Raw genomic sequence first — 72089 nt, forward strand, 5'->3', positions numbered from 1 at the left:
ATAACTGATCTGTTCTGAAGTTCACTTCCCCAAATATGTAGAGCCACTACTAAAGGGAATAGCTCTAAGAAGGTAATACGGCGGCCTTGTTGCATCCATGATTGTGGCCAACTCTTGGCACACCAGCGACCGTTCTTAAAATATGCCAAAACCTTTAGAGCCAGAAGTATCTGAAAAAATCTGAACTTGCCATGCAGCGTCTTCGTCCACAAAATACAAAGTCATCCAGAAACTTTAACCAGATCAACAAGTCCACTCTGATAGCTCTGGTGATCCTTATTCTATGGTGGTGAGACATAGCCAGGCCCAATTTTCTACAAATTTTTCTTTCAGCTCTGACTACCCTGCACACAAAATTTAAGTAGCCTAAAAGCTTTTGAACTGACCTTGATTCCAATTTCTGTTTGTCCAAAACTGCTATCAAGAAAAGCTGTATCTCTTAAACTTTTGAAGCTGGGAGCCTAGCTAGAATTTATGTTGTGTCAATCTCGATACAAAAGAATGTCAATCTTGTATTTGGTCCTTCCGTCTTGTCGGGTGCCAAAGGCAAACCGATCCCATCAGCCAAAAACTGAAAAAACTGCAAAGCTCTCAAACAGTCACCAAAATCTTTTTTGCCAATGAATAAAAATCCAGACTGTGACCACTCCTATCCATAACAAGCATTGGCATAGCCAATAGGTCTCGCTTTTGGGACCTTATAAGTATTTAGTTATGCAGCACAATATCCTTGGTGCCACAACATTAACTGTTGCATGGTTAAATACTTATAAGGCCCCAAAGGCAAGACCTATTGGCTATGCCAATGCTTGTTTAAACGTGCTGCCTGGTGAACGTTAGGCCTCTCACCTTTGACAGATTCCAGTCTATCGACAGTGCAGCTGCGCAGCGCAGATCACACGTGGTTAAAGCTCCCTTCCTGTTCTACCAGGGTACCTCATCTCTGAGCATCATTTGGCGTTTGTGCGACTTCGATAGTTCGTGGGGTCTGACAGGAAGTGCACTGAAGTGAGATGTCTGACAGGAAATGCGTTGAAGTGGGATGTCTGACAGGAAGTGCGTTGAAGAGAGATGCCTGAAAAGGAAGTGTGTTGAAGTGAGATGCCTGACAAGAAGTGGGTTGAAGAGAGATGTCTGAAAAGGAAATGTGCTGAAGTGAAATGTCTGACAGGAAGTGCGTTGAAGGGAAATGTCTGATAGGAAGTGCGTTGAAAAGAAATGTCTGACCGGAAGTGCGCTGAAGTAATATGTCTGAAAGGAAGTGCACTGAAGCGAGATGTCTGACAGGCAGTGCATTGAACAGAGGTGTCTGACAGGAAGTGAACTGAAGTGAGATATCTGACAGGAAGTGAGTTGAAGTGAGATGTCTGACAGGAAGTGCGTTGAAGTGAAATGTCTGACAGGAAGTGCAGTGAACAGAGGTGTCTGACAGGAGGTGCACTGAAGTCAGATGTCTGACAGAAAGTGCGTTGAATTGAGATGTCTGACAGGAAGTGCACTGAAGTGGGATGCCTGACAAGAAGTGCACTGAATTGAGGTGTCTGACAGAAAGTGCATTTAAGTGAGATGTCTGATAGGAAGTTCACTGAAGGAAGATGTCTGACAGAAATTGCATTGAAGTAAGACATCTGACAGGAAGTGCAAGAAAGTCAGATGTCTGACAGAGAATGTACTGAAGTCAGATGTCTGACTGGTTGCACACTGAAGTGCACTAAAATCAGATAAATATACATGTTCTTATCAGTGAATCTGGAAAAATTACCTTCCGGTAACAAAGTATACAGGGTAAAAGAAAGGGGAGAATTCTTCAAGAAAGGGGCCAAGTCTCTGTGCTTTTATGTGTTTGTTAATACATTGATCACACATGTATTAATGCTGGGGGCTAAGGGTTGGAGGGGCAGGGGAGGTGGGTGATGTGGAGGGGGGCGAGAGGGGCATGGAGAGACCTCTCTGGGGCTTTCTGATAACGCTTCATTCTGAGCCTGTGAAGTGATCCCTAGTAACGGGTCCTGACACTGGCTGTCGCCCTCTCAGCTCCTGTTATCGATAACAGAACGACAACAGATCGATAACACGTGCTTCACTTTCTGACGGCGCTGTACTTCAGGGCTTCATATCGGAACATTTGCGGGGCTTGCCATGGCTTGCACCACTGGTTGTGCACGGGTGCACATCTCACAGACCCCTGGGGTCAGTGTAGGTCACTACATTTCAAAGCGCCCACCAGGGCTTCTGGGGTGGGGATATTGTGAAATCATAGCGCCTGTCTCTAAAAGGCCATTCTTCCAAGCGCGCCATGCATCAGACATAGGAGCTCGGACTCAGGCTGCAATAAAGAGCTCAGAATTCTAAATTAAAATGCAGAATTCTGAATAGAAGTATAGAAATCAGAAATAACGTGCGATGAACTATAACAACGAATGACTGACTGTTTAAGTAATGTATGCGACATTGTGAAATAAAGTGCGCAGGATTCTAAATAAAGCCTGCTTGATAGAGAGTGCGTAACGCTAAAGTAAAATGCAAAAATCTGAAATAAAGTGCAGAATTCTAATATACAGCGCAGACACTCCAAAGTGTGGGGAATTATGAAGAAAAAAATAAATAAATAAACTACGCAGAATTCTGGAAACAAGCCCGGCTTCAAAAGTGGTGCGCGCGAGCGAAAGTGAAAGCAGCACGTTTGCACATACGTTGACAATTAACGCGTGACGCGATGGAGGAGGGGCGGTGGAGTGTTGAAAAAGCAAGCCAGAGGAAAGCCAGATGGCACCTGATCGGGTGCTGAAAGCTGGCGGCTGCGTGTGCACGCGCGTGGAACCGCACGCTGGTGGCCGGCAAAAGCCTTTGGTAGCACTTTAAAAACCCGCTTACTAAATGTCTCACAGAGCAGCGCATGAGCTGGCTCAGGTGAGACCTAAAAAAAACCATTGTAGAAGCTCAAATAGTGCACAAGAAATAGAACAACCCATAGGGAGTACTTTGTCAACATAGAAGAAACCCCCAAAATGCATACCAAGGAGTTAAAAATCAGCCGGATGTATTGGTAATAAGCGAAATGCTGATTGTATGTCACTTTTTCCAAGCTCGGCTGCCCTACCTTCTCACCATTTTCAAAGCATTGTCTACTGATGCGTAGGACACCTTTTAGTCCATCTTTGAAATTAAATCATTAACAGATTGACCCTCAGGCCAAGAGGGATGATGGATCAATCTATAATCACCTGGAGTTTTCTTGGGTACAAAACCTAAATGTGGAATGATCAAATCTGGAAATGGACAATGTATAAAAGGACCTGCCATTCTACCTGCTCGTAACTCTGCATTTAATTTGTTTTGAACAATGTCAGGCAGTTCTTTCGCTGACTTTAAATTATCCGCCCACCTCTTTCGTCTTGGCCCTTGGTAACCAATTCTGAAACCATCTCTAGAACCCCAGAACAAACTGGACGCCGCTTCAATATTGGTATAATGCTTTAACCACAAATATAAAATCTCAAATCTAATAGGAGAATCAGCCTTTTGTGTTATGTTGAAATTGCTGGCCTCTACCTCTTGCAAATCTGCTCTGTTCCCCGAATTTAGATGCTGCAAAACATTGTGTGAAAGGATGGATTCATGCTTGTAACGGCAAAATTGTCTGACACAAAGCCCTTTGTTAAAGTTCCAACAGGCAGCTGATCCTGAAGCTTGGCTTTTCCCATTTCATACCACCTCAACTTGGGCGGGACGATACTGAAAAGACCAATAAGTGATAGGCAAACCACTTGCCATATGTGTAGTAGCGGGAGGTTGTGTAGATGACATCCATTGGAGCCAAAGCTCCGAATCGATATCACCCCATAGTTTATCATTATTCAAACTAACCCTGGCCCTGAACTCTTCATCGTAATTTAACCATGCATAACCACCTAAATGCATTTGGGCTTTACGTATGATGTCAATGTATTTAAACAATTGCCACAGCCCTGTCTTGATATTTCTCACAGTAAATGCTTGAATAAATTAAAAATGCAGAGGTCCAATTTTCAATTGGTCTCCTAGCTAACTCCGATTCCTCTTACTTGGATCCTTCTTTCGCTTGAATGTCTCTATGTAACAGTTTAAAAACATCAACAAATTCATGACTCCAGATTTTACTTTTTGTTTTTTTCTGATAAATGTGATCGCAAAGGCATACCAATACCCATATAAGGTAATCTTTTATGTACATCATTCTTTTCTTTCTCTTTTTCTTCTTTGTTGTCAACCTGGCTAGCGTTGATGTCAGGTTTTTCACTTTGAATCTGTTTATCACACATTAACTTTTTGGAATTCACATCTTCCATATTTTTGGGCTCATCCAAACCCAGATTGATAACCCTTTGTAAATCTGTAGCAGAATTTGCCACTAAACCCCATTGAAATAATTACGCATCCCTCTTATTGTCCCAGGTTGACCACCACGATGCCTTACCTTTGAGCAATTGTGATGCTTACTTATGTACTTCCTCAGCGTTTCGTAGCTGAAGTTTTCTTTTGCCTCCATCCTGATTCATTGCGCAGTCCGCTCCAGACTTCTGCAATATACTAAAAACACTCTTTTGGCCTGTTAAAGCCCCCTTCTTCCCCATGACATCAGATATCTTCACCACTACACTATCATGCTGTCTCAACTCACCTTCTTCCAACTCTTCACTTTCTTCGTCATAGTCAAGAATTTCATCACCCTCACTCAAACTCATAGCACCACTTAAACCTGGCTTCTCCTCATCCCTTACCCCACCATCAATCCACCCCCATTGTGATGCAGATAAACGTTTGTGATGCACCCTCGATGAAGGAAAATCCTCTATTGATCTCCCTTGTTCTTCTGGCCAACGTGAAAGAGCCACCACGTGCTCCGCTGGCATGTGAGCTGGACTGCTGTCTCCAAATGCCCGATCCGTTTTCTGTTGCTTCTTTAAACCATGTTGACATACCACTTTATCAGCGCCAACTGATTTGTTTGCCAGCTTCGCACTAACAGAATTCTCCACCCACACCTACTGACCTGACCTGACACTTTTGAAATCTTTTGCCTTAATGCCTGAAACATATTCTGCCTGTCCCCGTTCCATGAGGGTGTTTGATGTAAGGTCCCCCCCCTCAACTTGCTTGCCCACTTGCAGCTTGCTAAAATGTTGGTCACAATCCTGTAAATTACCCGAAAATGAACTCTGATTAGTTATAGAGCTAGTGGCTTGATGAACCTCCTTTGTTTTGACATCCGCAGAGTAGAGCACTTTTTGCCTCACGCTAGCAGCATTAGTAAGTGCATCTGTGTGAGAAACAGCTTTATTTGATGACATGCCCGCAGAAAAATTGTCAATATTATTCATTGGGCCAGACACTATGTCACTATGTAAAGGAAAATACTACTTCTCCACATGCTTCAAAGGCCCACAAGCCAAGGAGCTGAAACGTCATGCTCCGAGCGCTTGAAAAGCTTATTGTGAGGCTCACCTTTCATAAACAACTCGCAAACTGGCGTTTCTTCAATGCATGCATCCTCTCCTGACGAGAAAACATCGACCGCGTCTTCACATAAAGACGCGGCCTCCTCTACAAGTTGCGCACTACTAACATTAGGCGGCCCGCCCAATGCTAGGATTGCCTGCCTATTGGTGGTCTGTTTGAATGACTCCGACCTGCGAGCTCCACCCCGCTGTTTTGACACTCCTCCTGCAGAAAGCCTGCTGGACCGCGGGGGCAGAGGTTGAGCTTTACGTGGCACGCTCACCGATGCATTATCCTTGTTGTTCGCCACCAGCAGCGTTAAAGCATCCTGACGCGAACCTGAAATGCCTGCATCACGGGTTTGTTGAGGAAATTTACGTTTCTTGCCAGCGCTCTCATTATTTAATTTATTATTCTTTGGGACAACTGGCAAACAAGCTGCCACAGCAACCGCCACACCTTTAGCAGCCCTACGCTTCACTGACTGACTGACTGACTGAAGACCTTATAAAGCGCACTTTTGCCGAGGCGTCTTGGCGCTGGGTGAGTATGATGGATCTTAAGACCTTGTAAAGAGCCAAGTTTTTATCAGTTTCCTGAATAAGGCCCTGTTGGATTCTAACCTGATAGTCACGGGAAGGGAGTTCCATGCTTGGTAAGAGAAACCCTTTCCTCCCCATCTAGCTCTTTTTATTCTAGGAACACATAGCAATCCTGTGTTGGCAGACCTAAGACAGCGTTGGGGCTGATATACAGAAAACAGGGTTTGAACGTGCATAGCCCCTCCTCCATATATGGCCTTATGCGATAAGCACAGGGCTTTAAAGTTCCCTCTCTGAGGGACTGGGAGCCAATGTAGCTGCTTGATCACCTCTGACGTGGGGTGGTGTTTAGGTAACCCAAGCAGAACCCGGGCCGCTGCATTCTGAAGTGATTGAAGTTTTGTGATCTGTCCCTTGTCAACCCCTAGGTACAGGGCGTTACAATAGTCGACTCTGAACAGGACCAAAGCTCCAACCACTGTTTTCTTAAGTGATAGGGGAATGAATGGCAAGATTTTCCGCAGGACCTTTAATGTGAAAAAGCATGCAGAGGAAACTTGATTTATTTCCTAGGCAAGTTTGAGGTCCCTGTCAAGCACAAATCCAAGGTTCCTGGCCTTGGGCACAGGGGCTGGACAGCTGCCAGCTTCAGGAGGCCACCAGGCCTGGCTCCATACTGATGATAATTGACCAAACTCTAGGACCTTGGTTTTTTCGGTATTGATCTATAAAAAGTTCGTATTCATCCATGCCATCACATCTGTGAGGTAGTTACGAAACCTGTCCGCTGTTATCCCCACACTTTGTGTCACTGATACCAATAGTTCAGTGTTGTCGGCGTACAACACCAACATAATGCCATGTTCTTTAATTACTTGTGCCAGAGGTCTGACATATAAGTTAAATAGTGTAGGGGACGAGGCCGAACCCTGTGGGACCCCACATGGGAGGTGTAAGATTCCCGATTGCAGGCCATTCCAGTGGATCAGTTGTTCTCGTGATGTTAAAAATGATGTAAGTAGGGTCAGGGCCATATCTTCAATACCTGCTTCCCTCAATCGCCACTGCAATACCGCATGATTTACGGTATCAAAAGCTGCAGTCAGATCGAGCAGGATGAGTGCAGCTCTGTCTCCCCCGTCCATCACTTTACGGATCTCTTCTGTAGCCATAATTAAAGCTGACTCAGTGGAATGCCAGGAGCGGAAACCATGTTGAGAGGAGTCAAGAATGTTATTGTTATCCAGATGTTCTGTCAGTTCTAAATTCATGGCTTTCTCCAGGATTTTTGATGGTAGTGGAAGGCAGGAGATAGGGCGATAATGTTTTGCCTCTGAGGGGTCTAAGGAGGCCTTTTTTAGAATGGGCCTGATACATGCCTTTTTCCAAGAAGATGGAAATTCCCCGGAACTAATGATCTCATTTAGTAGGGAGGTCAAGGCAGAACTTACTTCTTCCGATACCAGATGTAATATGTGAGGGGGACACGGGTCCAGCGGTGAGCCCGACTTGGTGTGTAGCAACAGGTTGTCAACTTTATCCGCCTCCAGAGCGGAAAAACGTGACAACCTATGCAGTCATGTCAGTTTATCCAAAAAGTCTATACCATTCATTTCCGGAACACAAGTTGCAGTAGCTAGCCCATCTTATACCGTTTGAACTTTATTTTGGAAAAAAACTGCCATTTGACCCACAAAATTTTGATCCAGGGAAAATACTATGTCACACGGACATTTTGATAGTGCCGTCACAGTTTTGAACAGCTCCTTGGACGAGTTCTTCGCCTCCAGGATTTTTGCAGTAAAATAAACAGATTTTGCATGTTTTATGGCTGCCTTATATTCTTCTAAGGCGCTATTATAGTCTTTTTTATGTTCTGCACTATAACCTGATCTCCAGATAAGCTCCCTGCGTCTACAGGTTACTTTATTTTGGCGAAGCTCAGTCGAGTACCAGGGTGAAGTAATACGTTTATTGCCTGGGTATTTAGTGGTTTCTGGGGCTAGCGTGTTTACTGCTGAACTAAGCCAGATTTCAAAGTTTCTAGCTGAGGAGTTAGAGTCAGAGGTCACCTCCGGGCGGTTCTTCTCCAGGGCAGTTACCATATCACTATTTTGGATAGATTTACAAGGGCGTGATTTAAATATGCCTAACCTTTCCTGACGCCGTCTGGTTGTTGAAGGGAGCTTTAGGCGAAAGTGTATAGCAGAGTGATCCGACCACAATAGTGGTTGCACGCTAACTATCTTGAGATGTTCATTGTTGGTAAAGATACATTCCAGCGTGTGACCTGCTGAGTGTGTCGGCTCTGCTACAATCTGCCTCAGACCAAAGCTTGCAAGATTATCTATCAGGTGAGATGTTTCAGAGTTATTGTTGTCTTCCAAGTGGAAATTAAAATCCCCCAATACCGTAAATGTTGGGGTATCCAAGCAAGACTCCAAAAACGTCTGGAGGGTCCTAGAGAAGGGCAATCTCACCCCTGGTGGCCGATAAATTAGTAGCCCCTGAAAAAATTCTAAATTATTGTTCCTAATACTGAAAGACAATGCCTCAGCCTGGAATGATGGTTGTGGCAGGATCCGAACAGTGAAGCAGGATCAATATATAATAGCTATCCCTCCCTATTTCGCTTCGACCCTATCCACGTGTGCAACTAAGTAGCCTGATGGAACTGCTGCGATCCAATCCGGTTCTGATGCCTCATTGGCCCAGGTTTCCGTAAGAAACACAAGATCCGGGTTTGCAACTTGGATCAAACATTCCAAGTCATATTTGTGTTTGCTCACTGATCTGGTATTTAATAGGATACCACTGATTGACTCTACATTTGAGCGTGGAATTTTCCTGTGTTGGTACGGGGAGTTCTGAAAAGGTCTATCTTTGACTGTATCGTGCCCTTGTGATCCCCTGCTAAAGTGAATATCATTGACCATATTCCAGGCCTACAACTCACTGTTCCCAATTTCCGTGTGCAGGCCACTTTTAACAGATTTGTCAAGGATCCCCAGGCCACAGGCATTACATCCTCTTGGGTTATTAATATCTCTGTCTATCAGTAAAGAGGGGTTAGGACACTCACCAGTGTCAAAGTCAAGCAGTTCTTTCCGGGAATACATTTTGATAACAGATGCAGTGGTTCTGGCGCTGGTCGCACCCTAGGCGCCGACGGATGCAGACGGGCTTGCCTTTGGCACGCCGGCGGCGCACCCGCTGCACGCATCCGCTGCGCTGCCGAGCCGCCAGCTAATTTTTAAAGATGCCCCCAGTAGCGGAAGTGAGGGGAGGGGGTGGAGCCACGACCCACTGCAGCAGGAGTAAAGATGCGGCAAGGACCGGGAGCGGCAACAATAGCAGCCGTGTGTGCAGGTAAGCCTCGTTCGAATGAATAAAGTGAATACAAGTAAAAACAATAAAACAGCAATGCAGGTAAGCAAATTTGTTAGTTTAAAATCCCAATTAGCCTAGCAAGTCGGCGCGCTGCAGACTCATACTTTGCGGCCGAGCAGCCAGCTGATTTTTAAAGATGCCCCCGGTAGCAGCAGTGAGGGGAGGGGGTGGAGCCACGACCCACTGCAGCAGGAGTAAAGACGCGGCAAGGACCGGGAGAGGCAACAAGAGGAGCCGTGTGTGCAGGTAAGCCTCGTTCGAATGAATAAAGTGAATACAAGTTAAAAAAAAACAGCAGTGCAGGTAAGCAAGTTCGTCCCAATTAGCCTAGCAAGTCGGCGCGCTGCAGACTCATACCTCGCAGCCGAGCAGCCAGCTGATTTTTAAAGATGCCCCCGGTAGCGGAAGTGAGGCGAGGGGGTGCCTGTCTAAACCTACCCATGCCTCACCTGGAACACTGGGCTTTAGAAGGTCTGCCCGCCCTGCTTCACGTAAATTTTTTATAGCCTTGCGCACCTCCTCATTGTTGTCCATTTTATTAAATAAATTAGGCAACTTAAATTATGACCCACCATACCTGATTAAAACTTAGCCTTCACTCACAAAATGGCTCTGCCCCCAGACTACCCGTTTGCATGCACTGCCTCACGAGTGCCTTCCCGCTCAAAATGGCTTCCTAAAATAGAATACCTAAGTCCCGCCCCTAAAATGCCTAGCCTACCTATCCTACCTATCCTATGCGGCCTGCTCCATTGCGCGAAATCACCCAGGGGGAGACCGGCTAAAGCCAAGCTCCCACTTGGCCCCCCCATTCCCCAGTCCACCAATCAGCTCTGCTCAGCAGCAGCTGACGCCCAGAACACAACACCAAAAGGGCAAAAAAACAGCCTGACTACAATGCAAAGTTGTGGGACAGCTGGGCAAGGAGCATTTTTAAAAGCATTAACAGTTTCAACAGCAACACTTCCTTAAAACACAGTATACACGTAGCCAAATTATTCACATCACCCATCCTGAAATTTATCATAAAATCAGATAAGGGCAATCAAAAGAAAGCATTGAGTGACAGGCAGGTGTTAGGGGCAGCAAAGGTGCTGAGTAGCTGCGTAATAGCACCGGATAATACACACTGACAGGGTACATCATATGAACCCATGCTCAGAGCCCAGACTTCATGCAGTCGGTCTGGCCCTGCTCCACACTGATGCTCCCTCGTCTGGCACATCCCTGCCCTCTTATGTATGCCCTGCCTCCCCAGACCTATATTTAATTCCTTGCCGGGAGTTCCCCTATCTAGATTTCGACTTCACATCTGGGTAATTGCTTTTAAATACTGCAATGTGTGAAAAAAAGATAAATCATAAAAACATCTCCCCTGCCCATAAATTCATGCCCGAGACGGGGTTTAAATATTTAATGTGGTTTATAAAATGCAGGGGATAATTACAGAGGCCGATCAATGTGCAGCAACTGTGGGGGAATGCAGAATGTGTCTAGGGGCACTCAAGAGAGATTCAATAAAAATGCAAACTATTGCTAAATCGATTCGTTTCCAGACCCACCCGCCCAGAAAGGAACTACTCAGTGGGTCCAAAATCAAAATATGTGCTGTCCCATTACAACGGAGGAAAGCTGAAAGAGATGTGTGTATTCCTTCAAAAAGTAGGATTTTGTGAGAATATGGGCAGCTGCAAATATGCTTATTACCACTGTTTGTAGCTTATCTCAGAAATCAGTACAAATATGGAAATAAAAACTTATGTGTGAGCGTAGTTTCCCAAGAGGCACCGTGCGGTGTGTGATAGCAGCCAGACCTGGCGTTTTTAGATCACCTGGCTTTGCAGGCTGTAAGTTGTAAGCCATGCCTATCGTGAGATTGTGAAAACACAAGTTCAAATGTTGTTAGATACAAATCGAGAACAGTCTGAAGGTGTTAGGCAGGAAATAGAGCTACTTGGCACCTTTATTGATCATTGAGAGGTAGAGATGAGGTCACTCGCTCATGCAATCGCCAGAATACCTCACCAGCACTCCACTTCTGCACATTTCTTAGACAAATCATGTAATTTGTGAGCTGTTGGGTTCTTCTGAATCAATAGTGCTATTGGAATATAGCACCTTGCATCACATGCGTTTACAACGCATGCGATTACAACGCGGTTTCTTACAACGACCGCGTTGTTACATCGCAGTACATTACAACGCAAGTTGTTACATCGACTTGCTGTAAGGGGCACGCTGGACTTAGGAATAGTATAATTTACTATTCCAACTCCAGTGTGCGCAACAGTAGGGATGTGTTATGTTTTAAATTAACCTGTGATCTCTATGCTTCTCTCCATCCCTTAGCAACAAGGTTCCACTGCTGGAATCTGGATTGTAGAGTCCAGCAGTGAAGCTTGGCTGAGGAGCTGAGAGGGTGACCTCCGGGGTCGTTGTACTATTCTTCAATAAATCCACTATATCCTACAAATGTGTCCTGTGATCCCAAAAGGAAGGTGTTGGAATAGTAAATTATACTATTCCTTAGGTTAGAGTGCCCCCGACAGCAAGTCGATGTAACAAGTGCGTTGTAATGTACTGCGATGTAACAACACGGTCATTGTAACGACTGCGTTGTAATCCCATGCGTTGTAACGCATGCAATGTAATGGCTGCTTCCCGTGCTATTGCACCTGGGCCATATTAAATAACGTAAAAGACACACAATTGATGGACGGAATGCAGAACAAATGAAAACATTCACCCCCAGTCAAGAGATCTCTGTTAAATCCATCATTCTTTTGCTCACCATGCCACTCCAGTTTAGACCTGGCCATATGCAAATCAGTCTTGACCCTGTGCCTCATGGGAACAGTCCAGCCCGAACTGCCAAGCCAGATCCTCTCTGGACCGGAAACAAGCATTCTAGGACCGGTTTCGGGGTTTCACCCCTCTTCAGCCAGGATAGCTTGATTCCAGTGGCACAGCGAGCCCAGGACCCACGTCTGGGCATACCTGGCGCACTTGTGGCGAGAAAGCAAAAGACACACAATTGATGGACGGAATGCAGAACAAATCAAAACATTCACCTCCAGTCAAGAGATCTGGGTTAAATCCATCATTCTTTTGCTCACCATGCCACCCCAGTTTAGACCTGGCCATACGCAAATCAGTCTTGACCCTGTGCCTAGGATGCTTTTTTCTAGTCCAGGGGGGACCTGGCTTGGCAGTTCGGGCTGGATGGGTTCAAACTGGAATGGCATGGTGAGTATAAAAACAATGGATTTAGGCCCAGATCTCTGTACTGGGGTGAATGTATGACATTGTTCTGCATTCTGTCCATCAACTGTTGTTTTTGCATATTAAATAACGTGCCACAGGGGCACAACAAGAATATGTGCCTGCTTTCTGTACCACTTTTCGTTTTGTTATTATAGAAGGGGCTTCAGACATTTGTGTAATACAGATAGCATAGATGCTGTCCTAAAGGGGCGTTCCCTCATTTGCATGGGATGGTAGCCCCATGCAAATGAGGGAAACTCTTTGCCTCTGAACCTGCACCGTATTATGAACATAGATGCTGAGACAAAGAGGAAATCAGGAGGTGCTCTGATGGCTCCACAACTGTGTCTCCCCTGTTAGGGTGCTCCTCTACGAGAAGGTAAGGGGCCCAAAGTGACACCCTCCGGATATCTCCCTAAAGTGGTGCCGTCCCAGACTGGTTGCGCCTTCTGAAGGTCTCTTTACCTCTGCAACTGGGTCCGTAATATGGCCTGGGGAGCAGAGGCAAAGTATTTCCCTCTTTTGAATGGGGTCACGCCCCCATGGAAATGAGGGAACGCTCTTTTAGGATAGCACTGGTTCTATTTGTTTCATAGTAGGGACTGTGCACAAGGTTGTCCCCTGAGGCTTGAGCCGGGTGGACTGTTAGGAGCTTCACATTGGGGTATTTTTAACTTTCTTTTACTCATTTTTAAATAGCATTACTGTGCTTACACCTTTTTTAACTTGTATCGCCTCTTCGATTTGCATATACCTACTTTAGTTTCCTCTGGGGTCCTCACTCTATCTGACGCGACCGCCATCTTGAGAGGAAGGCAGGTTGACGCTCTAGTCGCTGTACCTCCGGCCTACTTAAACCGGAAGTCAGCACGCACGCACAAGTTTGTCCCCTGGGGCTTGAGCCGGGTGGACTGTTAGGAGCTTCACATTGGGGTATTTTTAACTTTCTTTTACTCATATTTAAATAGCATCACTGTGCTTACACCTTTTTTTAACTTGTATCGCCGCTTCGATTTGCATATACCTACTTTAGTTTCCTCTGGGGTCCTCACGCTATCTGACGCGACCGCCATCTTGAGAGGAAGGCGCACCTATGGCAAGCCCGTCTGCGCCCGTCCGCGCACGGCCTGCGCACAGCGCCAGCCCTCATGCCCGTTTAACCACAAAAGAAACCAGATGCCGGACCTACTCCAACACTATGCTGCACAACTTAAATACTAAGGTGCATAATTCCCGATGTATACGTTTATTTCCGGATACAAAGCCTTGTAATGACATGATGATTTGTCCCAACTGCAGATTTATAATTCCGTTGCACTTCCCACACTCGACTAAAACTACACAGACTCTGTCTAAAGAAGAGAGAGGGGGTAAAGAAAAGAACTCTTTTAAATGCCTTTTATTGAATGCAAGATCTCTAGTCAAACATAGCGTTGAATGCGCTTATCTATTGGAGAACGAAGCGATTAAGATCGCTTTTATTACGGAGACATGGACAGATGAGGCATCTGGCCCAGACTTGGTAAAAGCAACACCCCCGGGTTTTATCTGCCATTCATTAAACAGACAAAATAAGAAAGGAGGTGGATTAGCAATAATCTACCATGATTCCCTAAACGTCACCTTTAATGGTTCATCTAATTCGTAGTGCGAAGCACTAGATTTCTGATTCTATCTCTCTCACCAATATACGTTTAAAGGCACTCTGGTGTATCGGCCTCCTGATCCTAAATCCCGGTTTATAACTCAAGTCAGCAGTTGGGTGGAAAATGAATTAGGGGCAAGTTCTTACACGATATTAGGGGATTTCAACTTCCACCTAGAAGCTGAAGGAGATCCTGACACCAGAAAGTAGATCTTATGAACACGATTGACCTGAAGCAACTGTTCCTTGGTGCCACACACAATGCAGGCCATAACCTAGATGGAATATTTTCAAATAACGCACAGATTACTTTCACTGACACTCTCCCTGTGACCTGGTTGGATCATAAGGCAGTGAAATTTACGGTAACATCTCCTTCGCAGGGTATCAACAAGCATTGGCATAGCCAATAGGTCTCGCCTTTGGGACCTTATAAGTGTTTAGCCATGCAACACTTGATGTTGTTGCACCAAGGATATTGTGCTGGATAACTAAACACTTATAAAGTCCCAAAGGCGAGACCTATTGGCTATGCCAGTGCTTGTTTTACAGGGTGTGTTCGTATATTTCTGGCTTATTGGTGTTGTCTACAGATTCTACACCCAGTTAGACAGGGAACAGAGTGTGCAGTCCTGAATGACCGGACATACTGCCACGGAGAGAAGACACAAGGTCAACGTGTCTTTGGGTGAAGGGCGGCAGAATACGCGTTTAAAAACAAAAACTAAAAGAAACAGCAAAGCACACCACTAAATACAATAATAAAGAAAAGAAGAGAAAAATAAGCAAAGGGCACATTCAGATTTTAAAATCAACCTGCAGTGGTCTTTTTATATACAAATCGAAGGTCGATTTGTCAGGGAAGATAATAGTAGTTCCACTGTAAGCCAATGTCAGATATGACAACATTGGATCCTTTGCAGTGTGGGGTTTGACGTTTACCACTGTAAGTACGAGGCAACAATCCCGTCCATGTCGAACTCTGTGTCTAACATGCCAGGTCTGGATGTAGCCACTGGACAGCTATTATAATGCCACTAGACTGTTTTTCCAATCAGTTCACTATGAATGCTGGGACATGTAGTTTAACTTGACCTATTATAGGCATCGGCTTTTTACAGGACATGACTCTAATAAATGAACTACCGCCTAACTGTGCAAGTAACATAAAATATAAACAGATAAAACAAAAATAAAATGATTTTGCGTAATAAAGGGCCCATCTCTTACTGAATTTACCTCTGTACTGCTTTAAAAAATACTGCATACTGATTATGGCTTAAATGATAATTCCCAACTAATGCTCATGTCTTTTGTAAAGTGCACTGATACCCCAACGAGCTTCCAATCGCTATCCTATCCTGAAAACCTGTACATAACCAACAGCAGATCCTTGCAAATGCTAGGGGGTTCTTCGGATGTATGTGTTGTTATTGTCAGGGATTGGACACAACCTCTTTCTCAGCGACCAGTCTTTCCCAAGAGGGGCGCGGCTCTGGTGTGATGTCAGCAGCCAGGTCGGGGTCTCTCGCCGTGTGTCGTCTCCACGTTTGGGCGAGTCGGGCCTGCACTGCCCTTGCAGGCGGCGCTTTCAGACTACAAAAACAATCAGATCACCGGGGTTTAGAGCTGCGCTTCGCCAGTGGAGGTTTCGTAATCTGCTTATTGAGACAGCGCTGTGTCCACATGCAAGTGCAGTCCTCCCCATGTACGTCCGTATCACTAAGGGAGTGGCGAGGGCTGGGAGAGAAGAGGGTGGAGACAAGGAAAGGCTCAGATGAATTGACACGTCATTAAAATGGACGGGCATTGAGTGAGGGAGAACTAGGAATGTGAGGAGGGGAGAGTTTAGGATGGACAAAAAGACGTTGTGTATGTAACTCATCTAACCAATGTTTGTGCTTTGCTTTCTGGGACATGTAGTCGTGTGTAGACTATTAGAATGTCAGAACCATAAGTACAAGCATTCAAAGCAAAAACAACTAATAGTTCGTTGGCCTTGAGGCACCTCTATGCGGGCTGGAGCTTCAAAGTGAGCTGCACAAATGGTGTGAATTTTGTTTGTTTACTCTCATGAGTAGTGACGAAAAGGGAGGAGGGAGATGCGAGCAGAGCATATGGTGTGCACTTTCGCGGCCTCTTTGATGTTCTCAGTGGCCGCGCGGCTCACTGAGAACATCAAAGCGGCCGCGAAATGATCACGCAGGCTGCCAAATGGTGCGCGTGCCCGGCGCAGATGCACTGTAGTTGGTGGCCTGAAAGCACTGGTTTGCACTTCCAAATCCCCCTTTTACAAAAGCTCTCGCAAGAGCAGCGCTAAAGCGCTGGCTCAGGCGAGACCTAAAAAAGGCATGACTAAATATACGGTTAGTCGATCTTGGAAAAAGGTGAGGGCAGATGACTTAAACAATCTGTTAGCTGATGTAGTAACAACACCAAATGCACCACTTAAAAAATATAATTCAAGTAAGTTCAAGTCCTTTACGTATTTTTCTTTTTCAAAAAAGTCTTCTTTATTTGTGCAGTGAATATTGCAGTTATAAAAAGAATTTTCTTTAAAACACAGCCAAAGCAGCCAAGCAGCCGACGCGTTTCGTCCACCTCTGGACTTCCTCAGGGCTGCAACAGATTTATACAAAAACGCAATGTCAGTGTTCAACATAAAAACTAGGCACAAACAATTATGACATGACAAAAAAGGCATTATGCATATTAATAAGCGCATATTTGATGCCAAAGGTGCAATACAAACTCAAAAACAATAATAACATATCTAATTTAACAGTTAAAAGAGCAACATGAGATATTTGAGATATTGCATGGAAAAACCATCGGGTCATAAAATCACAGTTGCAGATTGTAACAAACTTTTCTTGAGACAATTTGAGTTGCAGTTAGGCCGATGAGTGTATAGGCAGGATGTATAAACACTCCTCTCAAAATGCCACATGCAACGGTTTTGGAAAAATCGTTTTGTCATAATGAAAAATATAAACATGCCAAACAATAAGTGAAAAGCCACTAAATACTGAAAAGTGGCAAAGAGAAAAGAATATTTAGCGAAAAAGGGCAATCAATGGATAAAAAATTATCCCCTAGAATGGGCATAATTGGCCAGTCCAAATCTAGGTCTCACTAAGAGAGGAAGAAAGAAACACATAGAGACACTGTGACCAGGGAAAGAAAGAAAGGATATACACACCAAAGAAACTTATGGAAGAATAGCTCCGTCCTAGGATTCTGTCTTCCTTATTTAAACTCCCTCACTGTTTCAATTGGCAGTGTAATTGGAGGTAGAGTTCAAAATCTCTAAGAGAAAAAGACGAGATAAAGGTTCCAAATATTTGTCAAAAGGTTTAATTGAATCAAAAAGGAATCAAGTATAGGATTATGGGTATAATATACTCACTTCTATTTAAGATGCAAAACATGTGAATATTGTCTGATGAAAGGCCCAGATAAGGCTTGCCAAGATAATGATAGTATATGTCAGTATACCTCCATTTAAGAGGACAGCTGTGACGCGTTCCAAGATACCTGCAGCAAGGGACACATAGCGAAACAATATATCTAGTAAATAATATAACGTAAATAAGTCTATCAGTGGTACTTGGAGAAAAAATTGGTAACGTGAGAGGACATTGTATTTTAAAATAACCCGCATAACTCTCACAGAGCCAAAACAAACAGCCAGTTACATTTAAAACGCCAGAGTGATGCAAGCAAGGGGTTCTGCAACCAATAATTATCCAAATTGAAAATAACCAAGGTAACATCTAAGCAAAGAAAGAACCATCATTACACTAGCAAGGTGGGCTGACCTAGGTGGTTTATATATACAAAAGAAAGTCAAAGCAACATCTAATGCGAGAAATGAGACGTATGCGTAAACTTACCCAAATCCGTATCTCGGAGAGATAGTAAACTGCACCGGTCCTGTTGAGTTACAACAGGGCCTGTGATGGAAAAGTGCAGTTTAAATAGTATGCCTAACAAGTGGAATTAATTGCACCTGGTATCGAAGCGCGGGAAGTTACAAAACGGACCGAAGGACCCCTTCAAACCAGGAGAGACAATCGCCGCCATCTTGGAATGGTCAAAGGACCCTTTTGAATATTGAATAAGTCCGAAAAAACGAAGGTAAAACAGCCCCTCCTTAAGTAAATCTTCATATAAGATATCGTATATGCAAAAAAAGTCCCAATGTAGATATCAAGAAATTTTAACAAGTAATAAATAATGACGCGAATAACGGAACGGTATATCGTCATAACAAGAACGAGATATCAAGGGGTCGTCATATTGGAAAGGTAATGCGGACCCACGTGACTGTCAAACGGAATAAAAATATGACTAAACGGTCTTCAGTGGCCATAAAATAGATGATTAATAATGACAAGTGAAGTTGAACCCACTCTTAGATTCCTGTTCCCAAAATAAGCGGAAAATATCAAATAATAAACATATATTCCAATGTCAGTACAAAATCTCAGAGGAACGAGATGCAAGTGGGGTCGCTGTTTTGGCAGGATCATGCGACTCTATTTAATAATCCAACGAATAAAAGATATGGTTGTTGGGTGTTAAACCAACCTAAGTCAAGCACACCATAACTGAGAGGTGCTAAATAATTAAAATTCAGGTACTAAAAAGTGGCCATATGGGCAGTAACCGAAGAGAACAATGCACAGAACAGCAGATAGTGGGTGTGGGGTAAGCTGTAAAAATCAAAAGCGATGGGCAGTTCATCCCATATTGCAAAGTGGACCCCAGTTATATGGCATGGTGAATGGAGTGCTTATACAGTACATCATGAAAATCACATCAAAAAGGGGGGGGGAAAAAGGGGGGAATGTACTTAAACAAGTCTCAAGGAATCATTCTCATATAATTTGCAAGACGGCAAGCGCAAAATATATCGCACTGAGAAACTTGCACTTATTCTTGTGTTCTAATACAGATAGTATAGACTGTGGCTACCAGGAGGTAGAGCTTGAAGGATATATTGCTAGATTTAAAGAAAATAGTGCATTTCTGATTCACTATTGTGGCCCATTTCCACACAGCGAAGTCTACATATCCAACTAGCCTCATTCCTTCTTAAGGCCTGTTCCCTATTTCCTCCTCTCGGTGAAACCGGTGTATGGTCTATTCCAAAGAACCATAACTCATTGGGTTTGTGTTGTTCCTCCTGAAAGTGTGATGTTAAGGGGTATCTCAGGTCACCGTTGTTTACTGCCCTAAGGTGTTCTTGTATTCTGACCCTGAGCTCTCTTTTGGTGCTGCCCACATATATTTTGTTACATGGGCATCCCAGAATATATGTAACAAACGTGGTCCTGCATGTGATGATGTGTCTGATCGTGTGCACTCTTTCAGTGTTGAATTGAAAGGTGCGAGTTCTATTTTTTCCAATCTTGCAGACACAACATTTGGTACATGTGTAGAACCCCCCTTGGCCTTCCCTCATCCAGTTAGACTTTTTGGGGGATGTGATCAGACTAGGGCAGAGCATATTTCGCAAACTTTGTCCACGTCTATAGGTCACCCTAGGATTTTTTGTTATTACATCCTTTAGACCTGGAACTTCCTCTAGTAGTCTCCAGTGTTTCCGCAGGATGTTAAAGATCTTACTGCTGTCTCTGTTGTAACATGTTACCAGGGCAGGGGGCAAATGTTCCCCTTTCCCCTTGCGTGGCATTCGCTCTTCAAGGGTACTTTCCCGTTTGACGCTCAATGCCCTCCTCTCAGTTTTGTTCATAAGGGTGACAGGATAACCCCTAGCCAGGAATCTCTTCTTAGTTTCAGTTATATTGTGAACAAATGATTCATGCGTACTGCAAATTCTTCTCATCCTTACCATCTCACCGTAGGGGATGTTCTTTACTACATGTCGGGGATGGGCACTTTCATAATGTAAGACACTATTGCAGGCGGTGTCTTTTCGATGGACTGTGCTTTGGACAACATTGTCACGCACAAAGAATTGGATGTCTAGAAAATCAATTCTCTCCCTATTCCAATTTAGGGTGAACTTGACATTATATGGATTATCATTGAGGTAATTGTAGTAATCCAAAAGGTCGGGGACAGGGCCATTCCAGATGATAATCACATCGTCAATGTACCTGCCCCAAAACAGTACATGTTCAGTCCATGTGGTGGAGTGTCTGCCCCAGGCGTGCACCCGCTCATACCAGCCCATAAATAGGCCAGCATAAGCGGGTGCAAATCTCGAGCCCATGGCCGTGCCCTGTATCTGCTGGAACCACTCATTGTTGTGAAGGAAGTAATTCTTAGACAAGATTATGTCCGTCATTTCCATTAACATATCATTGTGGGCCAGATGATCAGCCATCCTTTGTCCCAGATAAAACTCCAGGGCTCTAACGCCAAACTCCTTTCGGATACAGGTGTAGAGACTGGTTACGTCTAGTGTGGCAAAAACCATAGAGTCACACCATTCCAATCCCTCAAATTTAGATAGAATATCCTTGCTGTCTTTTACATACGCGGGTAGCTTCTGCACCAAAGGTTGTAAAAAGCCATCAACGTATTCAGATAACCTTTCTGTAGGTGAGTTGATCCCAGAAATTATGGGTCGCCCTGGTGGAAAGGGGCCCCCTTTGTGGACCTTGGGTAGGATATAAATGCATGGGAATGTAGGTTCCATGACTGTCAAATACTTGTGTTCTTTGTCATCTAACAGGCCCATTTCCCGCCACTCATAGAGTTTGCCATTAATATAGTTGCAAAGTTGTTTGATAGGGTTATGGGTCAATTTTTTGTAACAGGTGTTATCTGCTAATTGTCTCTCTATTTCACCCATGTAATCAACCTTTTCCATAATGACAATGTTCCCCCCCTTATCACCTTCCCGGATGACTAGTGTGGGATTCAATCTTAATTCTTTGAGTGCCTGATTCTCGGTTAAGGAAAGGTTGAATGTCATGTCATTAGGTCTGGAATATGAGGCCTTCAGGTTGTGTAAATCATGATTGACCCTCTCATGGAAAATATCAATGTTGGGGTGTGTCCCCGTTGGCATGAACTTGGACTTATCTTTCAGGCCACTACTCACACTCAGATCTTCCTTTAAGTCCAGTTCCATGCGTAAATCATCCGTGTCTATTTCTGTCTCAAACTGAATTGACAGCATGGCTTTAAGGGCATTAAATTCTGAGACAGTCTGCTGAGCGTGGGTGTGATCTGAGTGTTTATCAACATCTGGAGGCAAAGTGTTTGCAAAATGATCCTTTAATTTCAATTGGCGTACAAATTTATACATATCCACAAAAATGTCAACATCTTTACCTGTTTGTGTCGGACAAAAAACCTAGGCCCTTAATAAGTACAGAGATTTCACTATTAGAGAGCTCTTTTTTAGATAGATTGACGATTTTCAATTTATCAGTCATGTTAGTTTCAAGTTCCCCTATTTCCTGATTACTCCCTTCCTTGACCTGGTTGTTCTTTCCGGGATTTCGTTTATCATAGTTTTGTTTTTTGCGCTGAGCCTGCCATCTCCTGCCACCCCGTCTTGTCTTTGTTCTTTTCCTAAGGTTCTTGCAATAGTGTCTTACATTATGAAAGTGCCCATCCCCGACATGTAGTAAAGAACATCCCCTACGGTGAGATGATAAGGATGAGAAGAATTTGCAGTACGCATGAATCATTTGTTCACAATATAACTGAAACTAAGAAGAGATTCCTGGCTAGGGGTTATCCTGTCACCCTTATGAACAAAACTGAGAGGAGGGCATTGAGCGTCAAACGGGAAAGTACCCTTGAAGAGCGAATGCCACGCAAGGGGAAAGGGGAACATTTGCCCCCTGCCCTGGTAACATGTTACAACAGAGACAGCAGTAAGATCTTTAACATCCTGCGGAAACACTGGAGACTACTAGAGGAAGTTCCAGGTCTAAAGGATGTAATAACAAAAAATCCTAGGGTGACCTATAGACGTGGACAAAGTTTGCGAAATATGCTCTGCCCTAGTCTGATCACATCCCCCAAAAAGTCTAACTGGATGAGGGAAGGCCAAGGGGGGTTCTACACATGTACCAAATGTTGTGTCTGCAAGATTGGAAAAAATAGAACTCGCACCTTTCAATTCAACACTGAAAGAGTGCACACGATCAGACACATCATCACATGCAGGACCACGTTTGTTACATATATTCTGGGATGCCCATGTAACAAAATATTTGTGGGCAGCACCAAAAGAGAGCTCAGGGTCAGAATACAAGAACACCTTAGGGCAGTAAATAACGGTGACCTGAGATACCCCTTAACATCACACTTTCAGGAGGAACAACACAAACCCAATGAGTTATGGTTCTTTGGAATAGACCATACACCGGTTTCACCGAGAAGAGGAAATAGGGAACAGGCCTTAAGAAGGAATGAGGCTAGTTGGATATGTAGACTTCGCTGTGTGGAAATGGGCCACAATAGTGAATCAGAAATGCACTATTTTCTTTAAATCTAGCAATATATCCTTCAAGCTCTACCTCCTGGTAGCCACAGTCTATACTATCTGTATTAAAACACAAGAATAAGTGCAAGTTTCTCAGTGCGATATATTTTGCGCTTGCCGTCTAGCAAATTATATGAGAATGATTCCTTGAGACTTGTTTAAGTACATTCCCCCCTTTCCCCCCCCCCCTTTTTGATGTGATTTTCATGATGTACTGTATAAGCACTCCATTCACCATGCCATATAACTGGGGTCCACTTTGCAATATGGGATGAACTACCCATCGCTTTTGATTTTTACAGCTTACCCCACACCCACTATCTGCTGTTCTGTGCATTGTTCTCTTCGGTTACTGCCCATATGGCCACTTTTTAGTACCTGAATTTTAATTATTTAGCACCTCTCAGTTATGGTGTGCTTGACTTAGGTTGGTTTAACACCCAACAACCATATCTTTTATTCGTTGGATTATTAAATAGAGTCGCATGATCCTGCCAAAACAGCGACCCCACTTGCATCTCGTTCCTCTGAGATTTTGTACTGACATTGGAATATATGTTTATTATTTGATATTTTCCGCTTATTTTGGGAACAGGAATCTAAGAGTGGGTTCAACTTCACTTGTCATTATTAATCATCTATTTTATGGCCACTGAAGACCGTTTAGTCATATTTTTATTCCGTTTGACAGTCACGTGGGTCCGCATTACCTTTCCAATATGGCGACCCCTTGATATCTCGTTCTTGTTATGACGATATACCGTTCCGTTATTCGTGTCATTATTTATTACTTGTTACAATTTCTTAATATCTACATTGGGACTTTTTTTGCATATACGATATCTTATATGAAGATTTACTTAAGGAGGGGCTGTTTTACCTCCGTTTTTTCGGACTTATTCAATATTCAAAAGGGTCCTTTGACCATTCCAAGATGGCGGCGATTGTCTCTCCTGGTTTGAAGGGGTCCTTCGGTCCGTTTTGTAACTTCCCGCGCTTCGATACCAGGTGCAATTAATTCCACTTGTTAGGCATACTATTTAAACTGCACTTTTCCATCACAGGCCCTGTTGTAACTCAACAGGACCGGGGCAGTTTACTATCTCTCCGAGATACGGATTTGGGTAAGTTTACGCATATGTTTCATTTCTCGCATTAGATGTTGCTTTGACTTTCTTTTGTATATATAAACCACCTAGGTCAGCCCACCTTGCTAATGTAATGATGGTTCTTTCTTTGCTTAGATGTTACCTTGGTTATTTTCAATTTGGATAATTATTGGTTGCAGAACCCCTTGCTTGCATCACTCTGGCGTTTTAAATGTAACTGGCTGTTTGTTTTGGCTCTGTGAGAGTTATGCGGGTTATTTTAAAATACAATGTCCTCTCACGTTACCAATTTTTTCTCCAAGTACCACTGATAGACTTATTTACGTTATATTATTTACTAGATATATTGTTTCGCTATGTGTCCCTTGCTGCAGGTATCTTGGAACGCGTCACAGCTGTCCTCTTAAATGGAGGTATACTGACATATACTATCATTATCTTGGCAAGCCTTATCTGGGCCTTTCATCAGACAATATTCACATGTTTTGCATCTTAAATAGAAGTGAGTATATTATACCCATAATCCTATGCTTGATTCCTTTTTGATTCAATTAAACCTTTTGACAAATATTTGGAACCTTTATCTCGTCTTTTTCTCTTAGAGATTTTGAACTCTACCTCCAATTACACTGCCAATTGAAACAGTGAGGGAGTTTAAATAAGGAAGACAGAATCCTAGGACGGAGCTATTCTTCCATAAGTTTCTTTGGTGTGTATATCCTTTCCTTCTTTCCCTGGTCACAGTGTCTCTATGTGTTTCTTTCTTCCTCTCTTAGTGAGACCTAGATTTGGACTGGCCAATTATGCCCATTCTAGGGGATAATTTTTTATCCATTGATTGCCCTTTTTCGCTAAATATTCTTTTCTCTTTGCCACTTTTCAGTATTTAGTGGCTTTTCACTTATTGTTTGGCATGTTTATATTTTTCATTATGACAAAACGATTTTTCCAAAACCGTTGCATGTGGCATTTTGAGAGGAGTGTTTATACATCCTGCCTATACACTCATCGGCCTAACTGCAACTCAAATTGTCTCAATAAAAGTTTGTTACAATCTGCAACTGTGATTTTATGACCCGATGGTTTTTCCATGCAATATCTCAAATATCTCATGTTGCTCTTTTAACTGTTAAATTAGATATGTTATTATTGTTTTTGAGTTTGTATTGCACCTTTGGCATCAAATATGCGCTTATTAATATGCATAATGCCTTTTTTGTCATGTCATAATTGTTTGTGCCTAGTTTTTATGTTGAACACTGACATCGCGTTTTTGTATAAATCTGTTGCAGCCCTGAGGAAGTCCAGAGGTGGACGAAACGCGTCGGCTGCTTGGCTGCTTTGGCTGTGTTTTAAAGAAAATTCTTTTTATAACTGCAATATTCACTGCACAAATAAAGAAGACTTTTTTGAAAAAGAAAAATACGTAAAGGACTTGAACTTACTTGAATTATATAAGTGGTGCATTTGGTGTTGTTACTACATATGTATATTCCAGCTACTGGAACGACATTGTGCTGGCGGGTGTCTACCAAAATTGCACACTTATGGTGAATGGATCATATCACCAACGGTTACATTGAGTTATTTTTAAATCTGGTGCTACCCTAGAGGGCTGCCGCTAGCATTGTGGTTTGGATTTACTTAATCTGTTAGCTGATACCTTCCCTACTCTTCCTCCAGATCTAGATGAAGCTTCTCTGAATTATACCAATTGGCTAGAAGCAGCTAGCAATAAACTGGCTCCCAAAAAAATCCTCCGCAACTTCAGAGATCGACCGACCTCTCCCTGGTACTCTCATGAACTTAGAGATAAAAAACTCTGCTGTAAACTTCTTGAAAGAAACTGGCGAAGGAAGTATGATGAAAATGATAAAAAAAAACTACATAAAGACTGTTTGAAGCAATATAAGCAATTGCTTTATAAAACGAAACAAGAGTATTTTGCTCTTAAAATTAATGACGAAAAAAATTCTTCAAAAGAACTGTTTAAAACAGTTACAGTCTTGGCTCACCCAGTTCCCCCTCCCATAAAAACTAGTCAAGAACTCTGTGATAAGATAGCCAAATCCCTTTTTGACAAGGTTGAAGCTAACTTCTCCACATTTTCATTTTGGAAAGTGGTGGGGCCTAATGCAGGCAAGGAGTTCAACCAATTATTTTCAAAATTTGCCTCACTCATACTCATTCCCTCTCACATTTACTCTTTATCCTCACTTACTCTAACCCAAATTCTCTCACATACTCATTCTTACTCACACTCACTGAAACTCACAAACGTACTCATACTCAATAGTACGTATTTTCACTCACACACACTCGCGTACTCTTGGCCCTGGTGTAACTGCACCTGCTACACTATTGATAGTTACACCCCTGGCTCACTTTCACTCCCTCTCACAACCTCCAATCAGTCACTTGTTCCAACACACTTTCACTCACCCTCTCGTACTTATTTTCAATTATTCATACACCCTCTCAAACTCAGATTCTTACTCACTTTCACTATCATTAACACTCTTAAACACACACACACTTTCATTCAATCCCATTCACTCTCAATCACATACACATATGCATAGAGAAATACTATTTCCTTTTACTTACCCTGCTTGTTTAGCTGGCCGCTTGGGGGCTCCATGGCACCAGCAGAGTAGGAATCTGGTGCGGGGAATCGGAACCAGCAAGCCATGATTCCCAATTAGGAGCCCGACAAACCAGCAAGGACAGGTGTGAAAAGGGGAACACCCACCTCAATCCCTCTATCAGTTTCTTGATAGGACTTGAATTACAGCCCTATAAGAACGTGGGATATTGCTGGGAATTCTGTCCCTGCTGCTCTGTGGTTTTTTTTATTGACTTTGATGTGCACCTTGACCGCCACATTTTAGCAGATATACTGTGCTGCCTGAGGCATGTGCAGCATGTCTGGTAAATAAAACATATTGTGCCGGTGTGGGGAGACCATAGTTGAACTACGCCTTTCTAACAAGTGAAGTCCAGACGTCAAGCTACAGAATATTTTATTTTTAAGCATCACTCTGTAGCTGGATCATGCCTCAGCCCCCTCCACTTGCTACATCTACCTTTGTGGAGCCATGCATAGAAAGGAAGTAACTTGATTATTGACCTGGAAAAGAATAGAATCTCAGGCCTCACACTCTCCTTATTCCTATAATATCTTATCTGTAAACGTTAGGAGTGCTTCGAAGCCTGCTTAGTTACGGTAGTGAGTGCCATAAAAAATACTTGTTAATGACCCTCAGCAAGGTGTGCAATCTCTGAGGTGGGTAGACAAACATGTCCAAACTCCACCAAGTGACGTGGCAGTAGGAGACATGATGTCTAATTCTTAATTATCGCTTTGCCAAAATATGCTGATTGGGAACGCTGTATTAAATGTCTGGCCATTTTCCACAACACTGTGGCATTCCTTTGGTAAGAGTAGTCCCTGAATCTCACCATCAGACCTGATTTTGTGCAGTGAACAAGATGGAAACTATGGAACCAGAAAGTATGGTTCTTATTTTTATTAATCATGGTCTTTCCTTGTGACAAATTGTGTGCTCTTGGGCAGTCACTTTTTCAACCTATTTTTGTGCTGCCCTTTTTTTTCAGAGCTTGAAGGAATTTAAATCAAACTAAACACTGTTAGTAAGTATATGTTAATAAAACTGGTCTGTAACCCAACAATCTTTTGATTTTACCCAATGCAGAGAGAACACCCAGTCTCATAGTTTACTCAGCCCCCTCACTAAAATGTGGCATAGTGAGAAATATATGGACCTTGAAACAAGGAGTCCTGCACTTTGGTAATGGTGCCCTTGCTTTACCAAATAGTTTTATCATGGGCAAATCATGTTCTTCTTCTACCTTTGTCCCCTTAATAGCCACTATGTGATAGAGGTGGGTGAGCCACTGAAAACTCGACCTAGCTATTGCTCAGCTCGAGATCTCTTCAATACTCAGGCCTATACGATCCTAGCCTTCATGTGACTTTTTTCTGCCACCATGTTCTAATCTCATGAGCCAAGAATTAAAGACAAAGCATTAACTTGTGTTGTAAAAAAAACAAAAGAGGGAACAAAATAGCTATCTAGTGGCTGAATTTTACTATGTGAAACCATAATTCCCGAGATCAGTCTCAGCTTCCCTGCTTGACCAAATTGTGTGATTCTTCGCAGTTGTTTATTTTATCATGCCTCCTTTTTCTCCTTCATCATATATGAAAGCACCTTGAAATACTTGGGTTAAGGATGTGCACTGTACCAGAGTGTCTCTTATGTTTGACTTACTAAACTCGAATGTTGTTCCATGTATATTAACAACTTAGTCTACATAGAGAGTGCAATGAGAGCTGACTTGCCTCTTGGTTCTCTAGTGGCATTGTCATCGGAGATGGAAGAGGGCATAAAAGCTTCTAAATTCATATTTGAAAACTATCACTTCTAATAAATGTTACTCAATGCAGTGATATAATCTGATGTCCTAAAATGAAATACTGCCACATGCTGGTGCAATAGTTTTTAATATTTTGGAAAGACTTTTCATATTTTACATGCTTGTTGCATGATACCTTTAACCCCTTCAGTGCCCACCCCTTTCCCCGCCCAGTGCCGGCCGTTGCATTAGCGGGCGGGGTCTATGACGAGCTGGACTCGTCATGGGCACAGCGCCACCGCGGCCCATGACGAGTCCAGCTCGTCATGGGCACTGAAGGGGTTAAAGATAAAAGTTTTCCTAAAGATAAATAGTGCAGGGCACTCTCTGTGCTTCTTTTCCATTACTTCAGGGAGGAGATTTGGCTTACTGGTTAGAGCTGCTGGCCTTATAGCCTGGAAGCCCACGTTACAGCCTCGGGACCCAGCTCAGCATCGTTTGATCCTGGGCAGATAGTTTAATCTCCCTGTGCCTAATAAAAAATAAAATGTAATGTGTGAAATGTATTTGTGTAATCCCCACTTAATCTACATAATCTAAGATCGTCCCCGAAAGAAACCGTCCCCCATCTAATGTGCAGCGCCCCATTCCTTCCTAGCTAGGTTTGTGCTATATATATATATATATATATATATATATATATATATATAAGCTTCTTCGTTGTCCCGACGTGTGAGCAGCACTCCACAGCGGCATGCCAAAATCAGCGTTATTCAGGTATGGAAGGTGCCTCGCCTGCCGATTCCAATGACAGCTGGTCCATCTTTAAAAGCCGACGCGTTTCGAAGTATTGCACTTCTTCTTCAAAGGCTGATGAACTCAGTTTAGTGCATGCTGGTCTCAATTATTTTAAATAATGCAATAACACGCCCCTTATGGGCTGCTCCTATGAGTCTGTGTGGCATTTTGGGAATTGTAGTTCCAGCAATAATTATTTCTTTGATGTAACCACATAGATTTTCTGTTTTATAACACAAAAAGGCGCCTTTTTGTGTTGGATGTTGAAATACGGGAAATTCTGTCTCCCGCATGCCACGACCGCCCTGCAGGGTTGGGGGCCCCTGTCGACAGCGAGCTGTTTTGGATATATATATATATATATATATATATATCACCCAAAATTTGCATCAGCAGATTGAGGCCGTACACAAACTGCAGGTAAGGAAACATCCTTTATTTACGGCATGGCAGGCAGCTTCCCATAACATTATTTTGTCCATTGGCTTGACGCGTTTCAGGGAATTCTCTCCTCTCTTCAGAAGCCTCACTTGCAAACCGGGAGCTTTTCGTGCGCTTTCGACATTGACCTGCGCATTAATACTTGCAACACTGGCCTCAGGTGTGCCTCATTTGAAGTTCATACTGTTGCACGCTGGTCTTTGAAGTAAATTCCTGCACCTTTTAACCCTCCAGTGGGTCCGATTTGAAGTGAAAATTAAGGACCGTTTCAAGCCCCCATTGAGCTCATGCATGGAACTGTGCCTGCCTCATTTAGAGTCCACTGCAGCGCCATCACCTGAGGAAAACAGTTCACCTCGATGGCCCCTTCGTTCGTTGGAAGGTGGTGCGGCCCCCACGACCTGAAACACGCCGTGTAAATATCACCCAAAATTTGCATCAGCAGATTGAGGCCGTACACAAACTGCAGGTAAGGAAACATCCTTTATTTACGGCATGGCAGGCAGCTTCCCATAACATTATTTTGTCCATTGGCTTGACGCGTTTCAAGGAATTCTCTCCTCTCTTCAGAAGCCTCACTTTCAAACCGGGAGCTTTTCGTGCGCTTTCGACATTGACCTGCGCATTAATACTTGCAACACTGGCCTCAGGTGGGCCTCATTTGAAGTTCATAGTGTTGCACGCTGGTCTTTGTAGTAAATTCCTGCACCTTTTAACCCTCCAGTGGGTCCTATTTGAAGTGAAAATTAAGGACCGTTTCAAGCCCCCATTGAGCTGATGCATGGAACTGTGCCTGCCTCATTTAGAGTCCACTGCAGCGCCATCACCTGAGGAAAACAGTTCACCTCGATGGGCCCTTCGTTCGTTGGAAGGTGGTGCGGCCCCCACGACCTGAAACACGCTGTGTAAATATCACCCAAACATACTTTATTTACGGCATGGCAGGCAGCTTCCCATAACATTATTTTGTCCATTGGCTTGACGCGTTTCAAGGAATTCTCTCCTCTCTTCCTTAGAGAGAAGAGAATTCCTTGAAACGCGTCAAGCCAATGGACAAAATAATGTTATGGGAAGCTGCCTGCCATGCCGTAAATAAAGGATGTTTCCTTACCTGCAGTTTGTGTACGGCCTCAATCTGCTGATGCAAATTTTGGGTGATATATATATATATATATATATATATATATATATATATATATATATATATATATATATATATACATATATACATACAAATACATATAATTAAGATGCCCCTTTGTTTAACATCTTTCTAAATGTTAATGGTCAGTCAAGTAAACAGCAGACCAGTGCTGTTGTTCACCAGGGGGGGCACAGGTAAAGGTCAGGAGGGCCTCACAATAAGTACCTCGTCTTCAGAGAAACTGTCGCCACAGCATGACAAGTTGGTGGATGGCCACTCTGTTAAACAGCCGATCCAACAACGTTTTTTTGTCATTCAGAAACAAACTTATAAAGTAGGAGTTTGTCTGTGAAAAACTAAAAATAATGAACCCAACACCCTGGGATATTTCTCCCAGGGCGTGGGTGTCATTTCCTTTTCCATGACCACCAGGAAAAACCTGGATAGCGGTGATAGCAGAGATGGACAGAATAAAGACATGCTGTCCACTGTAAACAGGGTGGGTAGTCTGATGTTCTTACTGCTAAGTTCGTCACTCCATTATACTGTCTTTATAGGTTTCCTGATGGTCGAGTCACATCCGAACACTGACAGTTCGCCTGCCTCTGAACACAGCGGATGGACCGAGTTTTTGGCAGAGAGGATACATCTGCCCACCAAACTGTAAATCAGCCCTAAATCCAGTATGAAGAAAAGAGCCCTTGTTTCTGCATCCGCCTAAAACCATTGTGCACATTGCCCACTGAAGCTTGAGTGGACGCAAGTATTGATTCCTAAACCAAGGATTACCTGATTGTACCACGTGCTCAGTTCTCGGATTTCATTTTAAGCAATTTGGGCATTCTGGGAATTGTAACCTTCAGTTGTAATTGGACAATATTACAATAAAAATGATGTGTACATGGTCATCCCAGGACAAGATACACTGAGCCAAGTCACAATACCATTTAAGAGGACGTGAAGGACTTGTCGTGCTCTTAAATGCCTTTGTGAATTGACCCCAAAGCATCTAAAGTGGAAGTATTCGTTAAATATTTATATACATTAACTACAAATATTAAGGACAGTGAACTCTTTGCAGCATTATTAATAGGGAATTGGACATTTCTGCACCAATTCACAATGGCATTTCTGAGTATGTAATGTGATACTACTCGAGTACTCTTTTGCATACTCATTCATAAATGCCCCCATTGTGTTACATGTATGTCACGTGATCTGAAAACCCTAGAAACAGAAACGGTCTGTCTGCCCATGGTGGCGAAATAGTTACAGTGCAGTGTAAAATCGAGGGAAACAACATCCATTTGAAACAAGCATTTGCAATGCAATAGGTCTCGCATTTGCAAACGTTTAAGCTATTAGCATTGTAAATAACAATGCCTTTTATTTCTTTTTAAAAACCAAAACATAAATAAAAGGCATTGTCATTTACAATGGCAATAGCTCAAATCGCGTAAATGCGAGATCTATTGCATTGCACGCTCTGACACAAGGAGCAAAAGTCCCATTTGCCTGAATTGTGTGCTCCTGAGCAATACGCGTTTTTCCCCCTTATCTCCGTTATTTGCCTAAACTGCAAGCCCTTGGAAACCACTGGCTTTAAGCACTGAATAAAAACACAAAAACGGACAATCTGTTTCTTCATCAGATTGCAGGCTCCCTGAGACCCACAAGCCACAATAGACGCTTGAAGGATGAAAGGCACAAACCACATTTGGTCAGAGTGGGTCCCAATTAATGTAGATTTTCAATCACACGGACGGTTATTTCTGTTAATCTATGCAAGCACATCAAGGGCTGCAATTTATGAGGGATAGATTTCCAACTTCTTCCTAAACGTTGGTGAATCTGTATTAAATGCACATATTTACCTGAGCATAGGGATTGAATCAGCCGAAGTGGAACGTTTAGACGCTTAATGGGGTAAGCGTTCTTCTCATGTACAAGGCTAACATAGGGGTGAGGGTGTGGCGTAACCACTAAAACTGCTGCCTTTGGCTTTTGGAACTGAGGAGCCAGGTTCGAGTCCCGGTGCTCGTTAAACAGAATGTGATTCTGAGCAAATTACATAATCTACCCGGCCTAAATCCTTGTACAATTAACTGGTGCTTCAACTGGTGCTCATGTAAAGCGCTCCGATACCTTCAGTTCGCGCCACCCTGCTCACAAAAGCACTTTCCACTCTGTCATCAGCAGCACCCCCCCCAACCACAACGTGTGGCCTGGACACGGCAGGCAGCAGCGCCAAGGGTCACTCCTTCCTTATTGGCACCTGTGCGTTATGTGGCTCACTGCATCTAAACATCCTGTTATCCAATGCATACACCGAGGTACGTCAGCTACAGGGAGCATGGGAGAGCGATGGCTGTACGAGTGTAGGAACTGCAGTAAAAGATGCCGCGAGCAAGAGAAAGTGAGTAAAAGAGAAAAACAACGCAAGGCAGATTTAGAGAAAAGGGAGGGAAAGAGAGCCAGGCGGTGGAGTTAAGGAAGGCAAGGCTAAGGAGCGAAAGAAACGACAAGACCAGAGGGGTGAAAGAAAAGAAAGGGATTTAGAGAAGTAAGGTTTGAAAGTGAAAGTAAGACAGAAGGGGAGATAGAAAGTTACGGCAAAGTCAGACAGTGACAGACAACAAAAGCCAGGAAATGGCAGAGAAGCTAAGCGAGGAGAGAAAGAGAGGTGAGAAGTGAATGAAGGTAGGGCGAGAATATGGAATTAGCAACTGCATGAAGACAAGGCCTGGTAAGGAAGTGGGATAAGGGAGGGGGTGGCAAATGGTGATCACTTTTGCGGCCGCTTTGATGTTCTCAGTGGCCGCGCGGCTCACTGAGAACATCAAAGCGGACGAGAAAGTGATCAGCAGGCTGGCAAATGATGCGCGCGCCCGGCGCACATGCACTGTAGTTGGCGGCCTGAAAAGCACTAGTTTGCACTTTCAAATCCCGCTTTCTATAGCTCTCGCCAGAGGAGCGCTAAAGCGCTGGCTCAGGCGAGACCTAAAAATGTAAATGAAAAAATATCTGGCGGGACACTTAGGGGCATATTATCAAGAAACGACGTTAAAATGATTGTCGCTTTAGCGGCAGAAAACTGCCGCTAAAGCGGCATAATGGGCTTGATAATATGCCCGTGAGAATTCCCATAGAAGCCCATGTTCTGCTGTGAACCTGGGCTTCTATTGGAATTCTATAACGCATATTAGCAAGCTGCTGCTAAAACGGCGATAATTTTAACGAGGTTTTTGCTAATATGCCCCCTGGTTCTTCCAGAGTGCCCACTGCATATGCCTGAACGAATCTGTTTTGAGAATTCCGCGTAGGTCTGCCAACCTCGAGCTGAACTGGACGATTCGTGAGTACTTTTGAACGAATTTGACTGCTCTATTTGGTTAGCACTCTCTAACCAGAGCACAGCGTCCCCGAAAAATAATTCCGCTCATGAAAATTAGTGGGAGCTGAAGGGACTGGGATAGGAGGTCATCTGCAGTGTGGGGGGTGTTCTGCAGTGTGCGGTTTCTTTTCACCCGATACCAGGGGTGGACTGGACCGAGCGATAATTTCCTGGGAGACAGAGTTCCTGTTAGGAAGGGTGGCTATTTTATTCAGCAGTGAGCAAAAGGACTTCTTCATCTTCTGAACAAACAGAATGCGTGTTAACCACTTGACCACAAGATGGCGCTGTTTTGTTATTCTCTATGATTTTGCATCTCGCGCTTTTCAGCCTGGCGTTCCATTTGCCCTGCTAGGACAGGCCCCAATATACACTTTATTCAACCTACTATAATGACCTTAAAAATTACGACCTAACTCCTTGAAACACTATTCTCTCACAATAAAGCGCGCAGCCCTGATGCGGATGGCGTCATTTCAGTGTCAGACACACCAACGGTGATGTCATTTCCTTGAGTTGGCCATGCAGTTGGAATGTGCACGTCATGATGGACCTGTGGGTAATCCAGGAATCCAGGGCAGAGTTTCCAATACGTAGAGGAACAATGTGCCTAATTCCTTGTAAGATTACACCATCATTGAGCTGGGTAACCGCGTATTCATTGCAGCGTTTGAGTGCTACACGTTTAAAGCGCTATATGAAAAAAACCTGTTCTTATTATCAGTGCTCTCAAGTTTTCAGTGCTTGCACTGGGAAACATTAAGTCAGTTAACTGGCAAATGGATGTGGTTTGGGCGAGTGGAGTCATGAGTAGGGCAGTCACGAGAACAATCAGCCTGTAGTCTTCAATGTCTATTTAACATCTTTGCTAACTCTGCAAAGTTGACAAGGAAAAGAACTATAGTAACGCTGTTCCTACTTACTTAATTGGTCACTAGCAGACTATGTTTTAAGATGAGGTGGGGTGCAAGGAAGCTGCTGCAGGCACCTTTATGTATACACTAAGTTTCTAAATAATACTGGTAAGATAGCTCAGGTGGGTAAAGCACTCGATGCAGAGAGCTCTGTAAACAGCTGATCACAGGTTTCTGATGATCATACAGTAGCTTGTAGAGTGTTTATATGCTTGCTGTAAGGCACTAAATATAACCATAGCCCCGTAGGTTTTTATGGGAGGGAGATAGCTCGTTAAATTAGTAGGCCACCTAACCTGGTTAACCATGGTGGTAACCATCACTGTCTGGTATGCACATCTGCATAGGCTAGAGTTGTCTTTCTTATGGTTGGAGTCCGCAGGTAGTGAGTGGTGTGCTTCATGGGTAGTGTTAGCGGTTTGGGCCAAGACTGAGATAAAGATACTAGTAGGCCAAAGAAGGAACATGATAGACAATGACTACAGTAAAGCTAGACGACTGTCCTATGTTATCACCTTAGAAGAAAAGTCCTGCAGGAGAAAGGTCAGATTTGTCCACTTCAGACTTGGAGCAAGGCATGTAGATAATCCACTTTTTTGTATGGTTCCCGTCCTTTTTTTGTGCTGTATAGTGCTGTTTTCTTGACTCAACATTGAGAAACCATTAACAACAGTCTCAGTACTTATGTTTGCATTATCAGGCCTTTAGAAATCTTAAAAATGTTACCAGATCAATGCTCTTGACCCATTAACTGTTCTCAAATTGTGTGATCCTAGGCAAAAATGTTATTTCACAGAGCCTATGTTTTCTTCAATTTCGCATATAAGAGCACCATCAAATACATAAGTTCATCATGTGTAATGTACAATGAAATCTCTTTTGTTGATTTAATAGTATATGCATTTGGTCCATGTATAATACGAATTGCACATCCTATCATATTCTATGTCAGGACCGGAGGCTCAGATTATGCATTTCTCTTCCATTTATTTTAGCGCAGCAGCCAACACAACAAAAACCAAAACTCAAAACACTATATCTCCCATGAGTCTTTTCATCTCAAACATCAAAGTCCACTAGCGATATCACTCTCCCTTGCATATAGCCATCATCAAGGAAAGGCCCTTCCTTTTTCGTCATGTAAACCGTCATGCTCATGCTGTCCTCCACTGATCAAAATACCTGCTTCTGTTCCGATCCTAGGCAGAGAAAACAAATTGTAAATCCTACACCTCCCGTAAATGCAAACTTTACCAGAACAATACGAGATTGAAATAGCTATCAGAAACAATTTAAACATCTGAAACATATATGCAGTGAAAGTAAAGATATTTATCCCTACAGAGGAATCCATCCGTGTACTGAGGGAAGATATATCAAATATGTGAACATCGATGGGTGGGATAATCCTTGCCTCTGTGTCCTTAACCTCTTCTATGCCCATGACGAGATAGTCTCGTCATGGAGCGCGGTTGCGCTGTGCCCATGACGAGACTATCTCGTCATGGACCCCGCCCGCTAATGAAAGGCCCGGCACAGGAGGGGGAAAGGGCGGGGCACTCAAGGGGTTAAAAGAATTGAAACTTTCCTTCACGTTAGTTAGGAAATTTTGAATTCTCTGTCAGGACCAGAGGCTCAGATTATGCAAGTTTAAAGATGACTGACCACCAGTGAGGCAACCAGTTTGCCATTACTGGTTTAAAATAGAGAGTATTAAAAGTAGAGTCCTTGGACTAGTCTGCCGCATTCAGAATATCTTCTAGGCACTGGTGTCTGTGTCCCTCAGTGGTGGTCAGGCTGCCTGGGTACTTTGAGATCTGGAATCCAAGGGCCGATTTATCCTCCTCTAGGGGAAGCAACAGCTGCCTGTGACTTAAAAAGTGAAACAGATGCACAAGGAAACATGGCTGTTTCACTTTAAGTTATTTTCTAACTATACAACTTAAATAGCATAATTAGCAATATTGTCAAGTTCCCAATTAATATGTCTACTTTGGCTCGCTAGCTTTCACTAGCTTTCTGGTGGCCTCTCACCCGTGTTCCTCCAAGGTAGTTGAATGTCACATGCTGGCAAAAAGGCCAGAATCCCACTGTCATTAAAGCGGGGTTCCCAGGCAAGGACAGCAGGTCAAAACCCATGCCATTAAAACGTAGGGCACAGATATTGGCAGCATGCTCCAATCTAACTTTGATTACAATTACAATTTACAAAAGTTAAACCCAATCTTAAAATATGTGAAGGTATAACCAGTGAAAGGTGCTTTGATATCTATGCTAATATGAAAGGTCAGGAAAAACATTGGTCCTTTCAGTCTGGTTCCGTAGACCATAGCTGTAGCTGGCCCCTTCTTGCATTGCCATCAGGCAGGGTGTGGCAGGAATATTTCTAACAGCATGTTTAAAAACTATCACTTTTACTATCTCTCAGTGAAGTAACAATCTAATGTAGGTGAAATGATTCCACACGTGATTTTCCTGGCGGTGATGGGCATTGAAAAATGGCTATATGTCCGACCATCTAAATTAGGTGTGCGGATACATAGACAAACCTCCGACGGCCCTTACTCCATCGGGCCGTTGGAGGAGTTTGACTACAGAGCAGATGGAGTAGTCTCCCTCATCGCCAAACTATGACTTGTCCCAATTTAAATAAACGGATGCCTAATTTCTCACGCTTCTAATCTCCGACTGTAATCCTCAAAACAATAGATTTGCAGCGGTTTCACCTTACATTATACTTTTGGGGCTACCCTTCTTCTAATAAATGTGAAAAATTACTTAGAAAGCCTGTTTTTGATTTCTTTAGGCACAAGAAACACGGAGTGAAGATGTTTTTGAATATTTCTGTCAGAAACACACACAGAAACGTTGGGTTAAAATCACCCATAGTGTTCCTATTATATTCCGCTTTAGGTGTCCGTATATAGGTTTTCCTGATACATGTCCTTATATAGGCACAATTCGCATTGCCCTTATATAGGCATAGGATCCCAGTCCTTATCTAGGCATTAGCCATGCTATCCAAATACAGGCATGGTCACCTACATCCATCCACCCCAACGTCACAACGAGTTTTTAGAAACCAGACCCTTAAGCTGTTGCGAGTTTCCCTAGCCTAGGATTATTGATTTCTTCAAGAACTCATTTATTATGCATGAACCGCTATACCCTACGGGTTCATTCATCTTCCTCTGCCCGACTTTACAGCAATGCACACATTCCTAAGCACCTTCCATGTATAAATATACCTTCCCTTACCATGTCAAGCCACGGCTCGGCTGCAAGACTTGATACTGCTCGCCACGGCGGCAAGCAAGGAGGAGACCTAGATTTAGAGGAGCCCATGTCCCAGCCTGCCGCACTGACAAGACGCTGTCATCCCTACTCGTAGAGAATCCAGCTTCCAGTGTTCTGACTCCCTTCGGGGGGTATTAGAGTTCGAGAACCGGATAGAGATTCCAACCTCTCTCATTCTTAAGGTATGGAGCTGACTAGAACCTGGAGGGACTCTTGGCATATCAGACTTAGCATACTATACTATAGTATACCAGACTATAGCATACAGCACTTACTTCTTACCTTGTCCTACACTTAGGTACACTGGGGTAGAATTAGTTAGAGAACGCACCGTATGAGTACTCGCATTTTAGCCTATGTTATTTGTGTCAATGAATATATGTGTCATAGGTAAAAGATAATGCTAGCACAGTATTATTTCTTTCTACTGTTTACGCTGTACATAATATATCTTGCATACTGTCTTATGATTGTAACAGCACATATCTCTTACATGAGAAATAAGACTGTTCAATAAATCCTTTTATTGAAACGCCCGTCTACTCTTTCTGTGTAAACTCCACAGAAATTAAGCATGCACGATTAGCTGAGTGAAACTGTTATCTATTGTTTCCACGATTCTGGGAGTGTTCCAATTCTACAGGGAAACAAAGTTGTCATGTTTATGTGGTTGCCAGAAACTACTCCCTTCTTGTTTCACAAGGAGTTTCTAGTGGCCTATGATTTAGCTGGCACACAAAGTAATTTAGTTTAATATACACGATAGGGGCATACTGACCTCAGTTCTATGCCAAAATTATAGTGTATATTATTCCAATGTGCAGAGCCTATTAGGGAAATAGGAACTACACTACATTCCAAGGTCCCAATAGACTTGATTCTGGCAGAAGACTCATGATTTTTTTAAGCCAAAAATGACTTTATTTAAGCTGTCTCCTGCCTGAAATTGCCTATTCTTCAATAGAAGTCAATGGGAAAAATACAGTCATATGATTTTATTTTCAAAATCTCCCACCTTCCGGTTCTAAAATATTAGCATTGGCAAACTCCTCGTGTACGCTGTGGGTCCACTCCACAGCATACACGAGGAGTCCTATCCTCGCCGCGACACTCTGTAGGTATAGTGCAAAGCATTAATCCACTGACTTGACTCCGGCACCACTGTGCTGACTATCCTGATACTAGTTGCATGAATGAGCAGAATTTTATCCGTGTATCAGCCCTGAAGAAGTCAAGGTGCTCTTTGCCTATCGACGAAACACGTGTTGGCTGACATGTTCTATGCTGACTGTATAACCTGTTACTGATTGGAATGTACACTGACTTTGAGAATTTCAACTAGCCTTTCTGTGAAGATTTATTGATAACACCTCCTTACCTCGAACAGATTAATTGGAATAAAGTGGACCGTGTATCATTTACTGTTGGACTAAAGACTAATTTTCTTAACTCTCGAGTACTCAGATTAGTTTGCCAATACAGTTTGTCCTTCTCCTTTGAGGGATATATTAGGGATGTTTGGTAAACGACCTTCTTCTCCTTTGAGCACCTTTTAAAGATCATTTTGGGTTGTACTTTCCCCACATATAATGCTGGGTGCCCTTTGTTGCTTCTCTTTTTAGACTTGGTTACCAAAGTATATGCAAACTAAAATATTAGAATGTGTCAAGTAACTGTCAATAGAAGGCCTCAAGGGATTGAATACATTTAGACCTCTTAAAGGAACAGGGTACTCTTTTTTGTTTTAAATATCTTTTTATAAATTTGAGGCAGTGAATAAAATAACGTCACACCACTGTCTTGTACATTATATCAATAAGGCAGTACATCACCACATAGTTCAGTTCTCAGACGTATATCCAATTTCAGTAAAAGACCATCCCAATTTGATCCCATCAGGGGCCCTGTCTGTTCTTCACCCTCATAAACCAGAGGTTGAAAAATTCTAACAGTGGGAGCAGTACATGGGCTCCCCCTGTATGCATTCCACTTGTTCCACACCCTTTCCCACTTTTGGGGGCAACCTCTACCCACATAGACTGTTTTCTCTGCTACCATACACCAATCCATGTCCCTCTTCCAGTCCAGGAGGGTTGGGTGTAGCTTCTGTCCCCCAATGACGAGCTATGTTTCGCTTTGCAATCTTTAAACCTTAGGTTACACAGGTCTGATCAGCTCGCCCAAGGTCCGTGGCTTCCCAAACATTGAGTAAACACCATTTGGCCGAGAGTGATAGGCTCTCACCACAGATCCCTGTCATGCAGGACACCACCGTGTTTCAATAGGATTTAATTTTTGGGCAGGTCCACAGAATTTGATAAAATGTCCCCTCCTGCCCACAACTTCTACAGCAAAGCTGATCTGTCCTCTTGCCCATTTTTAGGTCTCGCCTAGCGACGCAGTGCATGCGCTGCTCGCCATGGCGAGATCTATTGTTGTCGATTTCTTGTCCGAAGGGGGACAGGACATGTGCACGGGTACGGAGGACAGGAGATGTGCTCGCAAACGGCTCGCGCGTTTGCCCAACTCTTGCTCGCTCGCTCCCTCTCTGTCTCTATCAGGCCACTTCTGCTTTCATTAAATGTCGCTGCTATTCGCTAATTTGTGCCGCCTTAACACACAATAGCGCCTTATTATACAGACTTCCGTTCACCGTTTGTTCGCTCCCTGTTTACGTTTATTATTACTTTAATGAGCTTTTATTATTACTTTCACGAGCTCGGCGCCGCTAAGGACACCACGCTCACTTTATTTATTTATATTTTCACGGCGTCCACTTCAGGAACACCGCGTTCTGTTTTTTCTTTTTTTACTTTAATACTGAGCGCGGCGCCGCTTCAAGGACACCGCGCTCGGTTTCTTTATATATTTTTTAACTTTAACACTGAGCGCAGTGCCCGCTTCAAGGACACAGCGCTCAGTGTTAAAGTTAAAAAAAAAGAAACCGAGCGCGGTGTCCTTAAAGCGGCGCCGCGCTCAGTTTTAAAATTGCTGTTTATGTAGTGCAATATTTGCCTTTCTGTTGCTTTCCACTTTGCGTAAATATAAATTGTTTCTTCTAAAGGTTTAGTCATTAATCAACCTTGTAATGCGGACTGCAATGTACACCGAGAGACATCAAAGGGCTCACGCAGGGCTACTCGCACTCCCAAACGTACTATTTCCAGCCACCAGTTATAGGACAATGGAGACCATGCCTCATGTAAGCATTTTATGTTTAAAACGTTTTTATTGATACAAAACAAACCATGGGGGAGGGGCATAGGAGGTTAGGGTACACTTAATACAATCAAAGAAAAAAGGTGCAACTCAAGAGGGTTAGCGATGGATAGCTCGATGAGTCAGGGGAAAAGCACAATAAATGAAAGGCTAGAAATGCAAACTGTGGAATCCCTGCGTGCATATCCAACACCCCAAATCTGAGCAATGAAAGCCAGCAGCAACTCGACAAAGCACAATCCATCCCCCCCCATCCCCCATCCCCCCAGTAAAGAAAGGAAGGAAGACAAAACAATACCCCACCCCCCCCGTCCTATGGTCCCGCGTCAGATTAGTCCTCACCAAGAAGCCCCGCACCCCCCCCCCCTCCCCGGAGGCCCCCGTCTCACATGTGATCTAGTCCGCCGGGATCACCGGCGGCGTCAGCCTGAGAAGCCTAAGATACCTCGGGCAGGTGAGCTCCCGGAATTCGGTGGACAGCAGCGCTAGAAAGGGTTGCCACAGCTCTTCAAATTGATCTATTTCCCCCGCCACCGTGAGCGACAGCTTCTCCATTCCCAGCACATGCCAAAGCCTATGCAACCAACCCGTGATGGAGGGGGCAGTGTCGGTGCGCCAGTGGATAAGGATATTCTGGACCGCAGACCCCAGCGCAATCGCGATCTGTCTGCCCCTGCGGGACTTCAGTGGGTACATCAGGTCATTGGGGAGGCCCAGCAGGACATACGCTGGGAAGCGCGGCAGCTCTATCCCAAAGTGCTTATCCACCTCATCCAAAACTTCCTTCCAGTAAGCGGTCAACACGGGGCAATCCCAAAGAATGTGTGAGAGGGTACCCTCCTGCCCGCAGCCCCGCCAACACCCCTTGTCAGTGTGTTTATGCATTTCATACAGTCGCTCCGGGGTGTAATACCAATAAGTGGACACCTTAGTGAAGGTCTCCGTAAGGCCCGTGTGATATGCAGAGTGCCGCGCCCGATACGCAATTTTGTCCCATTCCTTGTGGCTGAGTGTCCTACCCAATTCCCTGTGCCAGCGCTCCCTCCCCGGATTGTAATAGTGGAACGGCGGGGGTTGTAGGTACTTATACAGATCGGTAATTAGCTTAGCGTCGGAGGTCCGGGTAGCCAGCCACCTCTCATACGGTGTAATTTGACGAGCCGCGGTGTCACGCACCTGGGGCTGGAGGGCCCAATGCCGAACCTGCATGTAGCGCAATCTGTCCAGCTCCGTCAGGCCGAACTCCTGGCGGAGTTGCTGAAACGGAATCACTCCCTCCGGGCCATAGATCTGGAAGAGCGCCCTGCAGCCCGCCTGCACCCAATGGGAGAAAACTCCCGGCTCCATCCCTGGGGAGAAGTCCGGGTTGCCCGCTATGGGTGTGAAAGGCGAAGGGAAGGTGGTGAGGCCCCGAGCCTCACAGACTGCGTCCCACACCCGCAGGGGGACCCGCGTAATAAAAGAAGCGTAAAGGTTAGGGGGGCGGTGCGCACGACTCAAGAATGGAACCTCTTGTAAAGTGCGGCCCGCCACTGCCTGGTCTTTAAAGAGCCAGTGTTTGTCGGACTCCCACCTGCTCCACTCCACTAAATATCGCAGCTGTGCCGCCTGAAAGTACTTACGGAGGTCTGGAATACCGAGGCCCCCCGCCTCCGGAGCAAGCGTGGAGAGGACCCTCTTCATTCGTGGCTTGCGGCCCTGCCAGACAAAGCGGGAGATGTCAGCCTGCATTTGTCGTATCCAGCCCGCCGGGGGCTGGAGAGGGAGGGCCCGGAAAAGATACAGTATCTGGGGCAACACCGTCATCTTAACTGCCGCGATTCGCCCCAACCAGGACAGTAGGCCTTTGCTCCAACGACCAAGCTCCTCCTTGATCTTCCTGCTGAGGAAGGCATAGTTAGCCGTAACCATCTCCGGTAATGTGGGCGCCAGCAGAATCCCCAGGTATGGCACCGTGGAGGAGGACCACTGCATGGGGAAGAGTCGCTGAAGGTCCCTCCTGGTGTCCGCAGCCAGGGACACGTCTAACGCCACCGACTTGCTCATATTCATTTTGAAGCCGGCCACACAGGCAAAGGCGTCTAGTTCCTGGAGGCAAGCAGGCAGCGACCTCCTAGGGTCGTCCAAGGTCAACAGGACATCGTCCGCGTAGAGACTGACAGTGTGGACATACTGGCCCATCCGGACCCCGACCGCATCCGGGTTATCGCGAATCCTCTGAGCAAACGGCTCCATGTAGGGGGCAAACAAGAGCGGCGAGAGGGGGCAGCCCTGCCTCGTGCCGCGTTCGATGGCAAATCCACCGGAGCTGCACCCGTTGACCCGCACCGACGCTGAAGGATGCTTATAACAGTTGAATACCATGGTGCGGAACTTATCCCCGATTCCCAATTTCTTGAGAACCAGCTCGAGATACGGCCAGTGAACTCTGTCGAAGGCCTTCTCCGCGTCGACGGACAGCAACATCCGCTCCCCCGGGATCCGCGAGGCCTTCTCCAGAACATGCGCCACCCGCTTGGTATTGTCAACCGTCTGTCTCCCGGGTACAAAGCCTGCCTGGTCCGCCTCCACCAATCCGGGGAATCCCTGTGTACAACTTGAGGTCGACATTTAAGAGCGAGATGGGTCGATACGAACCGCAGAGGGCCCGATCCTTCCCAGGTTTCGGAATTACCGCAACCGTCGCCCTCAGGAGATCCGGTGGGATGGCTCCCGATTCGGAAAAGGAATTAAATAGCCGAGTAAGGACAGGGGCCACAGCCGTGCAAAAAGTCTTATAAAACAAAGACGTGTAACCGTCCGGGCCCAGGGCCTTACCATGCTTCAGCCGCGCGATAGCAGAAATCACCTCCTCAACATGGATATCCCGCTCCAGGTGGTCCGCCTGATCCAGCACCGGAAGGGTCACCGACTCCAAGTAGCCTTCGGCGTCCCGTGTCGAGGAGGGCTCCTCCGCATACAACGCCTCGTAGAAGCCGCGGAAAGATTCCGCTACCGCTGAGTCCCCGGAGACTACCACCCCGTCTGCGCCCACCAGTTCCTTCACGATGCCACGCTGCTGCGTGACCCGGAGCCGGTGTGCTAGAAGCTTGCCACATTTGTCCCCCCCAGTGTAGAAGGCATGTTTCAAGCGCAAGGCGGCATACTCCGCCCTCTCAAGATCCAATGCCGACAGAAGCTTCCTCGCAGCCTTCAGCTGCCTCCACACCCTTGGCGCCCCCGTGCGGCGGTGGACCTGCTCAAGCTCCCGGACCTGAACGGTCAGCTCGTCCCTCTTCCGTTGCCGCTCCTTATTTTCGGCTGCGGAGATAGAGATAAATTCCCCCCGGAGGACTGCCTTCAGTGCCGCCCACTGTGTCGCCTGCGAAGTGTCGGTGTTGCTGTTGTGAGTTAGGTAGTCCTGTATGACCTCCCCAATACGCTGCACGACAGACTTTTTGTGTAAAAGGGTATCCCGGAGGCGCCACACCCCTCGAGAGGGGGAGGCCGCCGGCCACTGGAAAACGCCGGTGACTGGTGAATGGTCAGACAAGGTCAGGACCCCGATGTCCGCCGCCGTGGCTGCGGCATGCATCGGTCCACTCACCAGAAGGTAGTCCAGCCGTGAGTAGGTTCGATGTGCGTGTGAAAAGTAAGAGTAGTCCCTATCCGTGGGGTGCATGGAACGCCAAAGGTCGTGTAAGTCCGTTTCCGCAATCCGGGCCTTCACAGCCTGGGACAGTTCCCCCGTCTGCGGGAAGCGCTGCGCCGATCTGTCCATCACAGAATCGAAGACAATATTAAGGTCTCCCCCCAAAATGACGTGGCGGTCGGGGGAAGCAGTGACATCCACCAACACGGAGTCTAGGAAACGCTCTTGGTGGTCGTTTGGGCTATAAACGGAGCCGACCGTAAACGCTATGCCCCCTAAGCGCATGCGATACGCAAGAAGCCTCCCCTTCTGTTCAGCACATTTATACAAAACCTCGCCCCTAAAGGAGCTCGCTAGAAGAATGGCTACCCCCGCCGTCTTGTTCGCTGCCGAGGAGAAGAACTGGGTAGGGAACTTAGCAGAGCGCAGCCTATGGCAATCCCGGGACAATAAGTGGGTCTCCTGTAAAAGGCAAATGTCCGCCTGCGTCCCCTCCAGCAAAGATAAAATCGCTCTGCGCTTCACGGGGTTATTCAGACCCTGAACATTAAGGGTCACTACCTTTAGGGCCGACATACCTCTCAGGGATCGGGAGCGCCATGCAATGGGCAGGGGATCAGCGGGTGGGGCGCGCGGGGCAGCCGCACAGGACAAGCCATATCATACCAAGCGTGGGCATGGACAACATCGGACGGGACCTCCCCAACCCCAGAACAACCCCTACACCCCCCCAAAACACAACCCTGGCAACTAGCCAAACACAAACTCAAACACCCCATTGTCCCAGTCAAGCCCCAAAACGGGCAAGTCCGTAGAAAGAAACGAAGTGGACGTCCAGCCACTCACCTCCAGCCGCTCCCCCCCAACCCCCCCGTCCCGCACCAAGCATTGAAAGAAGCTAAAGGCATCTCCCCCCGGAGTGAGTATTAGGCCGTCAAGGCCACGCCGGTGGAGCCGGCCGAGTCCCTGGCCGCCGCCCTCAAAGCGTCGGCCATGTCCGCCCTGATGGTAGGGGAATCAGGACGCCCTGCGCTGGCCGCTGATCGTCGCCTCGCCGACCTCCGCCGGCTCCGTCTCTCCGAGGCCCTCCACGACGGTGTAGCTCCTTCCTCCTCCGCCGCCGTAAGCCCCAAGACTCCACAAATGTCCTGCAAGGAGCGTAGCTGGTGTAGCACCCCGTTCCATCGAAAGATCAGGCGGAAGGGATGACCCCAAGAGTACGGCGTCTCGTGTTCTCGCAAAAAGTCAGTGGCAATCCTGAAGGACCTGCGTTTCTGCAGCGTGATGGCGGAAAGGTCCTGGTAAAGCGCCACCGGCCGTTCCCGGAAAGTCAGGGGCTGTTTCCTGCGGGCCTCAGCCATGATGCGTTCCTTCAGCGGGAAATCGGGCAGGAAGGCCAGAATGTCCGGTGGAGGTGCCGATGACTGGCGCTGCCGGCCAACCCCATGTGCCCTATCAATGCGAATGGGGAAGTCCGCAGCTTCCCCCAGGATCTCTCGGAACAGGTCCCGCAGGTAGCTCCCCAGATCGGACCCCTCGTCTGCAGTCGGCACACCACGCACTCGAATGTTGTTCCTCCGTGATCTGTTCTCAAGGTCCTCAGAGTGGGCCTGGAGCTCAACACACTGCTCCCGGAGGCGGAGAACGTCCTGTTGAAGGTGGACTATCTCCTCCTCCCGGCGCTGGGCCTCCGTCTCCACCGTTTCAACGCGCTCGCCAAGGCCCTCCACTTCCCTGCGCACTTCCAGGACCTCGCTGGCCACCTCCCGCTTCAGTGTCTGGAAGTCCTCCCTGAGGGAGCTAAACAGTTCCTCCATAAAGGTCCTCGTGACGGGTGGTTCCCCCCCAGTCACGTCCGCCGAGGCCTGGGAAGTCCCCGGCGGAGGCTGTGTTCTGTCCCGCAGTTGCTGGGCCCTGCCAAGCATGTCCGGCAGGGTGCGGTCCCCCTTCTTCGAGCCTCCTCTTCCAGACATCGCAGGCACTACGGTCGGGCACTGGTCCAGCCGCCCCAGGGATGCCCAGCTGCTGGCAGGCACTCGACGTGGGTGTCCCCCCACAAGCAGGGTCGCTGCGTCACAGGTGACAAAATGGCGGTCCAGCCCGGTCACCGCCAGCCGCGGGTGCCCAGCCGAGACAGGGATGGAAGCTACAGTGGGGGGCTCCTCATCAGCACATCCCCCAAAAAGTCAGCCCGGCAGCAGCGGCGGTCCCATACATCCGCCAGCAAGGGCTCCGGCGAAGGCCCACGCCACTGATCCCACGGGGACAAGATGGCGGCAGGGCGAGACAGGGCAGAGCGACCAGGCCCGACGACACCACCGGGGCCCCCAAAACGCACAGCAATCAAATAGGTTTCACCGCCGGTTTCAGTCTGTCACACGCAGGGGCCCAGATGGTCCGACCCCAACAGAGAGTCCGCTGTACTTCGGCCAAGGGACAGGGGCCTACATAGTGCGAAGTGTCGCCGACACAGGTCCGAGTGCCAAAGCACCCGTCCTAAGTCTTCCGCACCGTCGGGTCCCCTCCCGCAGGGCTCCTTCGCCCTCCGTCGAGCGACGGGCCAGAATCCCTCCAGATCACAACTTTCAGCACCAGGCCCAGCCGAGGCGCCCGGGCAGCACTCCGATGCGCTCCGCCTCTCAGGCCCTCCTTCGCTCCTCAAGCTCGATCGGACTTTTGGGGGCTTCCCCCGAGGCGATCAAAACCAAAACGGCAACAACGTGCGCACCAGGTGCTCCGCCACACTCCTCTTCCACGCTGAGCCTCAACGGGGGGAGAAAAGCATAAGGAAAGGGCTCAAGCTTGGCCGGGCCGGAGGAGCTACGGGAGGAAGCGTCCGCTCACCCCGCCATCTTGGCCACGCCCTCGTAAGCATTTTAAAGATATATTTTGGCATCAACAGTATTTTTTTGGATTGTATCTGTAAAGTGCTGCACCTCTCTCTGATAACAGGGGGTCGATAGCACAAATTTGAGAGCCCAAGCCCCGAGAGTGAGCACAATGGCACCTGCTGGATGCTGCAGCTCTCTGTGCAACAGCCACCATCCAGCAAGCAGCCTTCCCAATCCGAGCATTAATTGCTGCATTACCGCTGCCCGGTAAAGACAGTCAACAAAGCTCAGTAAAGCAAACTCCTCCTCCCTGCCCAGCTCTCCCGTGATTATCCAGGACTACCCGTATCCATCAACTTCTCTCCAGGACATAAATCCATGGGAGATCACATCATATATAACCAGCACGCATGCTGTGTATAAAGCGAAAGAGGGTGAAGGGGGAGATGCAGAGAAAGGTGACCGGAAACAATGGATATTTTAGAAAGAAAAAAGAACGGCGCGCTGCAACCCCATCCCACGAGATTTATTTTACCAGGGGAACACGTCTCAGAGAAGGACGCGCTGTTTCATACTCCAGTACAACCTGCAGCCTAGGAGTTTGTGTATTGCCTCAAAGTGGAATAGAAGTTAGTGAATCATTTTGGCGGATCTTCCTCGTCCTTTGCTTTTGGAGAGGGGTGACCCTGCTGCCCCGTGTCACCATGAGCAGCTGCTCCAAGCGATGCAGGCATGGGGATCTTCAAGTGCCGGTGGACCCTGTTCCGGCTCATCATGGGTACTCTGAATAAAGGTAGGACCAGGGGCTGCTCCTTGTTTGAGTGCGCCCTGGACGCTGCCTGTGCTCTGTGACGTATCTCGTTTGCCACAGGGTTGGCTGTCGGAACCGTTATCAGTGCATGTGCTTCACAAGTAGTGAGATCGCCGTTAGCTTGGTTGGGCAGTGACAGACGTTCTTATGCGATGTATCGCATTTGTCCGTCCATTGCTTGCATTACACGCACCTGTGCTTGAAATGTTATGATGATAGGACTGTCTGTTTCTGCAGGAGGGACTGTGTAATTCTAGGACTGTGATATTGCCCCGATTACTTACCGGTAATCTTCATTACTCCGAGTCCTAGTCTTCCTCGCCACAGTATTCACATGTGAGCCTCAGGCTCCACACAGAACTCCAAGTAAAATTAAAAGAGCAGCGCTCTAGTCTCCCCTCCCTCCTCCAATATGGCCCCCAGTGTCTTCAGCCAATCCCATAAAGGGATACAGAACCAACATCACGACCTGATACACAAAGCCGCAGACATGAAGCCACCACCAGGGCCGGGAGGGAAGGGAAACTATACTGTGGCGAGGAAGACTAGGACTCGGAGTAATGAAGATTACCGGTAAGTAATTGGGGCATTACCTCCTCGTCCAGTCTTCCTCGCCACAGTATTCACATATGAGCCGATACCAAAGCAATCAGCTTCATGTAAGGAAAAGACCACACCAAAGTGCAGTGAAAAACCAAATTTAATATACAGAGGTACAGCAATCAAAGACAACCTCTCAAGGCATCCCCGCAGTCAAAACAGAAGATGCAAATGAAACAGAACCCCCACCCCCAACCTGGAGGCGGTAATGGGACATGAATGTATGAGGTGAAGACCAAGTAGCAGCCCGGCAAACATCCTCCATGGACACCCCTTTGAAGGAGGCCCAAGACACAGCAACAGAGCGGGTGGAACGTCCCTGAACAGGAAGGGAGGGAACTTCAGAAACCGAAGCATACGCCAACAAAATGGCCTCCTTAATCCAGCGACTGATCGTCGAGAGGGAGGGTTTCAGTCCCTGACGTGACAAACCATAATTGACAAACAAGTTGTCCACTTTGCAAAATGAAGACGTGCGCGACAAATATATCAATAAAGCACGCCGAACATCCAATAGGTGCAACAGGGATTCCTCATCCGAGGAAGGATCAGGACAAAGACATGGAAGCACCACCTCAGAAGACCTGTGAAAATAAGAATCTACTTTCGGAATGAATGTAGGATGAGGGCGCAACACCACCCTGTCCGACAAAACCAACAAAAAGGGAGCAGAACGAAGGAATGCACCCAACTCACCCATACGTCTGGCAGAAGCAATCGCCACAAGAAACACCACCTTGAGTGTTAAAAACTTCAACTCCACCGACTCAAAAGGCTCGAATGGAGCCAACTGCAAGGAGCGCAAAACCAAAGGCAGGTCCCAAGGTGGAGGACACATAATAGGACGGGGCGTTGGAAAGAGAGAGACTTAAAAAGCCTAGCAACCAATGGTGAAACAGAAATCAAAGGGAGGACATGGAACGCCTGAATCGCAGCCCACTGAGCCCGAAGAGTCGAAATGGCCAAGCCCAGCACAAACCCATCATTCAAAAAATCCAAAATGCGAGCCGGATCCAAAGAAGCCACTGAGAGATCGTGACACAGACACCAAGAAACAAAATTATCCCAGTGTTTAGCATAGGATTTAAGAGTAGAAGGTCTCCTGGATTGTTGAATGACCCCAGCCACAGCCAAAGAACAGCCAGTTCGCATCAACGAATCCCTCTCAAGAGCCAGGCCCGCAGACCCAAGGAACGGAACACAGGCAGAGGAAGAGGAGGACCCAACAGCGGATAAGGACTGAATGGCAAGGCCCACCCCGGAGACACAGCTAATTCCAACATCAGGGGAAACCAAGGGCGACGCATCCAACCCGGAGCAATGAGAAGCACAAAGGATCCCTCCCTCTTGATCTTCTGCAAGACCGCCGGAATCAGGGGAACAGGAGGAAAGGCATACAAGAGACCCGTCGGCCAAGGGAACGACAGGGCATCCACCCTCCATGCATCCCGGCAAGGCATAATTGTGCAATAGCAACGGATCTTGAAATTGTCCTGGGAAGCAAAGAGGTCGACAATCGGACAACCAAACATCCGCCGCAACCTCCTGAACATCACATGTGTCAGGGACAAAGAGCCCATGGAGGGAAACACCCGGCTCAGACAATCCGCCACAGTGTTCTCCGCGCCAGGAAGCTAAATGGCAGATAGGGACTCCAGATTCAACTCCGCCCAACAACAAATCCGACGGCTGAGGCAACTGAGGGATTGAACTCTGTACCCTCCCTGATGGTTGATATACGACATCACAACTTGATTGTCCGTTCGAACTTGCACATGGTGACCCTGAACCAGATTCGAGAAATCCAACAAACCCAGAAGGACGGCTTTCAGCTCCTTGTAGTTGGAGGAACATGACAACACCGACTGAGGCCAAACCCCCTGAGTCGTTGAATCCCCCAGAGTAGCACCCCACCCCAGCAGGCTGGCATCGGTAGTGACCACGCGGGTGGGAACAATCAGAAAAGGGCGGCCCCTGGACAGATGACCTTCGTCCAACCACCAACTCAGGACCACCCGAACATCTTCCGACATAGGAATCAAAACATTCATATCTAGGGAACAGGGGTCCCAATGCGACAAAACGTGTGACACCACCGGGTACATGTGTAGTCGAGCCCACGGCACCGTCAACAATGACGCCGACATCAGACCCTGAACCCTCAGCCATAGGCTCACAGGATGAGAATGTCCCACCAACAGGGCACGAACAGCAGACATCAGGGACAGAATCCTGGGAGGAGGTAAGAACACCATACCCAACTGAGTCCTGAACAGAGCCCCAATGAAAGTCAATTCCTGTGCAGGAACCAGTGAGGACTTCGGTACATTCACTAGGAACCCATGATGCTCCAGGACATGGCACACCCTCTTGACATGCAACTCCGCCTTGGGAAGAGAAGAAGCAGAAATTAAAATGTCGTCCAGATAAGGAAAAACACTAATGCCCTCCCCATGCAAAAGGCCAATAAGAGGAGCCAGAACCTTAGTAAAGACCCTGGGAGCAGAGCAGAGTCCAAAGGGCATTACCTGGAATTGGTAATGCCGACCCATCACGCAAAACCGGAGAAACTTCTGAGAGTCTGGATGAACAGGAATATGGAGATAAGCATCCCTCAAGTCTATCGAAGCAAGGAAGTCGCCCTGAGATATCAGAGGAAGGATCAACTGAAGGGAAACCATCTTGAACTTCTGGTGAGGGATAAAAGTATTCACCCACTTCAGGTCCATCACAGGTCGAAGATCCCCAGTACGCTTTGACACCAAGAATAGGATGGAATACACACCCAACCCCAATTGATCGACGGGAACAGGAATCACCGCACCCTTTACCAACAGGGAGTCGATGCCCTCCAAAAGCGCCAATCTCCGTACAGGATCCCTGGGATAAGGAGTGGCCCTGAAACAGTCTGGGGGAGTCTGGATAAATCCAATACGCAAGCCCTCTGAAACCACCTGTAGCACCCATTTGTCCGAAACAGTCAGGTTCCAAAACTCCAGGAAGAAACTGAGGCGACCCCCAACCGGACCCATACCAGGAGCGATCCAGTCACGATTTTGGTGCAGGGTTGGAGGAGGAAGAAGTACCGGAGAACCGGGTTTTTCCAAAGGAAGGAGCACCCCGGCCACGCCCCCTCCCACGAAAGGGCGGACCAGCTCTACCCCTCCGAGAAGGCCCAAAAGCCCTCTGAGACCCAAAGGAACGGAAGTGACCCGACCTCTCAGGAGCCAGGAGTTTACGGTCCTCCGCCGTTTTCTTAACCATGTCATCCAGAGGCGACCCAAACAGTTTAACCCCAGAAAAAGGAATCTTCATCAGCCTTCCATGAACGAAGCCACAACTGGCGTCTCGCAGCCACCGAAGACCCAGCCGCTGAAGCCACCGCACCCAAAGAGTCAAAGGAGACATCCGAAAGCAACCGAACTTGTTGCTCCATCATAGCCAGGGTAGAAGACACATCCTCCCCTTGGTCCAACAATTCAGACAGAGACTGAAAATCCTTAAGCAAGGATTGTATAGTGTAAGAGGCATAGGCAGCTGCCCTGATAGAGAAATTAGCAGCCGCAAAAGTGCGCTTCACCGCACCATCCACCTTACGGTCAACCGGGTCAGCAGGAGAAGAATCCTCAGACACTACAGTTCCATGAGACGCCATGCTGGCCAACAAGGAATCAACCTTCACCGAGGAAGGGAATTTCACATCAAAAGCCTGTAGCGGGTACCTTTTATTAAAAAATCGCGGAAAGGAACCCTTGTCCACATCCCTCCATTCATTCTCCATGACCCTCAAGACTGAAGAGTGGAGAGGCAAAGAATCGGGTTCAGGACGTTGATATTGCGCAAATAGATCGGTCTCCAGAGGAACCACAGAAGCAGGAAATACCAAGTTCTCTCGAATGTGACCCAGCACCTCCTTCAGGTCGGCACCCTGCACAAAACGACCCTTGACATCAACCTCCTCCTCATTCTCAGAATCAGCAGCCGCAGCGCCATCAACCTTAGCCCGCTTCGCAGGAGGAACAGGCACCTGACCCTGCATAGCAGCAGCCACAGCAGAATTGATCATCTGCTGCAACACGTCCATAGAGGGGATCTGTATACCAGAACCAGAAGCCACCACCAATGGATCAGGAGCATCAACATCCTTAGAACCACACTCCATCATAGACAAACACAAATGGATGAGTGAATTAAGCACAGGCAACCAAGACAACACTCCCGGTTTAAAAAGGCCCCGTGGTTGCTATGCAACCAAACAAGCCAGCCCCTGTCAGTCAACCAAAAAACATAAATGCCGGAAGAGAAACGAGCGCCTGCGTATAGACAGACTACGCGTGATGTTCCAGTCATCCGCAAATCATAGAAGCAGAATGACGCGATCGGGAGCCACCGGCCCCCAACACAACAACTCGGCACATCACAGCAGGTAATGAATGCGAATGAGAGCCTCCGGCCCCCACAGCAAACGCACCCGGCCGCGGCCGGGAATGAAAGAAACACCCGGAATGAAGCCCCAAACGATTTCAAACACAGGTTAGTAGGACTCCCAATACGAGTCTCGAACTGAAACAAAAACGCCACTAAAGTCCGCTAAAGCAGGACCAGAGGCGCGAGGGTAGAAGACGGGGAAAAAAACACAAGCAATATCTCAATGAACAATGAAAACACAATAAGTATTCACCCCCATGGTTAAACTACTACTTCCCCCAAACTTGATACCCCAGGGCAAAACGGGGTTGCTCAAGCAGGACCCCCGCCCCACTCACCTGACCATCAGGCATACAGCACTCGGAGAAGTGCAGAAAAAAAGAACAGGTCGTGATGTTGGTTCTGTATCCCTTTATGGGATTGGCTGAAGACACTGGGGGCCATATTGGAGGAGGGAGGGGAGACTAGAGCGCTGCTCTTTTAATTTTACTTGGAGTTCTGTGTGGAGCCTGAGGCTCATATGTGAATACTGTGGCGAGGAAGACTGGACGAGGAGGTAATGTCAGATAGATGTTCAGAGGAGATCTGGCTGGCCTCTGGGGGTCGCCAGACTTTTCAGGACCGAGCTGGTTGTTTCTGCACCAGACTGTGCAATTGTAAGAAATAAATGTTCCGAGGAGAACTGGCCTGAGGGGACCTTGGGACGATTCGGGACTTGTCCTGTATCTCTTAACCCCTTCCATGCTGGACGGATTCCCCTGCTGTGCTGATCTTTTCCTGCGCGGGCGTGGTCATGACGGAACGGTTCCGTCATGAGCACAGCTCAACCGTGGCTCATGACGGAACCGTTCCGTCATGAGCACCGAAGGGGTTAAAGGTTCAAAACAGCGAGTCACGAACCTGCATATGCCATACGAGTCCCTTTCTGCCCAGATTTGCCTGGTCTCAAGGAGCACTGCCATACCTGAAATCTCAGGGTTCCCCCGGGCCAGTGCGCTACTGTAAATGTTGTGAATTTAAAGATGCGTGCTTCTGTGTCTGTGTTTGGTTGATTCTGCGGGGACTAGAGAGAAGCAGCTTGAGTTACACTTCTGCAAAGTCCGCCAAAGCCCTCGTTTTAGTGGCCCCTAGCATTCTTGTTCGTCATTGGATGAAAGGCGTGCTCGTCGGCAGGGCAGTGATTGTTAAGCAGATAGAATGACAAGATGATAATAAAGTGGTGCCATTTACAGGTCTGTGGCTCACAGCCCATCTCTGGCAAGGCGGAGTATTCTGTGCCTCAGTCAATAAATATTCCTGCCTGGGTGTTTCATGCACAGCGTTTGACCAATAAATGCATGCTCTGGTGAAACGTATTTTTTGGAATGTTCCGCAGGACCTTGGAATGTTATTTCATGCATAAGGTGTGGATGAAAACTATGTGACTGGCAAGTAATATTTTCTCATCCAGTTTGAGGTAAGATGCCATTGGCTTGTTGGTTCTTTATTTTTGAAATGTATTTATTTCTCAAGAGCCCTTTTTTCATGGTACACGGCACCGTCAGTACTGGGAATATTTTAAAGAAGGATGTGACCTAACGGTCAGAGCTGCCGACTTTGGAGTTGGAGAGCCAGATTCGAGGCTCGGCGTCGGCTCAACATCCTGTGATTGTGGGCAAATCACTTTGGGCCATATGTAGCTGGGCTAATAACGGTCGGTAACGGCCGAAAATCTGTAAATTTCCCGTTACCGACCGGTATTTAGCCCTTTGCGATGTAGGAGGCTGGATTTAAGGATTCGGTAATTCACTGATTCGTTATTTTAAGGAATCAGTAAATTACCGAATCCTTAAATCCTATGTAGGGAGCACTCAAGTGAGTGCATTTTTGGTTTAAGGATTCGTTATTTACCACCAACTATATGTTGGTGGTAAATACCGAATACCCTTTCAAAAGCAATTTTGTGCTTTGTTAAAAGTGCCATGTGGCAGACATACATGCCTTGCGCCACATGTGCACACATGCACGATTCAGGGGTGCAACAATGTGACACCCTGCCACCCTTGAATATGAATTGCTTCCCATTCATACCTATGGGCCTCATAGGAATGAATGGGAAGGTATTCCTTATTACCGATTTGGTAAATACCGAATCGGTAATAACGAATATTACAGAATCGGTAAAATTTACCGATTGTTTACCTACATTCTATTTACCGATTCTTAAATACCGAATCGGTAATATTCGGTATTTAGGAATCGGTAAATAGAAATTACCTACATATGGCCCTTAATCTCCCAGTGTCTACCAAAAAAAAGCATTTGCAATGCAATAGGTCTCGCAATTTAGAAACTTTGACCTATTGATATCGTAAAATGCAGGTTTTAAAAAAATAAAAATAAAAGGCATTGTCATTTACAATGCCAATAACTCAAAATCTCGCAATTGCGAGACCTATTGCATTGCAAATGCTTGTTACCATCATGTTGCAGGAGAGCAGGGTACTTTTAAAATTAATTTAGTGCTAAACCCATCAGGCTTCCTTTCCCCTCACTGAAAACAGTTTAGACTTAAAGCTGCTGCAATGCAATTTCAATAAGGGGTTTTCATTTGGAAACGTGAAGATTTCAGGAACAAAATTACCCTTTGATTGGCTTTGGAGGATGTTCTTTAGATGTACATATTCTGGATTTTATAACTTTAAAAAAAAAGTGTGTCGATAAAGAATTCGTGGGTTACCACACAGAGCAGGTAATTATTCTATGTTTCTGACTATCAATGAAGATCCTACACTACAGAGGCTTTAACTCTCCTACGGCTGAGAAATGTAGAGCTGGTCGAATTGTTTTTATTCCTTCTTAAATGGAAGAAAATCTGTGAGTTCCTATAATCTGGTTCCACCTTCAACGGTGAATAAAGTGGAACATAGGCGGCATCTCACAGAGCCATGGACCAGGGTAAAAATACTGGCCTGCCATCACCTCAAACATGGAGTACTCTGTGATAGGATCGGTGTGCAGGAACAGGGCAATTTCTTTATGGCTATCAGAAAAGTCTAACTACAGGGACCCATTCTGATGGTATGATGGTAGCTAATTAGAATGGCTGAAAAGCATGTACTTTGTGGTTATACCCGTATAAGTGTCTCATGGCAGTCCATTTACAACAATTGACAGCCAGCACCTCCCCAGACTGACAGTTCAGGGAAGTGCTTGGCACCCGAGCACCGGTGGTTTCCCAGTGTTCAGGCAAGGTGCTGGGATGGAACAGGTCCCCTCTGTGGCCCTGGAGAACATGCACCTCTGCCCTGCCTTTCTTGAATTTTGTTTGGGATTTTTGGCCTCACCACACACTATAAAGATGCATGTGTGCCACAGACCCACAGTGGCATGGTTTGAAGAGCAGGGTGTCAGTGGCTGAGGGCACATCATTTATGCCCTGAGCATGTCTACCGTCAGCTCGCTGGGCTGTGGAAGACAGACAGTGGGGGCAACAACAGATTATACTGGCAGGACAGGGCTATTTTTCTGTCATCGGCTAGACAATGTTGTTTATCATCCTCTCCTGATTTGAAAACTGTCTGTGAAACCCCGCAGCCAGGTCCTTCTCTCCTTTCATCTGGGGCATGGGCGACGTAAGCAAGTGTACCCTATGTGTCTGTGGTACAGTGTGTGTGTGTGTGATACCTGTGATGATGGCACACTAGAAATTCATGTTGATTTCCGGCCCAGGAGTGTCACCTGAATTTCTTCTCCAAAGTATTCCCAAGATGCTTTATACTGGTCTTGTCTCTAAAGTACGGAGGTTAGGAGACGGAGGGACCCTCTGCAGTGTAGGCAACACCCTTGCTCCTTTCATGCACCACTCTTTCACAGGTGAGTTCGCCACACAGGCTGAGAGGGAGTTAAGTTGGAAAGCCATTTTCTCTTTTGTTCTTTTATTTTTGGTCTCCCTATCAGGGAGTGTTAGACCTGGCCCTTTTTACAGGTTTATCCCTAAACTTTTTGCCTTTTGCCTCCTATTTTTCTGACCCTGTTTTTTTGGCTATAGGATTCTGGGCACTTTACCACTGCTGATCAGTGCTAAAGGGCATATGCTCTCTGTGTAAATTATGATTATGATTGGTTATCCATGATTGGCATATTTGATTTACTGGTAAGTTCCTAGGAAAGTGCATTGATTGTGCCAGGGCCTGTACATCAAATGCCACCAGTGGGCTTTCAGCACTGGTTGTGCCACCCACATGAGTAGCCGTGTAAATGTGTGTCTAATCTGATACTGCAGTGTCTGCGTGCGTAGTTTTAAACTGCAATGTCGACCTGGCAAGTGCACCCACTTGCCAGGCCCTAACCTTCTCTTTTCTTACATGTCAGGCACCCCTCAGGAAGGCTCAAGGTACCCCAATGGGCAGGGGGCAGTGTATGTGAAAGCTAGGACCTGTACTGGCGTGTTACGTGTCCTGATAGTGAAAAACTGAGTATTTTGTTTTTCACTATTGAAAGGCTTTTGGTCCCATAGGTTAAATCGGGAGCTGCATTGTAACATCTCACAAGTGTAACTTTCCTTTGGGACAAGATAGACAAATGGAGTTTAGGCTCTCTGAACTCGGAATTTAATAACACACCTTTTAGTTAACATGGTTTTTAAATTGTGTGTTTGAAAATGCCTCTTTTAGAAAGTGTAAAACACACAAGATGATGGACGGAATGTTGCACATTAGCAAAACATTCACCCCCAGTCACAGATCTGGGTTTAATCCATCGTTATTTTGCTCACCACGCCACCCCAGTTCAGACATGGCCATATGCAAATCAGTCTTGACCCTGCGCCTCATGGGAACAGTCCAGCCCGAACTGCCAAGCCATGTCTTCCCTGGACCGGAATCAAGCATCCTAGGACCGGTTTCGGGGTTTCACCCCTCTTCAGCCAGGATAGCTTGACTCCAGTGGCATAGTGAGCACGGGACCCACGTCTGGGCATACCCTTCCCACATAGGGCGAACAGCAAAACACACAAGATGATGGACGGAATGTTGCACATTGGCAAAACATTCACCCTCAGTCACAGATCTGGGTTTAATCCATCGTTATTTTGCTCACCGCGCCACCCCAGTTCAGACATGGCCATATGCAAATCAGTCTTGACCCTGTGCCTCATGGGAACAGTCCAGCCCGAACTGCCAAGCCATGTCTTCCCTGGACCGGAATCAAGCATCCTAGGACCGGTTTCGGGGTTTCACCCCTCTTCAGCCAGGATAGCTTGACTCCAGTGGCGTAGTGAGCACGGGACCCACGTCTGGGCATACCCTTCCCACATAGGGCGAACAGCAAAACACACAAGATGATGGACGGAATGTTGCACATTGGCAAAACATTCACCCCCAGTCACAGATCTGGGTTTAATCCATCGTTATTTTGCTCACCACGCCACCCCAGTTCAGACATGGCCATACGCAAATCAGACTTGACCCTGTGCCTCATGGGAACAGTCCAGCCCGAACTGCCAAGCCAAAACTAGTTGGATATTTGGGAGCAAATATGCTGCATTGTCCTGAAATAAAGCGTCTTGTCTTCAGAGATGGGCCTCTGTTTGTTCTCTCATGTGGCATGAAGTTACGGGCCTCTCCGTGCCCGGCAGAGGCTGCCCTGAAGGGTTGGAGGTTCCTTTTTCGGAGGTTTCTTTGTGGATTTAAATTAAGGAACATGACCCACTCGCTGTATTTCGCAACCTAACAAGGTAAAGCCATATATGCAAAAAGATTACAGTGACTGGAAGGGATTTGGTGCAGATGATTTCTGACACCAATCGCTCTGGGGACGGAAGCTTTTGACCGGGACAGTTGTTTATTAAGCACTAGCTGATATATGAACTGCCATGACTGTATTCCATTTGGTGTTTATTTCAAATATGATGCATGGGACAGCTGTCATGAGCAAATAATAACTTTTGCCTGATTTATGAGAAATGTTCGTTACACCAGCATTTATTGTGATGTCCCTGATGCATTCTGGAACTTATATGCACTACGGTCATGTGATCAGAAATACACCTATAAAATCCCTGCATGTATGCACTGTTTTCAGCTTCCTAATCCGTGATCAAGGCAGTCGCCGAAACTAGTTGGATATTTGGGAGCAAATGTGCTGCATTGTCCTGAAATAAAGCGTCTTGTCTTCAGAGATGGGCCTCTGTTTGTTCTCTCATGTGGCATGAAGTTACGGGCCTCTCCGTGCCCGCCAGAGGCCGCCCCGAAGGGTTGGAGGTTCCTTTTTCGGAGGTTTCTTTGTGTGTATATATATATATATATATATATATATATATATATATTCAGGCTCAAGGTCTCACCCTTCCTGCTTCACTCGGGACGGGTGCTTTTAACCGCTGTTCATGAGGGTGAGGTCACGACAATAAATCCAGGCTACAAATTGCGAAGCACTCTCGGGACCATTTTAAAGTTGATTTAATGTGCAAATGCATTTCGGCATATCAGCCTTCCTCAGTGCAAATCAACTGACACTTTCACATAATGTTCGTTTAAATACATGATTTCATTGGAGGAATGTGTGTTCATAGCAAGTAACAAAGGACTGGAAAAGTTCAAGGTCCAAATACCTTTTTCTTGGCTGCCATGTCTGTGTGTGCTGGTTTGAATGAAAAACAGATCGTTTGCATTCTGAATGAGTCTTGGTCTTTCATAGACAATTATAAAAGGCAAATGCAATCAAACTCACATGGTGCAAAGGTTTTTTAAATGCTAATTCCTAACTATATCAGGCCTGAAACCTATGGTTTTTTCAGTGAATTTCAAAGGTTTTGTAAATGACAATTTTTAATGTATTAATTGTTATACTGATTATTTTGATACTGATTTACTACATTTTGTAAACTGTTTATTTTCAGATATTTTTTTTTTATTACATTATACATTACAATTCAAAATATACTTTCTCAGAATGAATTACTTTAGTTTAAATACTTTGCAAATAGGCAATAGACTTTTAAGTACAGTAGTTACAGTTGTTGCAATGGGCAACACAATTTCAAACACAATGCAACATTGAGCTCAATGTGAATTTCTAGTCAAATGCAAATAGTTACTTTATGGATTACTTTTCTAACCAGAGGACTGGATCCTAGATTCAGTACTTGGACATCTCCTGTAAACAGTTGAGTAAAAGCCTTTTAGTTACAGTAGTGATTTTTAAGGAATATTATTGTATTTTACAAGTTGACACTTAGAAAATGTTTTACATAGAATCACCAATGTTATCCTATGGCAGAAGATTCACTTAGCAGGTAAGTAGTGTTATCGTTACTTTTTGTTACTCAATGGTGGATGCTGGATCCAGCACTGGCCAATCTCCTGTAAACAGTTGAAAGAATGTGTTTAAGTTCATTCAGACGATTTTTTAGGAATATTTTTAGTTTGTGAAAATAGACACTTAGAAACTTTTCTGGTGAAAACCACAAAATGGATTTCTATGGAAGGAAATACAAGTTACTGGTAAGTACGCTTAGAATTACTTTTCGGGGTCAGTACTGGGCTAACAGATGCAGCCCTGGGTTCTCTCCTGAAAACAGGTAAGTAAATCGGAATTCGTAGTTCGGCTGATCTTAGAGGAATTTTTGTACGTTTCAAAAATGGACACTTAGAAACTTTTCTGGTAAAAACCACACAATGGATTCCTATGGAAGGTAATACAAGTTACTGGTAAGTACGCTTAGAATTACTTTTCAGGGTCAGTGCTGGTCTAAAAGATTCAGCACTGGGTTCTCTCCTTGTAACAGGTGAGTAAATTGGAATTCGTAGTTCAGCTGATTTTAGAGGAATATTTGTACGTTTCAAAAATGGACACTTAGAAACTTTTCTGGTGAAAACCACACAATGGATTCCTCTGAAAGGAAATACAAGTTACTAGTAAGTACGCTTACAATTACTTTTCAGGGTCAGTGCTGGGCTAAAAGATGCAGCTCTGGGTTCTCTCCTGATAACAGGTGAGTAAGTCAGAATTCGTAGTTTGGCTGATTTTAGAGGAATATTTGTAAGTTTCAAAAATGGACACTTAGAAACTTTTCTGGTGAAAACCACACAATGGATTCCTATGGAAGGAAATACAAGTTACTGGTAAGTACGCTTAGAATTACTTTTCAGGGTCACTGCTGGGCTAACAGATGCAGCCCTGGGTTCTCTCCTGATAACAGGTGAGTAAATCGGAATTCGTAGTTCGGCTGATTTTAGAGGAATGTTTGTAAGTTTCAAAAATGGACACTTAGAAACTTTTCTGGTGAAAACCACACAATGGATTCCTATGGAAGGAAATACAAGTTACTGGTAAGTACGCTTAGAATTACTTTTCATGGTCAGTGCTGGGCTAACAGATGCAGCCCTGGGTTCTCTCCTGATAACAGGTGAGTAAATTGGAATTCGTAGTTCGGCTGATTTTAGAGGAATATTTGTAAGTTTCAAAAATGGACACTTAGAAACTTTTCTGGTGAAAACCACACAATGGATTCCTATGGAAGGAAATACAAGTTACTGGTAAGTACGCTTCGAATTACTTTTCAGGGTCAGTGCTGGTCTAAAAGAGGCAGCATTGGGTTCTCTCCTGATAACAGGTGAGCAAATCGGAATTCGTAGTTCAACTGATTTTAGAGGAATTTTTGTACGTTTCAAAAATGGACACTGTTAGAAATGGGATTTCTGGTTGGCTAAGGCTTGCGCCAAAGTCAGGCAGAAACCACCACTCTAGTCAGGGCAAGGAAGGTACACGCCAAAGATAACCCCTGCTCACCCCCTTGGTAGCTTGGCACGAGCAGTCAGGCTTATCCCTGAGGCGATGTGTAAAGCGTTTGCGCGCGCACCCAGCAACAACACCCAAGGCCCACCACAAAGGAAACTCCACACAAGGTATTCTATAAAAATAGCCTTTGTATTATACCAAACACATTAGATAAAAACACACACTTTACAATGTGCCAACAGGCACGGGCAGAATTTACAAGGGATTATATATACAGGGGACAGGGCCACATGGACCACTGTCAGGAATTAGCACTTAGAACATAGCACAAATTACCAAGTGTACATGTAGAACACAACCAGTATCTACTGGTATCAGGTAAGTACCACCTATGCAACCCTAACCACCTTAGGAAAATATTGCGCAGGGAATCAGGACCTCACTAGCACCACCTGTACTAGGAAGAAAACAACCACCTAAGTATCACAATACCTATAGGGGTCTAAGCACATAAACACATGATGCATAACATTCAGAGGTGTAAAACAGGGCACATGACGCATAAAAACACATTCAGCGGTGCAGGTTAGGAAGAATAGCCCCAAACTCACATTAGCCACCACGGTGGCAGTCCCTAGGCCAACTGGCCTTGAAGGGGCAAGGACGCCCTGTGTCCCGATGTCAGGGCGCGCCTGCGCAGGCTGCGCAAATCAGGGCGCACAACCTAAACGTTGCAGCTGCCCACTAAGTGCTGGGCAGCTGGGAAAAGGGGCATGGGCACCACTGTGCCCTTTTACACCAGTATGTCACTCTAGACAAATGATGGGGCCAACGCTGGAGCCTCACCAGGCTCTGGGCATGTCTAATGCCCCCAAGACGTCGTAGGAACCACGTGGGCTCTAAACCAATACTCTGCCCCTTCGTTGGAGCCTCGTGGGCTCTGAAAACAACGTGCCCACGTGTTGGAGCCCCACAGGCTCTATCAGAAGAATGTCCTCCGGAGCCTCGCAGGCTCCGATCAATAAATGCCCCCTAGAGCCTCCGTGGCTCAGACACAACGTGCCCCGTCGTTAGAGCGTGCACGGCGCTCTAAACAGGTGTGCGCTCCTTCGCTGGAGTCCCTCTCAGGGACTCGAGACACCAAAGGAAAGGTGCCCCAGGTTGGAGCCTTCTCAGGGCTCAAAATCAATGGAAAATGCCCCCTAGACATCGGAGTCCCACACGGGGGACTCTTTCACCCTGCTGCCCCCTTCCAGCGAGGCGCCCCGTACTTGGAGCGTTAGGCGCTCGGTCTCCACTCGGCCCCCCCACTCACCGGGACTGCTGCTCCGGTCTCGGCGGCGCGGCTCTTCCTTTCGCCCGGGCCCCCTCCTGGGACCCGGGACTTGGGGAGCGGAGCCTGCCGGGCTCCGAGCTTCCGGATTCCTCTCTCCTCCGGCCAGGGCAGGAGCGCGAGGTGGGCTCTCGTCGCTTCCTGCTTAAAAGTCCCGCCCACGTCCCAGTCAGCGTTGCCTGACTTCCTGGGCTGCGGCGGTGAGTTGCGATCGCGGTGACGCGAGGTGGGCACCCGCGAGGGGGGATGAAATTCAATACGGCAAGGTCCCTGGCGGGGTGGGCACCCGCTAGGGATACTAATTTACCAATAAGCGGGGTAGGCTCCCACAAGCACCACAATGCGGGATGGGCATCCGCGTTGTACATGGCGAAAATAGCAGGGAATCCCTATGTCGGGGTTCCCTCGCTGATCATTGCAGCGCCATGCTGCTTGGCCACAAATAAAGCGCTCCCAGCGCTAGAGGTGAAACACAGAGCGCTTCCAGGCACGCAGGAGAAAGAAAAGCGCTTCCAGGCGCTTAGGGGTGCCAGTAAACACATAAGTCCAGCAAAGTCCTTAGGAAGGTGGGCAGGGGGCAAGGCTGGGCCAGGGGCCAGCTCACTGGGCCCTCCAGGCAGGAAGGCAGTCCAAAGTGGCCGTTCCTCCTGGCCTCCAGCAGCAGCAGCCCCCCTCAGGATCCTGGAAGTGAACAGTTTCTGTGGGGACACAGCCCCATTTTTATACAGTAAAACCCCTTTGTTCTGGGTTCAGGGTGAGGGGGAAAACCAGTCGCAGCTGGTTGGGGAGCACCCTTGATGTGCTCAGCCCCTCACTCTATTCACTGGCAGGGCTAGGGTCGTCAGTCGCACCACAGGGGGCGGAGCCGGCATTGTGTGGGGAAAACCCTGCCCTATTCAGGACCCAGGTGTACTCCTCCCACCCATCTAGCTGCTGATCTCCCTATTCACCACTGGGTGACTCATCCTGACTCTGGGGAATCCCTAGCCCGTCACATGACCTCAACCAGCCAATCATGCAACAAGGCACACATTTCACCCTGCACACCGAAGTGCCCACTTCTAGAAGTGGCACTTCCACACTAGGTACATGCACGCCGCACACATCATCGCGCAGCATTCAATCACACGAGTCCGCACATACCAAACTCGGGCCTGCACATCCCACGCATCAGGAACTACTAGGGACACATACATTCCCCATTCATTCCTATGGGAGGGCAGGCCTATCTCACCACATGCACTCAGAGCGCGCACGCACTTTACCCTGGGACACAGGGAAAGTGCGCAGAAACCAAAAAATCACCACACCAAGTCACCAGTAAAAAGCAAAAAAGTTCAGGGGTGAACCTGCCAGAAGGGCCAAGTCCAACAGACACATAGAAACTTTTCTGGTGAAAACCACACAATGGATTCTATGGAAGGAAATACGAGTTACTGGTAAGTACGCTTAGAATTACTTTTCAGGGTCAGTGCTGGGCTAACAGATGCAGCCCTGGGTTCTCTCCTGATAACAGGTGAGTAAATCGGAATTCGTAGTTCGGCTGATTTTAGAGGAATTTTTGTACGTTTCAAAAATGGACACTTAGAAACTTTTCTGGTGAAAACCACACAATGGATTCCTATGGAAGGAAATACAAGTTACTGGTAAGTACGCTTAGAATTACTTTTCAGGGTCAGTGCTGGGCTAAAAGATGCAGCCCTGGGTTCTCTCCTGATAACAGGTGAGTAAATCGGAATTCGTAGTTCGGCTGATTTTAGAGGAATATTTGTACGTTTCAAAAATGGACACTTAGAAACTTTTCTGGTGAAAACCACACAATGGATTCCTATGGAAGGAAATACAAGTTACTGGTAAGTACGCTTAGAATTACTTTTCAGGGTCAGTGCTGGGCTAACCGATGCAGCCCTGGGTTCTCTCCTGATAACAGGTGAGTAAATCGGAATTCATAGTTCGGCTGATTTTAGAGGAATATTTGTAAGTTTTAAAAATGGACACTTAGAAACTTTTCTGGTGAAAACCACACAATGGATTCCTATAGAAGGAAATACAAGTTACTGGTAAGTACGCTTAGAATTACTTTTCAGGGTCAGTGCTGGTCTAAAAGATGCAGCACTGGGTTCTCTCCTGATAACAGCTGAATAAATTGGAATTCGTAGTTCGGCTGATTTTAGAGGAATATTTGTACAATGGTGAAGGAAGGGGGCGGGGCCTGAGGTGACGTGTGCAAACACGCCCTGTGGTGCATTTTAAGTTGGGGAATTAATTCCTCTTCAATCCAGAGGTCCCCTGGGGGCCAACTAGCCCACCAGGTTCCTCCAGTATGCGCCAGGGAGCTGCACTGCAGAGAGGTGTTCAGAGGCCACGCCCCTTTTTACAACACTCTGCAACGCAGCTCCGTGGCGCTTGCTGGAGGTACCTGGTGGGCTAGTTGGCCCCTAGGGGACCTCTGGATTGAAGTGGAATTAATTCCCCAACTTAAAACGCGCCACAGGGCGTGTTTGCACACATATCACCTCAGGCTCCGCCCCCTACCTTCACCACTGTGCAAACGCATCCCGTGGCTTGTTTTAAGTTGGGGGATTAAGTCTCCTTGAATCCTGAGGTCCCCTGGTGCCCAACTAGGCCACCAGGTACCTCCAGTAAGCGCCACGGAGCTGCATTGCAGAGACGTCCTCAGGTCTAAATAGGCGGATTAAGCAAAACCAGTTGTGTGATTTATGTGTAAAATAATGTATTCTGTATTCCACAGTTACATGTAATCTTCTCAAAGTGGTGGTGTCAGTAGGTCAGTAGTGGGTGGTGAAACTCGCAGCAGGGTACGTAATGTTCTATTAGAAAGTGGGCCTTGTATGGGGTATTCCGAAGGCACTCAGCAATATGATTATTCCTTGTGTTAGCGTGTACAACTTTTTCTACAGGTGGGGCATCTCCTGGTGGACCCCATGGACACAAAAACAGCACAGGAACGGGATCTTCTGCTTAATTTTTAAATCGCTTTGATGTTGCTTCTCTAACACCAACTGTCCTTTTTGGGGCACATAGATTTCTCCATTGATGATACACTCCACTAAAAACATTTCACAAACCATAATCCCAGGACATTCATGCTCCCACCTCAATCTGCACCAGTCTTGATGTCTGAGTTTTGGAAACATTTCCAGACCAATAACATGAACAATCAAAACAACGGAGTTGAGGCACTCCTTGCAGTAAAAGGATTCAAAGACACAACTCGCATAAAATAGTAAATTGTAAACTACAAAATACATTTCCATCATTGAAGATCAATTTGATTGACAAATCTAAGACTTGGTTACATCGCATCATTTTGAAATACATCCTTTCTGTCACTGGAATTTATTTGAATTAAGAAATCTAGGAGTTGGTTTAAAAAGCCCATACATCCAATAGATGGTACTTTGTAGATTAACATCTTGTGTACTGGTGCAGTGAGTATTCCTGTTGTACATGGCAGTAGAATGACAAACACTTGTCAGATATCACAATGTATGGCCAACCACAATTCACCGCAACATGCAATTTAACCCCCTACAAAACTATTTCACACTGGGACACCCTCCACTACGTTCACCAAGCATAACTCTGTTGTATGTATAGGCACTTGGCTTAGAAAAGTGAACTGTATGATTGGTAATGCTAGGAAATGTGTGCTTCAGTGCTATGTTTTCAGTTTTAAAACTCTTATGTTTTTCTGACACCATTCAAGCAAATTCACGTTGGACACAGGCTATAATGCCACAATAAATTTATTAGACCTCTCAGAGGCATTTGAGATGATCTCACACAACATCCTTTTACACCAGTTCACCCACATTGGGGTGGAGAGTAAAGAATTGGCCTGGCTGAGACAGGGAACAAGCAGTATTGCTCAAGCCCTACTTTTCAGAAGTCCCGAAACACGTAAGTATTGAGTGCCTTAGGGCTCAGCTCTGAGCTCACACTTATATTTGACGCCACTGGCATACCTTATCAAGTCTTTCAGTATCCAGGTAGTCTCCTGTGCAGATGATACTCAAATTCTGCTGGCCTTTAACTACCATGAGCCAGGGGCCAAAGCTAAATTTGCAGCCTGTATGACATCTGTGATGGGTTGGTTGAAGGCCAACTCCCTGCAATTGTCATGACACTCTATACTCTGCGTTATCCTGTGCCTATTCGGGTAGTTGAAGACCACCTTAGCCTGCACTCAGACACCCCACTAGGTATGGAAGCAGTGTTGCTCACCTTGGCATTGACAGCATTACTCATGAATGGACTGCCTGGTCCATAAGACACTGCAGCATTTTCCTTCTCAGGAGACGTCATACGCTCCTTTGTAGGTAAGTGCGTGACAAGCAGGCACCAGCACTTGCTATTCTGTATGTGGGCAAAGAATTACGGCCAAACACTTCCTGGAAGGAGGTGGCCTCGTTTGGGTGTTTGGTGACCAGGATGTTGTTACCGCAGTTACGGCGGTGAAGGCAGCATCAACTTTGGAACTCCCGCTAGAGTTCCTTCGGCAGGCTCCTGTATGCTCAGCGGAGGTCCTTGCTTCGTAATCAGCTAGCACCACCTTGGAGCTCTTCGCAGCGGAAAAAGCTACTGTCAGGACAGCACATCGAAAAAGGATTCAACAGACGCCCTGCTCTGGGGGCCTGCATGTTAGAAGTAACAATCAGTCTTTATCCCGAGCAGAAACAATAATGTCCAAGAGTTCGTAAGCGTATAGTTGTTGGAAGCCTTCTCCTTTAATTCCAAGTATTCACTTTGTATTTCATGAAAATCACATCCAGTAGTACATCGTTACAGTTTAGTTGGTACAATGGTTGATACAATCACAGCCAGATGATAGATGTAGCCAACAAGTGTTTCGTCATTGGGTCATCACCCACCAACTTCCTCAGGGCTACAACAGCAAGAACAAAATGTACCCCATAACTATCTACGATATCATGATTTCCAAAGGTTAGTCTAGTTAGGGTGTCAGAAGAACCCACGAGAAATGAGTGCCGTGATTTCAGTTATTCTCAAAACCGAAAGTAAGAGAAGAGAAAAAAGTGAGGGGGCGGGGCAGTGTAAGAGAAGAAACTCAGATTTTTTTGGAACCACAAGAAAAATAAATGATAGTCTAAGCCTAAAAAATAGTAATCCCTACAATCATGAAAGGAGATTAAGTTTGTGGTGTGTCATTGACACTTCAGGAACAAGATCCACGACCATAATGGTACCATTATATATAACAAAATGCTCACCAATGCTCAGTAGAAAACTATATTAGTCTGCAATTCCATATGCAAAGTGTTCTGTATTTTATTCCTCCAGAACCTGGTCATTGAGACAGATCATGTATAAGTGACACAGTAATCAATAGTCCAAATGATCAGGAAAAAAAACGATTGGAAAAAAACTAACTAATTTACTAAATCATGCCTATATCTTCAAACCAATCCGCAGCAAGAATTAGTATTTTTAAGAAGCCTGAAAATGAAATAGAAACGCAATATCAGTGTATGGACTATGAGTGATAAGTGTGACAAACCCACATAATGCTTTGAAGTGCTCAGTATTTACAGGTTAATAAAAAGCCACAAATCAGCGTACGTATAAATCCATGTTGAACAGCTTAATATTCCATTACTCTGAAGGTAAATCATTAGAAAACCACTCGTATTTATTGGGGCCACAACATTCGTAATCGTCAAGCTGCCTGAAGCATCACCCGAAATACTTGAAAAATAATAAAAACGCCACCGGTCAGCATACGTGTAACTCCACGTAAACCAACCTGATAATTCGTCATTCAAAGTAATTTTCAATTAGACCTGCCCGTAGTCGGAGTGCCTCAGCATTGGTAATTATCAAGCTACAAGAGGTAAAACCATATCTTCAGCTAAACGTGAAACAGTTCTACGTGTGCAACGCATCTTAAACAAGAAGTTACAGGACTGACAAAAAGTAGTGTCAGCCAAATTTGCGCAAAAGCGAGTCGGGGGGACCAAAAACTAACAGTATATTTCATACGCTAGAGAGTGCCTCATCATACAACGCGACAGAGAGTACTCCCATCAAAATATCGGTGTCTCGCTAACGGCTAGGAAACCGTCCATCCTAAATAAAGGAAGTAGATCAATCCATACCCGCCCATTCCAGCGGGTGGTCTGAAATGTCGCATATGCAGCCACCATCTTGTAATGGAGATCCCCGCAAAAAAACTAGTTACTTACCTGTACACTATGGTTCTCCAGTATAGATAACTTTCATAGATTCACATGCTTGTATCTTCCCCGTCGTCATGGTGGGAGTCTCACGGTAAAAGAATAACAATAGCAGTAAAAGAAAAAACTGCATAGAAAACCCATAGGGAAGTATAGAGTTTGGTAGTCTATATACCTTATTATGTGGTCCACACGTCAGCCAATCAGCTGCCAGCCCTGATATCACACTCTCCAGCAGAGCCACCATACCTCAGATTTCCAGCCCCAAGTGTGAGCCAAGGATGTATCTAGAGATAAAAGGTGGTCTACCTGAGACAACGGGGAGGTGGGCGGGCCGCATGTGAATCTATGAAAGATATCTATACTGGAGAACCATAGTGTACAGGTAAGTAACTAGTTGTTTCTCCAGTATAGAATCTTTCATAGATTCACATGCTTGTATCAGAATAGACAGCAGTCCGTTTACCATATAGCGTTTCCAGGATAGACCCCTTTTTCTAGGGCTCTGCTTCCTTAGTACTAAAATATCACATTGTCTTATAGTAACCCAAAAACAAAGGTAGGTGTCTTAGTGCTTATCACCCTGGGACATGGTACATGAAACAAAATATCAACAATGCATATAAAAGTAAATCTAATTGAAAAAAACCCAGAAAGAAAGGTACCTTAATGAAACAGGTGCCGTAGAACTGCTTGCCCCACTGCGGCGTTCGCTTTCCACACTGTGTCCAGACAGTAATGACTGGTAAACGTGTGCACGTTTGTCCATGTTGCCGCTCTGCAAATGTCCGGGAGCGATACTCCCGCCATCAATGCGGTTGACGTGTCGATTGAGCACAAACTCTGGCATGCAGAGGCTTTCCTGCTTTCTCATGACATAAAGAGATGGCAGAGGCTATCAATCTTGACAAAGCTAAGCCTTTCCTAGGCCCAGCAAAAGCGATGAGCAGCTGGTCTGTTTTACGAAAGGATTTTGTTATGTCAATATAAAATTTGAGGTATCTCCTGATGTCCAAAGTGTGTAGAGATTTTTCCGCTGCCAAAGATGGGTTTCTGAAATATGTGGGCAGTACAATTGGTTTGTTGAGATGAAACGCCGTAGGGACTTTGGGGATAAATTTAGGGTTTGTCCTGAGAATAACTTTATCTGATTTGAATTGAAGAAAAGGCTCTGAGACAGAGAGCACATGGATCTCACTGACTCTCCTGGCTGAAGGGAGGGCGAGAGGTAAAGCCACTTTCCAAGAGACAAACTGCAATTCAGCTTTGTGAATTGGTTCGAACGGGGGTTTCATGAGGTACGACAAAACTGTATTGAGCTGCCATAGAATGGACGGCTGCTTAATAGGTGGAAATACTCTGAACAGTCCTTTTCGAAATTCCTTTATTATCCTCTGCGACCAAAGAGATGGACGATTTGATGTTCTGCTGTATCTTGATATAGCCGCAAGATGTACTTTTATCTAAGCATGAGAGAGTTCAGCCTTGGCTAGGTGAAGTAAATAAGGGAGAATCTGCTCCGGCGAAGAGTGAAAAGGATGCAGATCTTGATCAGAACACCAATGGCAAAATCTCTTCCATTTTGCTGTGTAAGTCTTATTGGTAGATGTTGCTCGAGAGTTCGATAAGATATCCCGGCATTCTTGAGGGATATCTAAGGAAGAAAATTCATGCTCATGAGGTTCCAGGCTGACAAGTTCAGTGAGGTCAACTGCGGATGAAGAACTTGCCCTTCTCTCATGGAGATCATATCCTGAATCAATGGGAAATGCACTCTGGGATTCACTGACAGCTGGAGGAGTTCCGAGTACCAGAACTGTCTCGGCCATGCCGGGGCTATTAGGATTAGATGACACGGTTCCGATCTCATTTTCCGTAGTATCCTCAGTATGAGAGGGAACGGGGGAAACGCATATGCAAACTTCCCCGTCCAGCAGAGGTGTAGCACATTTCCCCAAGACCCCGCTTGAAGGAATCTGCTTGTTAAATGTTTGCATTTCTTGTTGTGTTGATTTGCAAACA

Source organism: Triturus cristatus, chromosome 7 (genome assembly GCF_964204655.1).
Source record: "Triturus cristatus chromosome 7, aTriCri1.1, whole genome shotgun sequence".
Classification (NCBI taxonomy): domain Eukaryota; kingdom Metazoa; phylum Chordata; class Amphibia; order Caudata; family Salamandridae; genus Triturus; species Triturus cristatus.